Raw genomic sequence first — 72,089 nt, 5'->3', positions numbered from 1 at the left:
CTCTCTGGCCAAGGTTCAAGTTGGCCGCGTGGTCCGAGACAAGTGGCACCCGAACACAGGGACCGGAGAACGAGGGAGTCAATGAAGAGTCCCCAGCAAGAAGAGACGCGTCGTAAGAAAATAAAAGAAATTCAACGGAATTTCTGGAGTTCTGGGGCATTGTTGTAAATAATAGGGAGTAAAATGGGGCAAGCTTCTAGCCACCAGCAGCTTTTCGCGCAAACTTTGCAGATGATGTTCACAGCAAAAGGCTTGAAAATGCAGAAGAAGCAGATAGAAGCATTTCTTGAGCATGTAAGGAAAGTTTGTCCTTGGTTTCCTAAGGAGGGTATTTTGAATGAAACGACATGGAGACAAGTAGGGCATGAGCTTCAGCAGTATTATAATAATTGTGACCCGGCTGAGACGCCTGTAGATACTTTTGCGCTTTGGCGTTTTACAATGGATAATATTAGTCTTTCTTCTGTCCCGGAGCTACAGTCACGAGAGGTCTTGCCTAATCCAGTATATTCTCCTTCTCTTTCTGAGAGAACGTATGCTTCTGTAACGTTTCCCACTGAAAGTTCTAAGTCTGTGCAAACTGAACCTATGCCTGGTGAAAATCAAGAGGAGACAGAGCAGCGGGAGGAGGAAGGAGAGCAGTTGCATGAGCCCGAGGGGAGATCTTTGAGCACAGATTCTGCAGATATCAATCTGCAGTTATGGGATCAGTTGAAAAAGCTTGGCTTACAGGTAACAATTCACCCTATACAAAGTTCTGGAGAGAGGAAAACTCAGCCCTTGATTGCTGATAAACATGCTAACCTTTCCCCTTATCAAAAGGCTATTGCCATGGCAAAAGAGCAGGGCCAGGACGTGACAGGTTTCTCTATGTTTCCCGTCCATCTTAACCAGCAAGGAGGTTGCATGCACAAGCCCCTTCCTTTCAAGGAGATAAAGGAGTTGAAATTGGCATGTTCTCAGTACGGTCCGACCACTCCTTATACCTTAACTGTCATGGAAAATTTAACAGAGGATAATTTATGTCCCAATGACTGGAAACAACTGGCTTGCGCAGTCCTTTCTGAAGGTAATTATTTGTTACGCAAAGCTGATTTTTTATGATTTATGCGGAGAAACGGCTAGAATGAATCAGGCACAGCAGATACCAGTTACGGAAGAGATGCTAACAGGAGAAGGAATCGACACCGACACTCAGGATCAGTTAGGCTTTACAGCAGCTTGCTATGCTATGCTCAAACTAAGGGAGCAGCCCGAAAGGCTTGGAAGGCTTTGCCCACGGAGTCTAACAGGAATGATGAACTTCCAAGTGTTAAACAGGGGCCTGATAAACCGTTTGCTACGTTTGTGGATAGACTGCTTACAGCAGTAAGTAGAATGATTCCAGACCCTGCTGCCGGAGAATTGATAAGCAAGCAATTGGTTTTTGAAAATGCAAATCAGAGCTGGAGCAATAGCACAGTGGGTAGGGCGTTTGCCTTGCACGTGGCTGACCCGGGTTCAATCCCCGGCATCCCATATGGTCCCCCAAGCACTGCCAGGAGCAATTCCTGAGTGCAAAGCCAGGAGTAACCCCTGAGCATCGCTGGGTGTGACCCAAAAATTTAAAAAAATAAAAAAATAAAAGAAAATGCAAATCAGGCTTGCCAGGCAGCCATCTGCCCCTATAGAAAGCGGGCAGATCTACAGGATTACATCAGGTGGTGTGCTGAGATGACTCCATCAAGAGTTCAGGGCATTGCCATGGCCGCTGCTCTGAAGGGAACAAATTATCAGATGGAGCTTCAGAAACAGCTCGGTCCAGGACAGCCAGCAAAGGGGACCTGCTTTAAATGCGGGGATAAAGGGCCATTTTGCAAGAAACTGTAGGAGCTCTAATAAGGGTCCTGGTATATGTCCACGGTGTAATAAAAAGAAGGCATTGGGCTAGTACATGTAAGAGCATACCAGAAGGACAGGATCAGGGAAACTCTTGGAGGGGCCCGGCCCAGGCCCCGCCAAAGAATGTGGGACGCTATGTAGCCCTGAACATGGAGGGGAATTGCAATCCATTTCTCCCCTCACCAGAGCCACCGCAGGGAGTGTGGGATTAGATCTTCCCAGCTCGGTATATCTTGTATTAACTCCTGAAATGGGGCCTCAATCTATACCTACTGGAATACGTGGCCCACTGCCAGAAGGAACTATGGGACTTATAATTGGCAAAAGTAGTGTAATTATGAAAGGACAACAAATATTTCCTGGGGTTATTGATGAGGATTACAAGGGGGAAATAAAAATTATGGCCCAGGCCTTAAAGACAATAATTGATATTGATAAGGGAGAATGTGTGGCTCAACATCTCTTGATGCCCTATGCTACTAAGAACTGGCCTTACAAGAAAAAGGGTAGAGGTACTGGGAGTTTCGGATCTTCTAACATTTATTGGACAGCCCGTATACAAACATCTAGACCAAACATGGACCTGTGGATAAATGGCAAAAAATTTCGAGGTCTCATGGATACTGGAGTGGATGTTTTGGTTATCTCTTTCAATTTTTGGCCACAAAACTGGCCTTGTGATATTGCACAATGTTCAGTTATCAGGAATAGGTCAAGCCACTTCTTCTTAACAATCTTCAGCTTGGCTGACCTGGAGGGATGCAGACAATCATTCTGGAACCTTCCGTCCATTTATATTACCTAATCTCCCTGTTAACCTCTGGGGACGTGATGTTCTTGCTGCCATGGGAGCAACGTTGGTTATTCCTTCCACTTCTCCAGAGCCGCCTTTTTAATTGGGGTCACTGTTAAGCGAGCGGAGCCTGTTACCTGGCTCTCTGACACGCCGGTGTGGGTGGAACAGTGGCCTCTAACTACAGAAAAGCTTGCTGCCACTCGCATGTTAGTTCAAGAGCAGTTACAAGCGGGTCATATTATACCTTCTACTTCCCCTTGGAATTCACCTATCCTTGTCATAAAAAAGAAGTCGGGAAAGTGGCAGTTGTTGCAGGATTTAAGAGCTGTAAATGAAACTATGGAAACTATGGGTACCTTGCAACCTGGCTTACCTACTCCTACTGCTATTCCAAAGAATTCTCATATTTTAATTATTGATTTAAAAGATTGCTTTTATACTATCCTGTTGGCAGAAGCTGATAGTAAGCGATTTGCTTTCAGTGTTCCTAGTACTAATTTGAGCCAACCCAATGATCGATATCAGTGGGTGGTCCTGCTTCAAGGTATGAAAAATAGTCCTACTCTGTGTCAAAAGTATGTTGCTGCTGCTATCAAACCCGTGCGGGATGCTTTGCCTGAAACAGTTATTATACACTACATGGATGATATACTAATAGCTGCTCCTCAAGAATGCATGCTTGTTAAGGCTTATCAGTTATTAAAACAACAGCTAACAGAGCATGGACTACACTTTGCTCCCGAAAAGATTCAGCGGCGTGCACCTTTCGAATATTTAGGATATCGTTTATTGCAAGATGTTATCATCCTGCAAAACCTACAAATTAGAACAGATTCCTTGGAGACACTTAATGATTTTCAAAAACTCCTTGGAGATATTAATTGGATTAGACCATCTCTAAAATTGACTACAGGAGATCTTAAACCTCTCTTCGACATCTTGAAAGGGGAAGCTGACCCTACTTCCCCTCACCAATTGGCTGATGCTGCTATGCAAGCACTCCAAAAAGTGGAAGTTGCTATTTCTATGGCGCAGTTAAAATTTCTTGACTATTCCCGACCATTTTTGTTGTGCATATGTAATACTCAATATATGCCTACTGCTGTTCTTTGGCAAGATGTACTTCTTGAGTGGCTTCATCTGCCTGCCACTCCAAATAAATCCCTTCTCTCATATTCTGACGCTTGTGTGCTCTTAATTCAAAAGGGCAGGAGTAGAAGTCAATTACTTTTTGGTAAAGATCCTAATACAATGATTGTTCCTTATACAAAACAGGAAGTTGATTGGCTATTTCAAACATCAGAGACATGGGCGCTAGCATTTTTGTCTTTTGCTAGAGTTATTGATGATCACTATCCTGCTGACAAGTTGCTTCAATTTTCATTACAAACCTCTTATATTTTTCCAAAGGTATTTGTTCACAATCCTTTGCCTCAAGCTTTAACTGTTTTTACTGGTGGCTCCTCTGATGGCTATGCTGCATACATTGATGGTGACACTCATGTCTTCCCAACAAAACAAGGAGCTGCACAAGTTGCTGAACTGCATGCTGTTTTAGAAGTTATTAAGAAATATAATCAAAAACTTAACATCTATACTGATAGTCAGTACGTAGCCAAAGCCTTAGGTCCTTTGGAGACTGCCATTCTAAATCATGATTCTCCTTCTCCTATAGGGAGATTATTCTTAAGGTACAGCTATACATCCAAGCTAGACAACATTCTATTTTTATTGGCCATTTGCGGTCACATTCCAAATTACCTGGCCCTCTTGCATTGGGAAATGAAAAAACAGATCAAGCAATCCGGCTTCACCCAGTTTTAACTCCTCCTTCCTCTCATGCTATTCATCATCAAAACTCTAGAGCCCTTCAACAACAGTTTGGTATCACCCGTGAAACTGCTAGACAAATTGTTAAAACATGCCCAGCTTGTGCACCTCACCTTCCCATTCCTCATCTTGAATCAATCCTAGAGGACTTTTGCCAAATGAACTATGGCAAGTGGACGTTACGCATGAGAGCTCTTTTGGCAATCAAATATATTCATGTGTCTGTTGATACTTATTCAGGACTTATTTTTGCTACTCTACAAACAGGAGAAGCATTTAAAGATGTTGCACGCCATTGTTTAGCTCAATTTGCCTTTTATGGAATACCACACCAATTTAAAACAGATAATGATCCTGGTTATCTTAATAAAGCATTTACAAAATTTTGTGACATTTTTGGTGTGAAACATGTTACTGGTATTCCTCAAGGACAAGCAATTGTCGAGCGTGCTAATCATTCTCTAAAAATTATGTTACAAAAATTAAAAAGAAAAAAGGAGGAAATGGTGGTGAATTACAAGCCTACACCACATAATTTGCTAAATCATGCTCTTTTAATTTTGAATATTTTTCATTTGGACCAGGATGGACTTTCAGCATTGGATAAATTTTGGAAAAGTTCCCCTGGGCAACAACCTACACCTGAGGTCCTTTGGAAGGACCCCGTTACCAACAAATGGAATGGTTCAGACCCGTTACTAACTTGGGGCAGAGGACATGTTTGTATATTTTCCAGAGACCAACATGAGCCGAGATGGATACCGGAGAGATTCGTCCAGATGGTGGAGATGAAGAAGAAAGAGACCCTTGAGGAAAACAGCCAAAAGGATGAGTCAGATGACTCTCCGAGTCAGGGATAATATTCCCAGAGGTTTGCTTAAGCCGGAGACAGCAGTCACAGCTATGGTACCGGGAGCATTACAACTGCTCCAAAAGATTGGCACCAATCCAGCTTTGCTATTTGTGGCCTTCCTGGCCATAAGGGTGAACACTGCTGATGGGAGCAGTATTGGACCTATATACCAGACCCTCCCGTTTTACAAGCAGCTGCTTGGGGAGAGTCAAAGGTTCCAATTTACACCAACTGCACACCTCTGGTGGGAGGATACTCAGCTTCTCATTTGAGCTGGGAAAGGGGATCTTTTAACTTTTCTGGAATGAGTCACTTAATACATTTGCTTACATAATAGCAGGACAAAAAGAGCAGCCTATGGATGCCTCCCATTGAAGACCTTGGTGTACTACCATCCACGACAAGAAAGCTGCCTGGGTGATCCATGCCGCCTTTGCTACAACACCACGCAGATCCTGGTCACTGGACTGGCCTTCCCAAACTCTCCCACGCAGCATGATGTTCCTGCACCCCCGCTTTCAGTGTGTGAATCCCCTACACAGGACTCTCGACATCCTGTATGGCCTCGGTGTCATGCTGAAAAGGCTCCTATCTACACTGCTGGAAACATCACCTGGGTCTCCTGGCATCCTCAGGGAGATGAGACTGTACTTGGTGTTGGTCAATTTTGGATGACTGATTCCCCTTGGGGGGTGCTTGGTGAAGGACTACAACAAAGTAGTTGGAAATTGGCATTGGCCATGACTAAGGACAATTATTCTCGACCTGATAATCAAGAGAACTTTGAACCCAAGGGGGAGGGAGATGTTAATGTACAAGTGTCTGTTAATGGGAGAAATCGGCATTATGGAGGATTGCTTAAGGCATGTGTACCATTCCCCTGGGGTCTTATGATAGGAAAAGTGAATATAAGTAAGTCAAAATTGGGTTGGAATATTACATGTGAGAATTGTACCTTGTCTAACTGTGTGATGGGAATAGGGGATAATAAGCAGCTCTTGATTGTGCACCAACCTGCATTTTTACTTGTTCCCACCAATATTTCTGGGGAATGGGTAGATGAAAGCGGGATAGATATCTGGAGAAAAATCACTAATGCATTGGCTAGAAAAAAAGAGATTTGTTGGAATGATGATTGCTGGGATTCTTGCTCTCATAGCTATGATTGCTTCGGCAACCACTGCTGGAGTTGCTTTAGCCAGAGAAGTCCAGACCGCCCACACGGTAAACATGATGGGTAGGAATGTTAGTAAGGCTCTCAATATTCAGGAAGACATAGACAGAAAGATGGAAGAGCGACTGAATGCATTATGGGACACTGTGCAAGTTATTGGGGATGAGGTACTTGCATTGAGGGTGAAGACTAGCCTCCGCTGTCAAAGCAATATCAGTGGATATGTGTGACCCATAAGAAGTATAATGATACCCAATACCCTTGGGAGAGAGTTAAAAATCATGTATTGGGGATTTGGCATCATGCCAATGCTAGTCTGGACTTGAGGCAATTGCATCAGGAGATATTGGATCTCCAAAATTCCCCTCCTCTAGTTGAAGAAGACTTAACAACAGATTTCTTACAGGCTCTTGATAAGGTTTTGGATCCAGCTTGGATGATGCACGTGTTAGTGGGTTTAGGTCTTGGCGTCACAGGTTTATCCATAACTTTTACCATTGTACCTTGCTTGCTTAAAGATGTTGTTTATAATATTCAAAAATTGTGGTTCCACGTACATACTCTGCAAATTAGAACTGGACAGCCTGTCCAGCTTTGAGAAAGGAAAGGGGGAGATGTGGGGGACAGGCCTGGACACCCCTGCCTCTGTCCCTGTAAACAGGGACTGGGTGCAGGGGAGGCCTAGGCACTCCCTACCTTAGTTCCTGTAAACAGGAATGAGTATGGAGAAACTTGGCGTGAGGGCGAGTCATCCCCTGACAGCTGACCTTGACAGGCGGCCGAAGGGCCACCATGCTCTGGCAGCCAGCCTGGAAAGGGGGTCGAAGGGCCACCATGCTCTGGCGACCTGCCTCGAGAGAAAAGTTGAAGGGCCACCATGTTCTGGCAGCTGGACTCAGAGGAGGCTGAAGGGAGGATTGACTCACGTCCTCCTTGGCCATGCTCAAGGCCACATCTGCTTTCCCATCTTTCTCAGGGCTGAGATAAGGAACCGAAAAACAAGTAATATTGGCAAAAATAAAGTTGCTTGCACCACTTGATTAATAATGTTTATGCCACTTACGTAACCTGATGATTATTGCTAAAGTAAGACTATATAGACCTGCTTGGATTTCAATAAACTTGCGGTATGCTGCATATTGCATGCAGTCCTCCCTAGCCCACTCAACACTCATTCCCTCTCTCTGGCCACTCTCTGGTTCAAGTTGGCCACTCAAGTTCACGCAGCAGGGGGTGAACCATTTTTGTGGGCCATTATTCTTCCTAAGAAGAATGTGAGGTCTTGTTGTTGAGTGACAGCTGGAGATGGCTATAAACTCGATGGAGGGACCCCCTCAGCATCCACAGCCTCAGACTCAAGATGCTGACATCAGTGTCAAAGTCATTCAGGAGACACCGGAAATAGGGTCTTAAGGGGGAAATTATAACCAGACTTGCTAAAGATCTGGGCCTTTGAGAGAGATTTGAAGAGATCTTTCTCCATAACCGGAGATGTCAACACTCCTGTTGACACCTCGAAGGCATCAATATCCATCACATGGTGTTGTTGTAGAAAGGGGTGTAGCCTCTTGAGGAACTGCATATGAGGACAGGTGTGGAGGCATTAAAAAGGACGAGCTGGAGGACTGGGCGGGGGCATCTGGGTGGGCTTTGTTTGCAGATCGCCTTGAGGAAAAGTGGCTACAAGAAAGACTTTACAGAGAAGTAAGAGAAGTTAATGACTTTAAAGAAAGAAGACTTGGGGATTGGATCACCTTTTATTGTGGGATCTAACTGTGATGAGGATTCAGGATTGGGTGACATGCAAGATTTTTCCCAGTGAATTTCCAAAATTCAAGAGAAATTTACCAGAAAATCACCTGAACATATATTTGATTGGACCAGTGTAAGAAGAGTGAAGATTTGCATAGTCAGTGACCTCGTACTTAAAAAAAAAAACAACTTAGTCATTGATATAGTCTAAGCACACGTATGCAAGTTTGCTGAGAGAGAGTCAATCAACTTATTTTGAGAACTTGAGATGTAAAATTCCAGAGGCCCTGCCCAGTTGCATAGTGATAGTGGAATCCATGTGAGCTGTGGAGTCACTTAGTATTCTCCGGGACTCTTTTCGGAAAGGAGTTTGAGGACTTCTCTAGTTTTAGTAGTGTCTGGTCCTCTCTTCTCCAAACACTTCAGTGGCTCCCTTCTAAGATTTAAGTCGAGAAAGGTGTATTCAGCTTATGATGCTGGGACCTTAACTGCTGTGGCAGTGGAGGAGAGAATAGTGAAAAAACACCTTTCCATAGAAGGGCTACCATATTTCACTGCATAATCATTGTAGGACTTATGCTAATTGAAAAAAAGTGAACCGTTGGAAAAAGGCAGCTCAGAGAGAGAAGGGAACACCAAGTAAAATGTGGTCGGAGGTTATGCGGGGGAAGGGTGACGCAAGCCGAATGTAGACTAGAGACTGAACGCAATGGCCACTCAACACCTTTATTGCAAACCACAACACCTAATCGGAGAGAGAGAACAAAAGGGAATACCCTGCCATAGTGGCAGTGTGGGGTGGGGAGGAGACGGGACTGGGGAGGGTGGGAGGGATGCTGGGTTTACTGGTGGTAGAGAATGGGCACAGGTGAAGGGATGGGTTCTCAACTTTGTGTGGGGGAAACATGAGCACAATAATGTATAATTCATTTCAATTCTTAATGTAATTTTATTAGATCAATAAAGTCCAGATGACAAAAAAAAAAAGTAAACCGTTGCAATTACATGAAGTTTTCAAAAAAATTTTACTGGTTTCGAACAGATAGGGCCCCTGACTTGTGCGTGGCCCATCAGACTTGATTCCTGGCAGCCATATGGTCCCTCAAGCACTGCCAGGAGTTATTCCTGAATGTAGAGCCAGGTGTAACTCCTGAGCATCTCCAGGTGTGGACCCAAAACTGAAAAAAAAAAATTATTACTGAAAAAGCAATTGTTAGTGAACTGTGTCTTGTGCAAGAATAGGGTGCACAAGGGGCTGGAGTAATAGCACAGTGGGTAGGGCGTTTGCCTTGCACGCAGCCAACCCGGGTTCGATTCCCAGCATCCCATATGATCCCCTGAGCACCGCAAGGAGTAATTCCTGAGTGCAGAGCCAGGAGTAACCCCTGTGCATTGCCAGGTGTGACCCAAAAAGCAAAATAATAATAATAAAATAAAAATTCTTTAAAAAAAGAAAGAATAGGATGCGCAAAACATCTGTAAATATGCCTTAAAATGAATAATCCAAATCAAGGCATATCATTTTTGTGACAGTTTAGCAAACAACTTTCTTGCCTGAAAAATTAATGTATTAGTTACTGATTTGTACACTATAGTTGAAATATTACACCTGAGAATGTGAACTGTAGTGTTGTGCAGGCTTATAGAATTTAGTCTTCTGTGTTCAAAGATTTTCTACCTCTACCATTGGTTTTCTGATCTGACCCACTGCCCTCAAGGACACTCTTATGTGTTTTCTTCATTGCTCTTCCACAGTGTGTCATCTTCAAAACCATCTAGCAAATCTAAATTCCCATATCTTTGAAGCTTTTAACGACTATTTCATGGGATATAATGTTCAAACTTATACTTGCCCACCAGCATAATCATTCCAAGGACTAGAGCTTAACGTTTTCAGTGGTGTTAAGTAATCATCATTGATTAATTAATCATCAATCATTTATTATCAACCATAATCATTAATCAATGATTAATTAATTATTAACCATTAATAAATAAATCAATTAATCACTCACTATCGATTCACAAAAACAGCACAAAAGGTCTTTAAAGGGTTTATTTTATGGACATCCAGTGGTTGCAAGATAAATACTAGGCAACCAGGAGTGACTACCTGCTGCTTATTATTTTCATGGAGAAGAGGCTTCATTTCATTCAAGACATGTGAACCTCAGAAACTATGTAAAACAAGCAGAGCTGGCTGTTTCAGTATATTCCTGGCACACATTTTATTTTATTTTTATTTATTATTTTTATTGGAAGAAGTGTTGAACTGGTTTGTTTTTGTTTTTGTTTTTTTGGTTTTTTTGTTTGTTTTTTTGCTTTTTGCTTTTTGGGTCACACCCAGCGATGCACAGGGGTTAACTCCTGACTCTGCACTCAGGAATGACTCCTGGAAGTGCTCGGTGGACCATGTGGGATGCTGGGAATTGAACCCAGGTTGGCTGCGTGCAACCCGCTGTGCTATCTCTCCCGCCCCTGAGCTGTTTTTTATCTTTTAAACACTAGAATTATAGGTCACTTACATGTTAAAACCCTGCCAGATTGTATTTACATCTGACCTTTCTTCCTCCTACCCTTTCCTTTCTTTTCTTTTTTTTAAAAAAAAAAATTATTATTGAATCACTGTGAGATAGATCTTCACAAAGTTGTCCACAATTAGGTTTCAGTCCTATAGTGTTCAAACACCCACCCCTCCACCAGTGTACATTCGCAGCACCAGTGTCCCCAGTTTCCCTCCCATCACTGCCCATCCTCCCCTCTCCCCTGGCACAAATTTTAGATACAGCAAGACCATGCAAGTCTTTTCTTTGTTTGGGTTTCTGGGGCACACCTGATAGCACTCTGGGGCACTTATCAGTGCTAGTACTTACTCTTGGCAGTGCTCTGGGGACTGTACAAAGTGCCAATGATTGAGCACAGGTATTCTGCTTACAAGTTTGTACCTAATGTTCATTGAGCTCTTTCCTGCCCAAGATATCACAGGACTTACGGTAGTTTTGCCTCTTTACCAGTTCCACCTGCAGCTTCAGGTCTTCCCAGGGTCTAGTGTTAATACTGTTGACAGTCTGAAACTATGGAACCTAGCAGAAATGGATAACACTTTGGACTCTCTAACTTTCCAGGGTTGAATCCAGAGGAAACAGAGCCAATTATTCTCAAGGAAAATAAAATAGTAATTAAAAGCCCTCTTCAAAACAAAATCCTAGGTCCAAATGGGTTTACTAGTGAGCTCTCCCAAAACTTTTTGATGTCATTGTCTTTCGGAGGTAACACACCCAACAGTTGTCAGGGCTTACTCCTGGTTCTATGTGTGTGGGGGGGGGGCGGGAAGGAGTTGATATGTGGTGCTGGTGATAGAACCTGGGCCAGCTGCATGCAAGCAAGTGCACTGTACTATCTTGTGTGCCCACTGTACTATCATGTGCCCGAGTTTTTCCAAACATTTAAGGAAAACCTACACCCCATACTTTTCAGTCTCTTTCAGAAAATTGAAGAAACATAAAAACTCCCAAACAGCTTTTGAGAGGCAAACTACCCTGGGTACCGAAAGCAGACAGAAATATCACATAAAAAGAAAACTATAGATCTGTATCCACGATGTGCATGGATGTAAATATTCTCAAGAAAATATTAGTTAACTGAATCCAAAAATACATTAAAAAAGATCATATACCATGACCAAGTAGAGTTCATCCTCGGGGATGCAAGATAGGTTAATATACAAATGTTAATCAATTTATACTTATCAATAGAAGGAATTGTACTAAGGATTAATTATATTAATTATTAGTTATGTCAATTATATTAATCACATAATTATGTTATAAATACAATAAAGTAAGTATCATATAATCATGTCTATAGATGCAGATAAAGGATTTGACAAGAACTAACATCCATTCATTCATGATAAAAAATACTTCTCATAGTGACTGGAGCAATAGCGCAGCGGGAAGAGCATTTGCCTTGCATGCGGCTGACCCAGGTTTGATTCCCAGCATTCCATACAGTCCCCCGAGCATCACCAGGGGTGATTCCTGAGTGCAGAGCCAGGAGTAACCCCTCTGCATTGCTGGGTGTGACCCAAAAAGCAAAACAAAACAACTTCTCATAAAATGGAAATTAAGGGAACTTTTGTCAACATAATTAAAGCTATTAGCCACAAGCACACAGTAAACATCATACTCAATGGTAAAACTGAAAATCTTCACTCTAAGATCAGACAGTAGACAAGGTTGCCCACTCTCATTCTCTCACTACAACTATTCAGTTGTGTATTGGAAGTCTGCATGATAGCAATTAAGCAAAGAAAGGAGAGTAAGTGCATTTGGATTTTAAAGAATAAGTCAAATTTTCCCTAAAGACACTACCAAAAAAAGCTCCTAGAAGCAATAGAATTGTATAGTTAAGTGGCAGGCTGCAAAATCAATGCACAAACAGTCATGAATTTTCTATGTGCAAATAATGAAGTAGAAAAGAGAAATAGTTTTTAAAATCCAACCCCATTCACAACAGTGCCTCAGAAAATAAAATACCTGGGAATCAGCTTAACAAAATATATTAAAGACTTGCACAAAGAAAACTATAAATCACTAAAAGAAATAAAAGAGGTTCCAAAGAAATAAGAAAACATTCTTTGCTTTTGGGTTGGAATGATTAATCCTATCCAAAGGACAATCTTGCTCAAAGCATTATACAGATTCAATGCAGTATTTATAAAAATATCCATGACATTGTTTTAAAGACAGGGATGTAATTGTGTTGAAATTTATATGGAGTAATAAATTCTTCCTTCCAGAACAGCCAAAGAAATCCCAGGAAAAAAGAATATTGGAGAGAGAAGCGGCAGGCATTCTGGTGAGCAACGCGGCCCGGACAATGCTCCGGACCCGAATCGGGGCCAGCAACACCGGGGGGCCGGAGGGAGGAGGTGCCGCCTGCACACCTTCTCCGGATGGAACCCCGGCGACACTGAGCAGCAACTAACACGACTCCAGGATTTGGGACTGGGACAGATCCGAGCCGCGCGGCCGCGCTAGACCTTTTCTCTCAGAGAGCCAGCCCTGTGTAACCTCAGAGATCCAGCACCTGAGTAACCTCAGAGAGCCAGCACCTGTGCAACCTCCGAGAGCCAGCACCAGAGTAACCTCAGAGAGCCAGCACCTGTGCAACCTCCGAGAGCCAGCCCTGTGTAACCTCAGAGAGCCAGCCCTGTGTAACCTCAGAGAGCCAGCCCTGTGTAACCTCAGAGAGCCAGCACCTGAGTAACCTCAGAGAGCCAGCCCTGTGTAACCTCAGAGAGCCAGCAACTGTGTAACCTCAGAGAGCCAGCACCTGAGTAACCTCAGAGAGCCAGCACTGTGTAACCTCCGAGTGCCAGCCCTGTGCAACCTCCGAGAGCCAGCACCTGAGTAACCTCAGAGAGCCAGCACCTGAGTAACCTCAGAGAGCCAGCCCTGTGTAACCTCAGAGAGCCAGCACCTTTGTAACCTCAGAGAGCAAGCACCGGCACAACCTTAAAAAGTTATTTTGATGTGGTTGGAGGTCATGTGGGGGAAGGGTGATGCAGGCCGAATACAGACTAGAGACTGAACACAATGGCCACTCAACACCTTTATTGCAAGCCACAACACCTAATCAGAGAGAGAACAAAGGGGAATTCCCTGCCATAGTGGCAGGGTGGGGTGGGGGGAGACGGGACTGGGGAGTGGGGGAGGGATGTTGGGTTTACTGGTGGTGGAGAATGGGCACTGGTGAAGGGATGGGTTATCGAACTTTGTATGGGGGAAACATGAGCACAAAGATGTATGGATCAGTAACTGTACCCTCACGATGACTCTCTAATTAAAAATAAACTAATAAAAAAAAAGAATATTGGAGGCCTCAAACTATATAAAACTGTGATAATCAAAACAGTGTGGTATTGGGGCTGGAGCAATAGCACAGCGGGTAGGGTGTTTGCCTTGCACACGGCCGACCTGGGTTCGATTCCCAGATCCCATATGGTCCCCTGAGCACTGCCAGGGGTAGTTCCTGAGTGTAGAGCCAGGAGTGACCCCTGTGCATCGCCGTGTATGACCCAAAAAGCAAAACAAAACAAAACAAAAACAGTGTGGTCTTAAAATAAATACAGATTCTCAGAGCAGTGGAATAAAATTGTGAGTCCAGAGACAGACTCACATTAGTTCATTAGGTATATGAACAGTTAATCTTTAACAAAGGAGAAATAAGTATAAAATGGTGCAAGAAATGCCTTTCCAACAAATAGCATTGGAAAAACTGGTCAGTCTCATGCAGAAAATAAAAAATACAAAACCAGAGTCCTTTATAATACCGTGCACAAAAGTAAAATAAAAAATAAAGGAGGCCTGAGAGATAGTACAGTGCATAGGGCTTTGTCTTGCTTGCAGATGATCCGGGTTTGATCCCTGACACCACATATGGTCCCCTGAGAACCACCAGGAGTAAACCCCGAGCATCACCAGGTGTGGCCCCCAAATCAAAATAGATAAGTAAAAATGGGTTAAAGACCTCTGTGAAGACTTGAATTTATAAATTATATGGAGGAAAACATAGGTACAACACTTTATGACATTGACTCTAGAGGCATCTTCAATGATTCAGTGCCATTGGCCAAGCAAACAGAAGCAAAAATAAACAAATGGAACTGCATCAAATTAAGAAGCTTCTGCATAACCGAAGAAACAATGAACAGAACACACCCAGTGACTGGGAGAAAATATTTGCCCACTATTCATCGGATAAAGGGTTACTATTCAAGACATTCAAAGCTCTGGTAGAATTTTACAAGAAAAAACCCAATCCTATCAAAAACTGGGGGTATGAGATGAACATGAACGTATACTTTGTCATGTTAAGGGGTTTATTCAAGCCAATATAGCTATATCGGGACCTTCAACTGTGCCTGAAAAGCGGCAAAGCTGAAGGCCCCGAACTCAAAAAGCGAGCTGTTTTATACACTTTTGGGGGAGAAAAGGGAAAATCACACATATTGCATCAAAGGGAATCACACATATTGGACAAAAGGAAATTACACCTATTGGATCAAAGGGGATCACACATAGGTCACTTAATTTGCTTATCTCAACATTTGTTGACTGTTAACTGTTTCCCTGCAAATGTTTGCTTACAGTTCCTAGGGCAGTTTGTTGGCCCATTTGGTGACAGTTCCTGCCCATCGGTAGGTCGTGAAAACATCTTTCAAAGCAGCCAAGCAGTTACAAAGGCAAATTTAACCCTTAACCTGCCCTCCTCTTCAGTCAAAGAAGACACATCATTTTTTCCCCCCAGTATCCCTCCCACCACCCCACCCTGTCTCTGCGGCAGGGCATTCCCTTTTGTTCTCTCTCCTGTTGGATGTTGTAGTTTACAATAGAGGTATTGAGTGGCCATCCTATTCGGTCTATAGTCCACTTTTGGTACGCGGCTTTCCACCCAAGTGGGTCCTCCCAACATTATCTACTAGGTATTCCCTTCTCTGTCTCTGCTGCCTTTTCCCCCATGTGTGGCCAGTTTCTAATCTGTGGGTCAGACCTCCTGGTTCTAATCTCTACTACTCTTGGGTGTTAGGAAGACACACCTTTTTTCCACATACCTTTTCATGGCCAAAAGGTACACCAAAAAATGCTTGCCTCATTTAATCAGTGAAATGCAAATCAAAACAACAATGAGATATCATCTCATACCCAGGGGCTAGCACCCATAACAAAAAACAACCAGTCCTAGTGTGAATGAGCAGATAAAAGGAGCCTAATTCACCGATTTGGGGAATGTTGACTGGTCCAGCCTTTAAAAAAAAAAAAAAACAATAATGAACACTTCTCAAAAAACTAGAAACTGAGTTTCTATATGGATGGATAGATGCAGTAGCACTGTAGCACTGTCATCCCATTGCTCATAGATTTGCTCGAGTGGGCACCAGTAATGTCTCCATTGTGAGACTTGTTGTTACTGTTTTTGGCATATTGAATATGCCACAGAGAGCTTGCCAGGTTCTGCCGTGTGGGATAAAGGGTGTAATCACCCAATTTTCTGCTACATGGATAGATCTGGAGAGTATCACACCAAGTGAAGTTGGTCAGAAGAGAGAGATGGATGTAGAATGATCTCTCTCATGTGTGGTATATAAATAAATGTAGTTAGGAAAGAACAAGTGCCCAAAGAAAACAAAAACTGAGAACTGGTGACAGAAAATAGATCACTCTAGAAGGGATGTGTGGCCAAGGATAGTAGAGATGAGGATCAGGAGGATTGCTCCATGGCTTGGAAGCCGGCCTCACATGCTGGGGGAAAGGGCAGCTCAGATAGAAAAGGGAACACCAAGTAAAGGATGCTTGGAGGACCCATTTAGGATAGGAGACTATGGACCGAACATGATGGCCACTTATTGCAGACCACAACACCCTATAGGAGAGAGAGAGTAAAAGGGAATGCGCCTGCCACAGAAGGGGGGGATGGAGGTGGGTGGGAGGGATACTGTGAACATTGGTGGTGGAGAACGGGCACTTGTGGAGAGATGGGTACTCGATCACCATATGACTGAAACGTAAGCACGAAAGTTTGTAAGTCTGTAACTGTGCCTCACAGTGATTCATTAAAAAATAAAATATTTAAAAAGTAAAAATAAAATAAAATAAAGGACAGAAAACCTTCTCAACATGTATTACTGAGCATGGATTCACTCATCGTGCAAATGGTTGCCCTCTACAAGATGAAGAAAGATATATGTTTACTCCTAGGTTGGTAATGGATTTTATACATTTTCAATAACAAATTAATGTCTCATTAAAAAATAAAAATAAAATAGAAACCTTGAAAAGAAAATAGAAGGGGTGGGTGGCAGGGGTAGTGATGATTGCAGTGGTGGTTGGAGGCCAATGGAACAATGGTGGAGGGAAGCAAACACTCTGGCAAAGGGAGTGGTGCTGGAATGTTTAGAGCATGGAACCCCAACATTGTCAGTATTGGAAATCATGGTGTCTAAACTAAAATAATTTTTCAAAAAGAGTGTGGTGGAAGGGGGCTGGAGAGACAGTCCAGCAGGTAGATGCTTGTCTTGCATGCAACCAACCTGGGTTTGACTCCCATATGATCTCCTGAGCCTGCCAGCATTCATTCCTGAGTGCAAAGCCAGGAGTTAACTTTGAACACTGCCTGGTGTGGCCCCCCCAAACACACAAACAAAAAGAGTGTGGTGGCATCTACTACCCAAAGACATTCCAGGCATCCCTATGCTCACAGTCACAGTCATCCCATTGCTCATCGATTTGCTCGAGCGGGCACCAGTAATGTTTCATTGTGAGACTTGTTGTTACTGTTTTTGGCATATCCAATGCAACACGGGGAGCTTGCCAGGCTTTGCCATGCCAGAGCGATACTCTTGGTAGCTTGCCGGGCTCTCCAAGAGGGGCGGAGGAATCGAACCCAGGTCAGTCGCGTGCAAGGCTATCGCCCGCTGTGCTATCGCTCCAGCCCATCCCTGTGCTACTGTTTAATTTTTGAGATGTTTCCCACCAGTTATTGAACAGGGCCCCAGGTTTGGCTGAGAACTCTCAATACTATTCTGTTTTCTCAGTAGTGAATAATTGAAATGGCTTATCCATTTTTCGAAGGCTTGCGGGAGGGAGTGCTCAAAATTTCTTGTTCAACTGAATGAAAGCTTTATTTTATTTCTACCCACCCAAAAAAGGGCCCTGTTTTCTCTCTTTTCCCAAGGACCTCATATATAAGATTAACCATGAGTCATAGCCCACTCCCCACATTCTGCAACATTCATTAGTCTCAAAACGACATAAATTTTTCCTAGTGGTGGTGGTGGAGTTGATTTATAGCCTGGACTTTCTGCTGAAAGTGACCCCATCCGGGTCAACATGAGCCCCAAATATTGGACCTTTTGAGTGACTGATTGATCCTTATTACTGGGCATTATATCCTGACTAGCAAGGAAGTTGAGAATTTGTGTTGCATGCTGTTTTGGCAGTTTCTGAATATTCAAATAAGTAGGTCATTCACAAACTAAAGGAGCTTCCCTCAACTAAAGTAAAACCTTCCAAAACTTTAGTTAGCAGCATAGGAATTTTTCCAAAAAATAGTAAATCCCTTCTGGGGCCAAGAGATCATACAAAGGTTAAGGTACTGCCTTGCATGTGGCCAAACCTGGCTCAATTCTTGACATCACATATGGTTCCCTGAGCATTGCCAGGAATGATCCCTGAGCACAGAGCCAAGAACAAGCCCTGAGTACTGCTGGCTGTGACTCAACTACCTCACTAAAAAAAGTAGTGCCTCCATATGATTCAGTAATCCCACTTCTTTGCATCTACTTCCAAAACACAAAGTATTAATTTTAATTGTTCTTGGGTCACAATTAAACGAACAGGGGTTACTCCTGGCTCAGCCCTCAGGAATTACTCCTGGAGGTGCTCAGGGGACCATATGGGATGCTGGAAATCGAACCTGGGTTGGCCAAGTGCAAGGCAAACACCCTACTCGCTGTGATATCACTCCAGCCCCAAGAATCCTGTTTCCTGAAAGGCATTCCTAGGTTTTAAGAAAGGAGTCTTCTATGATAAGATGCCATTGGCAAAGGCAATAGAGTAAAAAATGAACAAATGGGACCACACCTTATCAGAATGTCTGCATGGCAAAAGAAAGACGGGCTAAAAATAAAAGACAGCATCTGTATGGGAGAAAATATTTGCACTCAACAGAATTTATATATTGACATATAGAATATATAAATCGCTCAAAAATAAATCGAGTCCCTATTAAAAAATGAGAAGAGGAGGGACTGGAGCAATAGTACAGAGAGTAAGGCATTCGCCTTGCACATGGCTGACCCGGATTCCATCCCTAACACATCTGACCCCCAGAATCTGCTAGGAATCATCCTGGAGTGCAGAGCTAGAAGTAAGGCCAGAACACTGCCCGGTCCTCACCCCCCATAACAAAAAGTGTCCCAAAAATGGGGAGAAGAAATAAATAGGCACTTCTCTTGAGGAAGACCAATGGATGGCCAACAGGCACATAAAAAATGTTCATCATCAGTTTCAATTAAGGAAATCCAAATCAAGATGTCAGTGAAATATCATCTCACACTAGTGAAAATAACATATAAAAAATATGGGAAACAATGTTTGCTGGGGGCAGTGTGGGAATTGTGGTGAAAAAGGAACTCTCAATCACTGCATGTGGTAATGCTGTCTGGTTCAACCCCTATGGCAAACAGTATGGGGATTTCTCACTAAACTAAGAATTGAGCTGCCATCTGACCCAGCAATCCCACTTCTGGGTATCAATCCCCAGGACACAAAAAACATCAATTTAAACGAACATATGTACATCATTATTCATTGCAGAACTCAATACAATAGCTAAGCTTTGGAATTTCTGTGTTAAACTGTTGCCATGTAGGGCCAAGAGTAGTTGAGAGGCACTACAACTTCCTGAAAACTGCGTAGGACCGGCTCCAATGGAAAATAAAAGTCACGAAACTGTCACATATGTTTTGTGGCTGATTTAGAATGTCAGATTAAACTGGGAAATACCTGTGATGTTGGAAAATAAGTACAAACAACATATTCAAATGAAGTAAGAGAAGCAGCAGGTAGTTATTTGGACCACTTTATTGGACATCTTGGGCATTGTAATGATGCCCTTCAAACTTACTCTTAGTTTGCTGTGTCTACTGAATCCCAATGACCACGACTCTCAGTACATGGTCAGGAATACAGAGCATTCTGGGGTGACAGACTCCCACAATTAGGCAGCGGAGGCTGTTGTGTCAGGCTGGGTGACCCTCCACACTTTCACCACTGTCAATTGTCATCTTTAATGCAGAGGGGCCCTTAGGTCTTCCAGGCCATTTCTTTTCTGTTTTTAATTAACTTAGTTTTTAATTAGTGAATTACCGTGAGGGTACAGTTACAGATTTACACATTTTCGTGCTTGTGTTTCCCTCATACAATGTTTGAGAACCCATCCCTCCACCAGTGTCCATTCTCCACCACCAATGAACCCAGTATCCCTCCCACCCCCAATCTCAACCCCCCCCCCCCCCCCGCTCTGTGGCAGGACATTCCCTTTTGTTCTCTCTCTACTTTTGGGTGTTGTGGTTTGCAATAGGGGTATTGAGTAGCCATCGCGTTCAGTCTCTAGTCTACTTTCAGCATACATCTCCCCTCCCGAGCGGGATCTCCATCCACATTTTACTTGGTATTCCTTTCTCTATCTGAGCTGCCTTTTCCCCCAGCATGTGAGGTCTGCTTCCAAGCCATGGAGCAAACCTCCTGGTACTTATCTCTACTATTTTGGGTGTTAGTCTCCTACTTTGTAATTTTATATTCCACAAAAGAGTGCAATCTTTCTATGTCTGTCTATCTCTTTCTGACTCATTTCACTTAGCATGATGCTTTCCACGTTGATCCACTTATATGCAAAGTTCTTGACTTCATCTTCTCTAACAGCTGCATAGTATTCCATTGTGTAAATGTACCAAAGTTTCTTTAACCAGTCATCTGTTCTCGGGCACTCGGGTTTTTTTCCAGATTATAAACAGTGCGGTGATGAACATATAAGTGCAGATATCATTTCGACTATACTTTTTTGCTTCTCCGGGATATATTCCCAGCAGTGGTATTGCTGGGTATAATGGGAGCTCAAATTCTAATTTTTTGAGAAGAGTCCATATTGTTTTCCAAAAGGGCTGAACCAGTCGGCATTCCCATCAGCAGTGTAGAAGGGTCCCTTTCTCCCCACATCCTCTCCAACAGTGGTTGCTTTTGTTTTTTTGGATGTGTGCCATTCTCTGTGGTGTAAGGTGGTATCTCATGGTTGTTTTGATTTGCATCTCCCTGGTGATTAGTGATGCAGAGCACTTTTTCATGTGCCCTTTGTCCATTTGTATCTCTTCCTTGGAAAAGTTTCTGTTCATTTCTTTACCCCATTTTCTGATGGGGTTGGATGTTTTCTTCTTGTAGAGTTCAACCAGTGCCTTATAAACCCTTGATATTAACCCCTTATCGGATCGGTATTGGGTAAATATCCTTTCCCATTCTGTAGATTGTTTTTGTATTCTGGTCACTGTATCTGTTGTGCTGCAGAAGCTTCTTAGTTTAATATAGTCCCATTTGTTTATCTCTGTTTCCATTTGGTTGATCAGTTGCGTGTCATCTTTGAAGATATCTTTAGCTTCAATATTGTGGAGAGTTTTGCCAACCTTTTCTTCAATGTACTTTATGGATTGTGGTCTGATGTTGAGGTCTTTAATCCATTTTGATCTGATTTTTGTGCATGATGTCAAGTTGAGGTCTAAGCCCATTCTTTTGCATGTGGTTGTCCAGTTCTGCCAGCACCATTTGTTAAAGAGGCTTTCCTTGCTCCACTTCACATTTCTTGCTTCCTTATCAAAGATTAGATGATCATACATTTGGGGTTGTGTATAGAGATATTCTACCCTGTTCCATTGGTCTGCAGCTCTGCCTTTGTTCCAGTACCATGCTGTTTTAATTGTTACCGCTTTGTAGTAAAGGTTAAGGTTGGGGAGGGTGATGCCTCCCATCAACTTTTTCCCAAGAATTGTTTTAGCTATCCATGGGCGTTTGTTGTTCCATATGAATTTCAGGATTGCTTGATCTATTTCTTTGAAGAATGTCATGGGTATCCTTATAGGGATCGCGCTGAATCTGTATAATGCTTTGGGGAGTACTGCCATTATGACAATGTTGATTCTCCCTATCCATGAGCAGGGGATATGTTTCCATTTCTTCATGTCCTCTTTTATTTCATGGAGTAGCATTTTATAGTTTTCTTTGTAGAGGTCCTTTATACAATGGTGTCTCTTTTTGCTGGTACTCTTCTTGGATCTTGATGCCTGCCTTCTCCAGCTCTGGGAATTTCTTAGCAATGATGTCTTTAACTGTGTGTTTTTTTTTTCCATTGGGATTACTTCCCTGTGCTTCTGGTACTCCAATGATTCTTATGTTGTTCCTCCTGAGGTCATTCCTTAGGACTCTGATTCGCTCTAGGGCCATTTTGAGGTCTTTTGCCATTATTTGTTGTTATCTATAAACTTTCTGCAGCTCATCTTCAAGCTCCCTGATTCTGTCTTCAGCTGTAACCATTGTACTGTTGGGGGCACCAACTGAGATTTTTAGTTCATCGACCGATTCCTTTATTTGTGTGACTTCTGTTCGTAGCTTTGAAATTTCTGCTCTCATTTCTTCCTGCATTTTCTTGGTGGACCATTCCAATGCTTCATTCACATTCTCCCTTAATTTATTGGATGTCTGTTCCATGGATGCTTTGAGTACGTCGACCCTCTTCAAGATTTCCTCTCTGGAGAAGAGTGAAATTTATCAGTTACCCAGGCGAGGGTGTGGGATGGGGGGGAGGCATACTGGGATTTTTGGTGGTGGAATATGGGCACTGGTGAAGGGACGGGTGTTTGAACATTATATAACTGAGACATAAGCCTGAGAACTTTGTAACTTTTCACATGGTGATTCAATAAAATAAATTAAAAAATAATAATAAAATAAAAAATAAAAAAATAAAAGATTTCCTCTCTGAATTCTTTATCTGACAGGCTGTATATGTGGGTAGCCCCTGTTGAGGTTTCTGGAATCTTTTCTTTATCCTCTCTTTGTGTAGGGGATTTTCGCTGTTTTTTCATATTGTTGTGGAAGTATAGAGTTGGGCCCTTCTAGTTGTCTATCCCTATCCCCTCTTGCTGCAGGGGGGATTCTGGTTGTACTAAGATGATGATGGTAGCTTTTTCCCTATTCTAGAATACTTCCTCACTCTCAGGCGCTCCTCCAAGTTTATGTGGGGCCTCTAGTAAAGAGTTAAGGCTATGCTTTCTTTACCAAAGGTTTGTGCAGCTTCCATTGTTCACTGACAGTTTTTGTGAATGTAGGATAAGCTAATGGACTATTTGGCATAGAGTGACTGAGATGGCCAGGGTGTTTTTCAAAGAAATAGATTATACAGATTGTGACCTAAAAGGAAAATAACTGCAGCTGCTCTGGCAGGAGGCCACGCCCCTGAGATACAGGCCACGCCCCCAGCAACAACCTCTTGGCATGCTGGGATGCCTCTGTCTGGTGGGCCCAGGCTAGCACTGTTTGGGGCCCCTCGCCCCCGGCTCAAGTTGGTGCGAGTATCTGAATGGCAGATGAGGCAGAGAGGCCTGGTTGGGGGGGCGGGGGGCGGGGGTCTCGGTCGGTCCCACGAGAGCGCTGGTTCGGGCTCTTCCAAGCCATTTCTAATCCGTTTCTAGTCTTTCCCAGGGTCAAAGTCACACAAGGCAGATGCCCTCAACCGCTCACACCCTCCCAAATGCGGATCCCTTGGAGGAAGAGGAGCCTTGAACCTCAGTGCCTTTGGTTGGCGTTGCAAGAAATAGAATGCAGTATTGCACAGGGCCGACCCTGGATTGATCACCAGCATTGCATATAGCCCTCGAAACACTTCTAGGAGTGATTACTGAGCATGAAGCCAGGAGTAATTGCTGAGCACAAATCCCTGAGAACTGCAAGATATGACCTCAAAACATCAACAACAATGAAAGAAATAGAATATATGTTAGTGGCTGCATGCTTCTAGCTACGAACCATGGTTATAATATCTTAGATTCCTGTGTAATGGACCATGAGGAATTGGGGGGGGGATTCCTTCCCCAATTATGGGGGAGAGGGAATCATATAGTCTCCTCCCTCTGTTGGTGAATCTCTTGCCTTACCCAATACATAAACCCACTCTACCATTCTCCTCTTCTACCCCTCACAGGGCCTTGGCAGGCCTTGAGGGGTTCCATTTCATCAAATAATCCATCAGAAAGGTGGGCATGTAGCTCAAGGGGATGAAGATGAATTTGGCATCCCAGCCAGCTGAGTATCGGGTGCGAGGGTGACAGGAGATCAGGGCATGCTCCATGCAGTTGGTCACCAAAGATAGATCCTGAGTCAGCTTTGGCGAGAACTTCCGAAGTAATTTCATGCCTGTCCAGAAATATGAACCAATTAAATAGATTCTTGCTACCTAATCTGCCACATTTGACATCACTTATTAAGATTATTGATTTTATTCAGTATTTTAAAAGCACCCTTTTAAATAAAATGTAAATAAAATTATATGTATACATTTAATGTTTTCCGTTGGCAGGCTGAGTCGTATTTAAAATTTGTTTCCCCAAATCAATAGTTATAAGCAATTAGACTCAGTGACAATAAAATTATAATTTTCAGTGTCTGGCTGAATTTTTGTGTGTAGCTGAAATTGGAGTTTGTCTACCACATGCAAATGAGTATCATACCATGAAAATTCATTTTAAAAAAGCAAATATCTGCTGCCTAAAATATCATGCTCTAAGGCTGGAGATAGCACAGCGGGGAGGGCGTCTGCCTTGCATGTGGCCGACCCGGGTTCAATTCCCAGCCTGGGTCCCATCTGGATGCTAATGCAGGGAGCATAGAAAGGGATGCTCCAAAGAAAATGCTGCTGAGAATTCAGAGATCAAGAAGGAAGAGACTGCAAGTGGGTGATGGAAGGACCCCCTGGGAAAGGCTCCTTTGCACCATAGCCACAGTCTCCTCTGCCCTTACCTGAGGGAATCCGAGAAGGCCTCAATGCCATACTTGGAGATGCAGTAGCCACCGCCGAAAAAGGACACACGGCCCGCAACACTGGAGACATTGACCACGCGGCCCCTGGCCTTCCTCAGCAGGGGCAGCAGGCTCAGGGTCACCTCGATCACCCCCAGCAGGTTCACGTCTAGTGTCTTCATGAAGTCCTGTTTGGTCAGCCACTCATTGGGAGCTGAGGGCACTGTGATGCCAGCGTTGTTCACCAAACCCCAGAGACCTGAAAATTTTCAGGATTCCGCCTAGGGAGCACGCTCTGGGCCTCCCCTTCAAACAAAGACCCAGACACAGGCACAGACCCAGCAGTGCATGGTACCTCTGTCTCCCGTGCGCTCCTTCACCCACTGGGTGGCCGCAGCGATGCTCTCTGACTTGGTGACATCCAGGATCACCGTCTCCAGCCTGTCGGAAGTCTGTGCTCTCAGTGACTCAGCCCCCGTCTCGGTCAGACACGCAGCCAGCACCCTCAAGCCCCGCAGGTCCAGCTGCCTGGCCAGCAGGTTGCCGAAGCCCGAGTCACAGCCCGTGATGAAGACGTACTTGTCCCGCAGCTGGCTCACCACCTGCCTCTCCCGGTACCAGCGCACAAGGTGGTACAGAGCCACCAGGGCCCCCAGGTACAGCCACATGGCCTGCAGAGATAGACAGTCCAGTGTGAGATCAAGGAAGTGCCTATATCAGAAAAACAACTTTGAATGCATAGATTCAATTAGTACACCAACTTTTAGGTTCTCTTGCAAGAAGTCTTCGATTTTGGGGCTGGAGAGATAGCACAGCGGGTAGGGCGTTTGCCTTGCAGGCGGCCGACCCGGGTTAAAATCCCAGCATCCCATATGGTCCCCTGAGCACGGCCAGGGATAATTCCTGAGTGCAGAGCCAGGAGTAACCCCTGTGCATCGTCAGGTGTGACCCAAAAAGAAAGAAAGAAAGAAAGAAAGAAAGAAAGAAAGAAAGAAAGAAAGAAAGAAAGAAAGAAAGAAAGAAAGAAAGAAAGAAAGAAAGAAAGAAAGAAAGAGAGAGAGAGAGAGAGAGAGAGAGAGAAAGAAAGAAAGAAAGAAAGAAAGAAAGAAAGAAAGAAAGAAAGAAAGAAAGAAAGAAAGAAAGAAAGAAAGAAAGAAAGAAAGAAAGAAAAAAGAAGTCTTCAATTTTTCTGTTTTCCAATCTTAATAGATTCAAGTTTCACCTTCTATATGCTCTGTATCAGGCTTTCTTAATCTTTTTCCATTCACAACCCCTTTCAGTCCAATAAATTTTTACATGATGCTGATATATTGGTGTGTATAACTCAAAAAGGTGTGTATAACTCAAAAATTACTGATAATCATAAAGAAATTTATTTGAAACTATGCTATTATGCAACTTGGCAGAGGTTGGGTCAGGATGGAGATGAAGAGTATACTATGAATCACATTAGCTGAAAATAAAGCAAACCCTTATTCACAGAAATGACCAAAGATTTCTGTGAGTGGTAGCTGTTTAAATTTTACTCCATTTATTTTTTTTTCCCCTTTTTTGCTCTTTGGGTCACACCCGGTGAATGCACAGGGGTTACTCCTGGCTTTGCACTCAGGAGTTACTCCTGTCAATGCTCAGGGGACCATATAGGATGCTGGGAATTGAACCCGGGTCAGCCGCATGCAAAGCAAAGGCCCTACCCACTGTGCTATCACTCCAGCCCTGTACCCCATTTCTTATTTACATTATGAAAATTTTCTCTTTGTATCTTTGTGAGTCTAGCTAAGGCTTATATATCTTATTTATTCCTTAAGAAAGCCAGCTCTTGGTTTCACTGATCTTTTTTATTATTGTTATTTCTATTTATTTGAGCTCCTTTCTGAGTTTTATTATTTCCTTCCTTCTGCTTATTCTGTGTTCCATTTGTTGAGTTTTTTCTTAATATGTGTAGTTAGGGAGCCAGTAAGATAGTACAGGGTTAAGATGTTTGCCCTGCATCCCCACCCCCGAGACTGAGTCAGGAAGAAACAAACATTTTAATAAACTGCTACTTACACTTATATGAAAGTTAAAGTATTAAAATACTTTAAAAATAAAGTCTGAACCTAGATGTGTTTACATGTGAGTACTTCTAAACCTCCAAGGAAATTTCCTATTCTTCTGAGGCTCTTTTTATTTTTCCTAAATATTTATTTATTTATTTATTATTGAATCACCATGAAAAAAGTTACAAAGCTTTCAGGCTTAAGTCTCAGTCATACAATGATCAAACCCCCATCCCTTCACCAGTGCACATGTTCCACCACCAAAAACTCCAGTATAACTCCCATCCCACTCCCCGCCCCCACCTGTGTGGCTAATGATCTTCACTTTACTCTCTCTATACTTTGATTGCATTCAATATTTCAACAGAAAACTCACTATTATTATTTGGAATTTTCTCCCAACAATCAAACCTGCTGAAAAGGCATCATTTGATAATTTGCTTTCCATTGCTAAGAATGAAGAGTTTATGAGGTTTTGGATTTCTGGTATTTTAGTAATTAAGTCCAGAGAAATTTCTGGCAGGAGTTGCATCACTGCAAGCTCGTACCTCTGGTTAGTGGGCTTTATAAGATGGCGGTTGCCACGCAGCCACCTCCGACGCTGCCAACGCAACCTCGGAAAGGAAAGGCCGAGAGAGAAAAACCTTTCCCCTCCTGGGGCTACGTGGGGTCGCAGCTCAGTTCACAGTCTAGAGGCAATTCTGTAAGAAGCCACTGGGTGTCGAAAGTAGTTGGTAGGCCTCCAGGATCATGGTCTTTGAGGAGCAGAGGAGCCGTTTGTGTGCAGCTGCTCTGGGTCTCATCTGGGCGGAGAGCACTCCAGTAACGGCCCCCATCCCGAGATCTCCCGCACACCCATCACTGCAAGCTTGTACCTTCTGAGGCTCTTCTATAAAGTCAAACAAACAGCCTCCATCTACAAGTCCAATATCAACATGCTACCAAATGTAGGCAGAGACATCACCAAAAAGAAAATTACAGATAAATATACCTGATGAACATAGATGCAGTGATCCCCAACAAAATCTTAGTGAACTGATACCTATAATACTTTAAAAATTTTGCATAATATGGTAAAATGGAAGTTATCCCAATGATGCAAGGATAGTTTAATATATGCAAGTAAATAAATGTCATATGCCATATTAGTATAAGGAAATAGTAAATCACATGATTATCTAAATTCAAACAAAAGTAACAATGTCCAACACCCATTTATGACAAAAACCCATAACATGGTGGTAGAAAGATTGTACAGAGGTTAAAGTGCATGCTTTGCATTTAGTTTATCCTGGGTTTGGTCTACAGCATCACACAGTCTCCCAAGTGTTTCTGGGTGCAGCTTGGAGAACCCTGAGCACTGCCAGGTATGATTGTGGAAGCTCTAAAACAATTCCAGGGTTTTCCAGGTAATCATTGCACCTCAGAAATTGAGCCCGAGCATTACCTTATCATTAGGTCCTCATATTGAACCAATGACCCATTTGACTGAGAATCACATGGTGGGTCCTAGGGTGTCCTGAGCACCACTTGTGAGTCCCTCATATCCTGACAAATAAATTTATCAGTATAATTGAAATATTAGAAACTTTCCTCAATATATCACAGACCCACAGCTAACATCATACTCAATGGTAAAAAGCTAAAAGCTTTTCTCTGAGATCAGGTGCAAGGAAAGGAAGTCCAATCATACCAATTTTATTCAGCATAGTATCGGAAATCCTTGCCTCAGTAATTAGGGAAGAAATAAATATTAGGGGATTCTAATATCTTGTAAAATAAGATTGTAAAAGAAGTCAAATGACCACTATTTTCAGATGACATGCTATTATACTTAGAAAATCCTAAAGGATATAAGGAAACTCATAGAAGCAGTAAACCTTTATAGCAAAGTTATAGATTTCAAAATCAATAGACAGAAATTTGTGACATTTCTATATGTAAACAGTTAATTAGAAGAGGATTTTTAAATCTCCATTCACAATTATGGCCCCCAAAGTCTTAACTTAGAAGAAGACACTACCTTTGCTTCTAAAGCTTTTCCAAATATTGAAGAAATAGGTGTTCTTGCTAAAAGTTTATACAAAGTCAATGTTACACTAATATCCAAAGCATATAGAGAGACCAGTAAAAAATAAAATTTTAAACCAATTTTTCTGACAAGCATATATGCAAATATCCTCAACAAAATCTTAGTAAACTGGATTCAACAATATATAAAAAAAGATCTGGGGCTGGAAAGTAATATAGCACGTAGGGTACTTGCCTTACACATGGCTGACCAGGATTCGATCCCTGGCATCCCATATGGTCATCCAAGCACTTCCAGGAATAATTCCTGAGTACATAGCCAGAAGTAACGCCTAAGCATTGCAGAGCATGGGCCAAAAAACCAAAAGCAAATCAAACAAACAAACAAACAAAGATTATACACTACAAATAGGATTCATCCCAGGATGCAAAGATGGTTCAATATACATAAATCAATTTACATAATAGATCACATCAATAACAGGAAAGATAAAATTAACATGATTGTATCAAGTGATTCATTTTGACAAGATCCAACATCTATTAAAAATCCTCAACAAAATAGGGGTGAAAGGAACCTTCCACAAAATAGTAACAGCCATCTCTAACAAACCTACAACCAGTATCATTCTCAATGGTGAAAAACTAAAAGCATTTCCTATGACCAGGCATAAGGCAGGGACGGCCATTATCTCCACTATTATTCAAATAGATTTAGAAGTCATAGCAATAGAAATCAGGAAAAACAAAACAATCAAAAGGATTTATAGTGGAAAAGAAATCAAATTATCACTCTCTGCAGATGACTTGATTAAAAAAAACTTTTAGAAACAAAACACTGATACAACAAAGTACCTAGATATAAAGACAACACAAAATTGTGTTGCGTCCCTATATGCAATTAATGAACAAAAAGATCAGAGTCTACTTAATTCTCAAGTGTCAAAAACTATCAAGTACCTAGGAATCAATTTAACAAAATATATGAGAGATTTATCTTATGACAACTATAAAATACTTTAGAGATAGAAAAAGACCATATTAAGTGGGAAAATATCCCATTTTCTTGGATTGGAAGAACCAATGTTGCCAAAATGACCATCTCTTAAACTACTATGTAGATTCAATGCAATCCCAATCCAAATGACATTCTTCAAGGACTTGTATTGATAAACAATGATTGTATGAAACCATAAAACTCCCCGAACAGCCAAAGTCATAGTGAGAAATAAGAAATTGGGAGGTATGTCTTTACCTAACTTGAAATTATACAATAGAACTATAGCGATCAAAACAGCATGGTATCAGGATAGGACAGAAGCTCTGACCAATGGCTTAGAATTGAATACACAAAGACAAATTTTCAAATCTATGCCCAGTTAATTTTCAACAAAGGGAGCTAGGAACAGAAAACGGAGTAACAATAGCCTTTTCAATGAATCAAATGGTGTTCAGAAAACTGTATAGTCTTATATAAAAAAATGAAACTGGATCCATATCTTACACCTTAAATAAAAGTCAACTCAAAATAGATTAAAGATCTTGAGATTAGACCAGAATCCATAAGAGACATTGAGGAAAATATAGGCATTTAACTCCAATTTTTGAACCTTAAAGGAGTTTTAAATGGTATGGCTTCCTTGACAAAGGCAATGGAAACAAAAATAAACAAATGGGACTTTATCAAGCTAAAAATGGGTAAAGAAACACAGGATAATACTAAAAGACACCCAAATTGAATGGGAAAATATTCACATAACACATCAGATAAAGGATTAATTTCCAAGACATGTAAAGCATTCACAAAGATCAACCCCTCAAAATCCTACTAAAACAATGGGGAAAGGAAATGAACAAACACTTCTTTGAAACAGACAGACAGACACATACACACAAATTCTCATCATCCTTTCTTATCAGGGAAATACAAATCAAGTTGATAATGTGATATCATTTCACACCAGTAAGAATGACACAAATTTTTTTAAAAAAGGAACCCTAGAACAGTCTGTTGGTGGAGATGTAGTGAAAAAGGAAATCTTATCAACTGTCTCTAAGAATGTTGTGTGGAAAAAAATCCTATAGAAAAAAGTATGGAGGTTTTTCAAAAATGTAAAAATAGAGTGGTCATATGACTTAGCATTTCCACTTCTTAGCATCTACTTCCAGGACACAGAAACATTCATTCAAATGAACATATGCACACCATTTTTTTTTTTTTTGCTTTTTGGGTCACACTCGGTGATGCACAGGGGTTATTCCTGGCTCTGCACTTAGGATTCACCCCTGGCGGTGCTCAGGGGACCATATGGGATGCTGGGAATCGAACCTGGGTTGGCCGCATGCAAGGCAAATGCCTTACCTGCTGTGCTATCACTCCAGCCCCCTGCACACCATTATTTATTGCAGCACTAAGCACAATGGCTAGGATATGAAATCAACATAGGTGCCCAACAACAGATGAATGGATAGTAAAAGTATGGTATATATACACAATGCAATTCTATGCAGGTACAAGAAATGATGAAATCATGCAATTTGCTGCAAGTTGGATGTTGTATGGAATGGAGGATATCATGTTAAGTGAAGTAAGCAAAAAGAAAAGCAAATACCGGGATATCTCACTTATGTGTGGTATTCATAAGACTAACAGGAAGAGGGACTGCATGGTATCAAAGGGGGTATACCCTGATTACCCTTGACCCTAGATCATAGAAATGAGAAGGGCAGGAAAGGAAAGAAACCAAGAGCGGGAATAAGAAGAGATGTAACAGAGGGCTGAAGCCTCAAGCACAGCAGCACTGTAGAGGTGTGATATGTGTGTGTGTATGTCTATATAGAAACTACAGAAATAACAATACTTTAGGCATAAAATCCAAACTACAATAAGCAAACTATAGTGTGTGCCTGTCAAAGAGGCAGTCTGGGGGTGGGAGGAAACCTACAGACATTGGTGGAGGTCAGCTGATACTGATGGTGGGAGTGGTGTTGAAACGTTGTACGCCTGAAACCTCAACCTTGACTACCTCTATAAATCACAGTGTCTTAATATTTATAAAATGTATAAGTGAGGGCTGGAGAGATAGTACAGAAGGCAGGACAATTGCCTTACATTCTGCTAACCCAGGTTCAACCTCAGTTCCCCACGTGGTCCCCAAGCACCACCAGGCATGATCCCTGAGTGCAGAGTCAGGAGTAATCCCTTAGCCCCACTGTATGTGTGGCTCAAAAAGCAAAAGAAAATATTAATTATTGAGTTTCCACATTCCAGTGTTTCTACTTCTTGAGATCTACCCCAAAGATCAAAATAATAATATTTTGGAAATACATTTGCACATCCTATGTTCATGGCAGAACTATTCACAATTGCCAAATTGTGAGGTCCCAACGTTCCAAGAGCAGATGATGGATAAAGAAACTGTGCTGCACAAACACAATGGAATGTTATTCAGCAATAATAAGAAGTGACATTATGCAACCACTTTGTGGAAGAACTTGAGAAACTAGATGGATCATGCTGCATAAAGTCAGAGAGAGACAGACAGAATCAGAATGAGCACTCTCATATACAGAAAATAAAGAAAAAGAAGATAATGGTCAATAATAACAGTCCCAGAAAATAGGTCACAAAACTAGGTTTTTCAAGAGTGGAATAAGAAGAATGGGAAAGGATCTAGCAACATGAGTCAAGGAAAGATGCCACACCTATGGTACTTGTGGCATTGGAACATTGTATGCCTGAACTAGGTTACTAACAGTGTTGTAAATAAAATATACAAATAATATAAGGTATTATAATAAAATATACAAATAAATTATACTTCTATCACTATCACTATCATCCCCTTGATCCTCAATTTGCTCAAGCAGACCCAGTAATGTCTACATTCGTTCTAGCCCTGAGATTTTAGCAGCCTCTCTTTACTCATTCTTCCCAACGGTGCCACATTAAAGGCTCTTTCAGGCTCAGGAGAATGAGATCCATCATTATTACTGTATTTGGCATATGAATACACCACGGGGAACTTGCCAGTCTCTCCCATGCGGGCAGGAAAACTCTCTGTAGCTTGCCATGTTCCCCGAGAGGGAGAACTAGGCTATACAATGCTGGGAGCTTGGTTTTATAGTCTCTGGATGTTGGCCGTTGATGGGATTACACAATGTTGGGGGCCGTTTCTAGGTGTGACCGCCTAGCTATTAGAAAATGGGGGATCTGGGTGGAAGAGGCCCAGTCCTGATATGAGCAGGTTTGGAAATCTCAGCCCCAGGTCTCAGTTCCTTCATGTGTGAGGCTCATCTGAACATGTGGAGAGAGGCCTTGAGCATGGCTGTGGCTGGGTTCCGGAGGTCTTCGGCTGCCGGGGGTCTCCTCAGGGGAGGGAGGGAAGGAAACTCAACCCATCCCGCTCCAAGGGGCCCTAGTGAAGACAGCCAGGTGCAGGGGTGAGAGACTCTGCGTCGCTCTCATCCAGGAGCTCGGTTTTATAAATATACTTATAAAAATAATTATACATAGGTATAATCTTGAAAAATAAATTTTAACTTAAGATAAATTAATAAGAATCTCCTCCTCCAAAAAAAATAAAATGTTTGCACAACTCAGGAGGAGAGTGACACAGTTTAAGAAGAAAGATTTTGTGGTTCTTTGGCCATTTCTAATCAGTGCCAGGAGAATTTTTCAAGAACTCTGAGATTATTCTCCTAAGCACTTTCTCTGCTCCTCCAACTCCTACCTCTTTCCCTCAGCCTGAAACCCCAGCCCAAAGACATTGGAGCCTCTATACAGTTCTCATCATTCACAGTTACACTCGCTTTTCTGCTGGTGTCGAAAGATACTGAGTTGGGCACCCTCTGTACTTGGGCTTCTCGTCTAGCTCAGTACACAAACACCCCAAGAAAACATACCATCCATCAGCATTTTGAGGGTTCAGAGTATAGAGTCTCTTCCAGATGAAGTAGTTTGTGGCTACAAAGCACTTGAGGACAGCGAAGTAAAGGGAGGGACTGAGGAGGGTGTGAGAGGCACAGCAGCAGTGAAGCTCTGAGTGGCAAGGAGGGGCTGAGGAACGAATACAAAACGGGTCTCAGAGATCAAGCTCCTGCAGATGACTGTCCCCAGCGCTATGGCATGCAAATGTTGAACCCACTCCACTAAGGCAGGCCTGCCCTCACCAGCACATATCACAGCCCAGTCACCAAAACACTTAGAATAAGCTGAGCTGTGCTTCACTGTTGGTGGGAATGCCGACTGGTCCAGCCTTTCTGGAAAACAATATGGACAGTTCTTCAAAAACTAGAAATTGAGCTTCCATAGGACCCCGCAATACCACTTCTGAGAAATATCCCGAGGATGTAAAAGAGCACAGTAGAAATGACATCTGTACCTATATATTCATTGTAGCACTGTTCACAATAGCCAAAATATGGAAACAACCTGAGTGCCCTAAAACAGATGACTGGCTGAAGAAACCTTGGTACATCTACACAATGGAATACTATGCAGCTGTTAGGAGAGATGAAGTCATGAAATTTGCTTATAAATGGATAAACACGGAGAGTATCATGCTAAGTGAAATGAGTCAGAAAGAGAGGGACAGACATTAGAAGGACTACACTCATTTGTAGAGTGTAGGGTAGCATCACATGAGGCTGACATCCAAGGACAGTAGATACAAGGGCCAGGGGGATTGCCCCATAGCTAGAAGACTGCTTCATGAGTGGAAGGGGAAAGGCAGATGGAATAGAGAAGGGATCACTAAGAAAATGATGGCTGGAGGAATCAGTCGGGATGAGAGATGCATGCCGAAAGTAGATAATGGACCCAACATGATGACCTCTCAGTGTCTGTGTTGCAAGCCATAATGCCCAAAAGTAGAGAGAGAGTATGGGGAATACTGTCTGCCGTAGAGGCAGGGGGAGGGTGGGAAAGGGGGGTATACCCAGGATATTGGTGGTGGGGAATGTGCACTGGTGGAGAGATGGGTGTTTGATCATTGTGAGATTGTAACCCAAACATGAAAGCTTGTAACTCTCTCACGGTGATTCAATAAAATTTTTAAAAATTAAAAATAAAGAAGAAGAAGAAGCTGAGCTGAGCACTAATGAGGTGGTGAGTTAAGTTTGTTCTCATGGTGATTCCTGTTCTGGGAAACTCTGCACAATCTGCCCACACTTGTCTCTGCTCAGTGGACGCTGGGAGGAAGAAGAGTGAGTGAGGAAGAGAGGTTCCCACACCGACCGCTGTCAATGCCGCCATACTTCTCCGAGGGCACAAACATGGGGGGCACATGGTGCAGAGGTATGGTCACTTTATCTGCAGGGAGCACTGCAGGCCTGGGATTGTGAGGCCCCTCTGCTCTCTAGAAGCCTCTTCTGCAGCCCGGGAGCCCCCGGGTCCTCCTCGCAGCCCTGGCCCAGGTGACGGGAGGCACAGGACTGTGAAGCCCTGGGCCAGGACACAGGCCAACTCTAAAGCGACTGGGCCTTTCGATGGGAGTCTGGGAAGGAGCTGGGACATTTGTCCCAGACCCCAAATTCATTAACCCATAAATCCCCAAGAGCAAAGCAGTGAGGCATCTCCCACTCACTCCCCCCGCCCCCCAGGCCAGAGCATCCCTGTTTCTCCCACAGTCAGAGAACAGGGGATGATGTGGGTGGGTATGAGGGCCGAGCTGACAGGGGCTCAGGAGAGAGGAGGAGGGGAAACAAAGAACCTGAACTACCCATCACTCACCTGGGATTGACCTGCCACGATCACAGTGCCAGTCCGGATTTGCCACGGCAAGCCTTGTCTCTGCAGATCTCTTTGGAGGGCACAGACACTGGCATCACACTCCCCGGCAGGGCAGCCCTACAGGCTCTCGTCGTGGGTGAGTAGGTGTCTGCCCGGGGCTGAGGCCAGTACCCTCTGGTGGTGCTTTACATTAATACCACAGAGGAGTCTGTCCCCACCCAGCCAACAAGGAACTCTGAGGAGAAGGACACAGTCAAGTGAGAAACAGGAAAGGGTTGTTGTGATACATAATTGTGAAAGTGTTTTGTGTGCGCAATTCTGTCGCCTACACTAGCCATCAAGCGTGATTTTGTGAAGATGAGATTTGGGTAAAAGATCACTTACATTGTGCTCGCTCCTCAGAAACATGCAGGGCAGTGGAGGACGGGTCAGGTCAGGACAGACTCACTGTGGCACTTCTTGGACTTTCTAGTGATAGAATTCTTTTAAAAGAATTTTTATTAGTGAATCACCGTGAGGTACAGTTACAGACTCACAAACTTTCGTGCTTGCATTTCAGTCATACAATGGTCGAGTGCCCATCCCTCCACCAGTGCCCGTTTTCCACCACCAATGGTCCCAGCATCCCTCCCCCCACCCTTGCCCCACCCTCCCCCCTCCCCGCCCCGCCTCTGTGGCAGGGCATTCCCTTTTGCTCTCTCTCTCTCCTTTTGGGTGTTGTGGTTTGCAGTAGAGGTATTAAGCACCCATCATGCTTTTGTTCCTTCAGATGTGGGCCAGTCTCTGTGGTGTGAGGTGATATCTCATTGTTGTTTTGATCTGCATTTCTCTGATGATTAGTGATAAGGAGCATTTTTCATATGTCTTTTGGCCATTTGGATTTCTTCTTTGAGAAAGTTTTTGTTCATTTCATTGCCCCATCATCAGATGGGGTTGGATGTTTTCTTTTTGTGGAGTTCAACCAGTGCCTTTTAAATTCTTGATATCAACCCCTTATCAGATGGATATTGGGTGAATATCCTTTCCCATTCTGTAGGCTGTCTTTGTATTCTGGTCACTGTATCTTTCGAGGTGCAGAAGCTTCTCAGTTTAAGATAGTCCCATTTGTTTATCTCTGTTTCCACTTGCTTGGCCAGTGGTATGTTGCTCTTTAAAGATACGTTTAGCTTCAATGTTGTGGAGGGCTTTGCCAACCTTGTCTTCAATGTACCTGATGAATTCTTGTAGGATAACATTGGGTTTGCCCTTTCAGTCTTGCCACAGGGAACTTAGTTTGCCTTAGAGCAATGGCCTTTCTGTACAGACACAGGAAGACAGCTAATATTATGCTTTGTAACTTGGGAGCTGATTGACTCCAATCATATTTACTCCCGGGCATCTGCTTTCTCAACTCAGTTGCTCTTAGTTCCTAGCACCCAAAAACAGAGTCCCGACGAGGGATAGAATGGACCCAGGGCAAGCTGTGAGCTCCCCTGGCATTGAAATGGGCCAGGACAAAGCGCCACAATATTCAACTGTAAGTTGAGAACACGGTCATAGACAAATGCTGTCATGATCCAAAAGTAACAACGAGACTAGGACCCTGATGGGGTTAGTAAGACTAACCTGGCCTGAGGACTGTGGTCTGGAATATATAGTGAATGTCCTCAGGAAGAACGAAACTTTAAGTCTGATATATCTCTTACTGTGCTCATACAGAATGACATTGCTAGAAATATTCGAAGTAAATTTACTATAACTATTTAAGAGGATAACTAGCTGAGGAAGGAAGAAAGCGACACACCTTTGTTTGGATCCCACCCTTGAGCAGATCTCCTAGTAATCTGGAGTAATCTCCTTAGATGAGATTTTGTTAATCTCCTAGAGAAATGGTTTTACCCTTCTTTGTTGATTTGTTAATGTTCAGCCCACTTTTGTGTCACCACCCTATGTAATTTGCTATATACACTAAGACTGTAAGGGGGGAAGACACAGAAAGGCAGAGGCAAGACAGAAGCAGGCAGAGGCAAGATAGAAAGGGGAGAGGCAAGGCAGAAGCGACGGAGGTAAGACAAGCAAGGAGAAGAGACAGAAATGGAGAGAGAAGATACAGAAGCAAGAGAGAAGACCAGGAGCAGAGACAGAGAGAAGTCGGAAGAGACCAGAGGAGAGACTACAGAGACAGAGACACAGATAGACAGACAGAAGAGAGCACAGTGGCACACACAGAAGCAGAGCACAAGGAGGAGCCAGTCAGATCCGGTCCATACACAGCAGCTCGAGAGCACCGAACACAAGCACCAATCATGAGCTGCGCGAGTGAGAGAAAACTGCCCCAAGAGCCTTCGAACAACAACACACATCACATCATCCCCCTTCCGAGCACACGCGCCCTTTATATTTTTTACAGATTCCGGTCTGATGTTGAGGTCTTTAATCCATTTTGATCTGACTTTTGTGCATGGTGTTAGGTAGAGGTATGAACCCATTTTTTTTTTTTGCATGTAGCTGTCCAGTTTCACCAGCACCATTTGTTAAAGAGTCTTTTTTTTTGCTCCACTTCACATTTCTTGCTCTCTAGAGATAGACTTTTAGTTCAATCTTGAGTCCGTCAACTGGAATTACCCCCTGCTTAAGACCAGTAGCCTGAATCCAGGAGGAGTGTGCCTCTACTGAGTCCAGGCTCAGATTTGGCCTGGTTTACTTTGGATTCTTTCGTTATTGCTCTTCCTCCTTGACAGTTGACCTCTAGATCACAACACACACTTTGAATCAAAGGTACTTTGTCACCAAATCTCTGCTCCTGCAGAGGCTAAAGCACGGAGACCAGGGCTTAACTCCTCACAGTTCTCTGACAGTTTGGAGAGTGTAAATGCAGGAATGTAAGTGAATATGGTCCTAAAGGGATGCCACTTGTGGTTTTGGATCACAGATCCTGTCTGTGTGTTCTTCAGTTTTTTCCTTTAGTCTCATTCTTATGGGCTATTTCTTCATCTTTTTTGCATTCTGACACACATGTGAGGGCTAACTTTTACTTTTTTTTTTTTTTTTGCTTTTTTGGGTCACACCCAGCGATGCTCAGGGGTTACTCCTGGCTTTGCACTCAGGAATTATTCCTGGCGGTGCTTGGGGGACCATATGGGATGCCGGGGATCGAACCCGGGTCGGCCGCGTGCAAGGCAAACGCCCTACCCGCTGTGCTATGGCTCCGGCCCCGAGGGCTGACTTTGAATAGGTCCAGGACAGAGATGCTCTGCTGACCCGGAAACCCTGACCCCCAAAGCAAGAAGGCGATGGCTTATTTTACACCAGGATGCCCCTGACACAAAAATTAATCATTTTGGAATTTGGATGCAAAGGAGAAACTTAAATTGTTTCTCAGAGTTTCTTGGATGTCCTAGTGAGTGTGAGAGTCTAGAAGAGAACTTGGGGAAAAGAACATTTCCTCATATTATTAGTAGTAGCAGTACATAGCCAAGAGTCTGTCAAACTTGGCAACATCACAATACTAATTAATATTACAATGTTCTTGCAAAAAGCCTTCTGGGTATGGCAGCAAGTTCTGTTGCAACTATAGGCTAAGTTTTCATCAGACAGATGAGGGTTCAAAGTATAGAAAACTAAGAGATACTTAGAAACCCTTACTATCTCTCTCCCACTATTTTCTCACAACTATACAGGCCCCAACAGGCGTGAACTTATAAGAACAATATTCGGAATTTGGACCCAGATCAAAGCCCAAGATCTAGAAATAGCTTGTGGTCCTAAGCAGATGCAGGTGCCACCTGTGGTTTTGGGTCACCCATTCAAGTGTTTCTTAGTGTTGGATATATAAACAAGTTTCCTGTGCCCCAGCTTTGTCACATGATTCTTCTGTGCCAACGGGCAAGATGCAACCAGGCCTGTGTTTCCTCAGTGACAAAATCACCACAGAACAGATAAAATGTGCCCTACAGAAGCTTCCTGTGTCCCCCTGCATTTCAGGCATCAATAATGGAAGCCAAATTCCACTTCCATCCTCCTGTGTCCCTTCATCCACGGGTCTTAGAGCAGGGCTCAGGGTGACACACAGGGAGAAGGTCACGTATCCCTAGCAGGTCCTTTTCAGATTTTCCTAGCAGTAGTGGGGATATTACCTGTAAGTATGTCCCCCTCTCTGTGACTTATTTTGAAAAATATCTGAAACTCTTTGGATTATATTCAGAAAATGCTCCCAAGTTATTAAGGATGAATATAAGAAACTTTAATTGGACTTGGATGAATGTAATGATCAACTTTGACCTGATTTGAAGAAATATAATGACCATCATAACCAGGTGCTGTTGAACAGTATAGAAGGCCCAGCAGATAGCTCTGAGACTCACCTGAATGACCCATTCTCCTTTCTGAGTCTAGTTGGTACTACAGAAAAATGAGGGACTAGAAGTCATGAAAATGGTCATTGTCTGTCTTCATGGGGACATGTCTAGAGCTATCAAAAAGATAGTTAACACTAATAAAGTCAAGAGCATAGCCAAAATAATCATGAAAACCTGTCCAGCTCAAGGGCCTCTTGGAGACTTTCAAGAACTTCTCCCTTAATGTACGGAAAAGTGAAAAAGGAAGGATACTCCTAGCTCATCCCTTCATGACTGGGCTACCCCCAGAAGCTAAGGAAACTTAAAGATATAGAGAAGAGGCAAGAGACTATCTAGTCCTGGTATGGGAGGGAAGTTCTTTATAAATAGGAAAATGGAAGAAGAGATGAGGAAGAGGCCTAAAAGTATAATCACCTGGAGTAAAATATTGGTTTCTTAGCTAACCAGAAGGCAAGAATCCTGACAACGGGGCTGTAAAGAAGACACAAAGGTTGGGGTCACATGCTTTGCCTGAGGGAAACCTGGTTTTGATATCCATCAAGACATGGTCCCAGTCACTACCAGTGGTGATCACTGAGAACAGTCTGGGATTAGTCCCAGAGCTTCCCTGCATGCCTAGGTAGCCCCCAAATCCTGGTTTCAATATTCCTTCCCCGAGTACCCAGAGGATAAGAACGGCAGGTCAGTGAAAAAATCAGAACCCTGGGGGACCCACATGCTGTGCCTACTGCAAGGAGAAGGGACGCCGATGAGGCAGAGACCCCACGACGCTAAGAAGGTAGAGAACTGGCTCACAGCCAGGCCCTTCCTCATGCTATAAATCTAAGGAATGATGATACCCAGAATCCAAATGTCCACAGATGCCAATTTCGACCCCTAGATCCAATGACCCAAAATTGGAGAAGGAACAACTGCTGGCACATTATCAGTGATTCTTGAGACATTAATCACTTGACCCCTGACCTGATTCCTCAGCTGGGACAGGAGGCTCAGAGTCACCTTAGTCATCCCCACAAGTTCACATTCAGTATCTTCGTGAAATCCTGCTTGGCCAGCCTCTCGTGAGAGCCGCAGGCACTGATCCCAGCATTGTCACCAGGCTCCAAAGGCCCGGAAGTCAACAGTGTGCTGTCCCTGGAGAGGTGCCACAGCTGGATTCCGGTAACTCTCCCAGGGAGGACATGGAGACATTACACAGGGAGTGGCAGAACAAAAATAAATGGGCCAGGGCTGGAGCCACAAGACAGCAAACAAGGGTGTGTGCCTTGCCCGAGGACAACCCAGGTTCAATCCCCAGCATCCCATATGGTTCCCCCAAGCACTGCCAGGAGTAACTCCTGACTGCAGAGCCAGGAATAACCCCTGAGCATTGATGGGTGTGGCCCCAAAAGCAAAATAAATAAATAAATGGACTACATACAGGGCTGAAGCCCAGACCCTCTTCACTGCTGACGTATAGAGTCGGCCTGAGCCTTTGGATCTCACACACCAAAGTTGTGGCTGCCCCTTTATAAACACCCCCCTGCATTTCCACGTGCCTGCACTGCCTCAGGAGAGGGTGCACCACAACCATCAACTGAACAAAGAGGCAGAGGGAGGGAATGAAGAAGGTAGAGGAATAGAGGAAGAAAGGCACGATGGACAAAGACAACACAACTCTTAGAGGGTTTGACCTTAACCAGAAACGTGCAGAAGGTTCAGTGATGGCAGGTAAAAGTGGGGTTGAGCCATCTATGAGACATTGCTGGTCACCATCAAGAACAGAGTAAGTGTTGAGAACAGTAAGCACAGCCAGAGGTAACCCCAAGTCAGCCTAAAAATCTTCCATGCCAAAGAGACTCTCTCAACCTGATCCAGGCCAGTGAAATCTCAAAGACTTTAGGGTCAGTCTGCAGGCACAGGAAACTCAGTTTGAAATTCTTTCATTCATGTCAGCCAGTTTCACAAGAAATTGTGAAGTTTGTATTATTTTCCTCATCCCAAATGTCACCATAAACATGACCATATTGAAGCCTATAGCCAGTTCTAATGTTGAAGGCAGTCTCCCGGTGTTCTCCGAGACAGAGGAAATACTATCTGCTGCAATTAAGAGTCTGACATTAAGAGTCTGACAAGAGTAGTCTAATTAGTCAGTTGTGATGATGATGGATTCATTCATGAAGATGGGAAAGAGACCAGGATGGTGAGAAGGAGCTGTGATAGGCTAGCAGCAAGAGGGATAAAATAACAATTATGATAGCTGGTCAGGAGTTCAAAGTTCTTTTTTTTTTCTTTTTGGGTCACACCTGGCAATGCACAGGGGTTTCTCCTGGCTCTGCACTCAGGAATTATCCTGCCGGTGCTCAGGGGACCATATGGGATGATGGGAATCGAACCCGGGTCGGCCGCGTGCAAGGCAAACACCCTACCCGCTGTGCTATAGCTCCAGCCCCAGAAAGTTCTTATTTTTGTGGCAACAACAGCCCGCAAACATATACCTACAAGAAGTTTTAAATCAAGAGCTGTGAAAAAAAGAGATGTAATGTCTGTACAGACATGTGGTGATCTGTGGGTTTATCTTATATGCATTGCACAAAAAAGTTAGGCTAGTTTGTATCTGTCTGAACAACATGATAGGTCAAAAAGAACATAACAATATAATTGAAAAATTCCTTGTTCAGTAAGGCAGTTTGCCTCAATTGGATCATGTGGTCCAGATGGAGGCCTTGGGGCGAGAAGAATAACATTGTTTTCCAAAGTTAAATCTTCTCTTCCCTATAAGAATATATTCTTCCATATAAGAATTTTGAAACAGCATGGGCTTGAAATCAAAATGCCGGGAACCAATGCCTGGGAACAGCCAGAAACCCATGCCTGGGAACCAATATGTCAGTATAACCTGACCTGTAACTAAGGAACAACCGATTCTTGGGAAAGGTTGCAGAACAATGCCCAGGGAAACTGCCATCGGGGCCCACATCCAGTTTCGTTAAACGTTTGCGTTCTCCCACTCTGCCCACTTCCTCATATAATCAAATATAAAAGACTAGCTTAGGAGAAATAAAGTTGGAGCTTGCTCCCATTCTTGTGTCTGTCTGTGTCTGTCTCTTTCTTCTTGTGTCTGTCTCCTTTTCACTCTCGCACCCTCTCCCAGCTACCCACATTGACCGAGTCCCGAGGGAGGGGACACCAAAAAAGTACAAAATGTCACTGAGGCCTGACATTTTGGGATGCCAATTGTGGTACTGATTAAGAGTTCTTTGTGGTGCTGGTTCCTCCACTTGTCCTGGCCCTGTTGACGTGGAGCAATAAATTGGCCGTTGTGAGCCACACACCCATCATGTGATTCTTCCCACACCAATCAAAAGCCCACCAGTCTCAGAGATTTCTCAAAGACACTCCAAAGAGCAATCAGATGAAGCATACATTGCAGTGTCTTCTACAATGCGAAAAAAACTCAGGTCTATATCTTACAAACATTGAGACTCGGGCTGGAGCGATAGCACAGTGGGTAGGGCGTTTGCCTTGCATTTGGCTGACCCGGGTTCAATCCCCAGCATCCCATATGGTCCCCTGAGCACCGCCAGGAGTAATTCCTGAGTGCAGAGCCAGGAGTAACCCCTGTGCATCGCCAAGTGTGACCCAAAAAGCAAAATAATAATAATAATAAATAAATAAATAAAATTTAAAAAAACATTGAGACTCTTTAATAGCTGAGAAGTTTTATATTTGAGCTACATTACAAAGAAGGAATATGTACATCCTGATGAATCAACTACATTTGCACTTTAAGATATGAAGTAGCAAATATTCTAGATGTGTAAAAGGCAATGCCTGACAGAAGGTGATAATGAATATACTGTGATAGAAGTTTGCCTTGGCTCACTTGTTGGTAGTGCTTTATTTATCAGAATACCTTCAGAAAGAGACTGATATTGTACACTTAGTGGAATTTACTCAGCAGTTTTCTTCTTCTTCTTCTTTTTCTTTTTTTCTTCTTGGGACACACCCAGCAGTGCTCAAGACTGACTTCTGGCTCTGCACTCAGGGATCACTCTTTTTTTTTTTTTAATTTAATTTTTTTTTTTAGTGAATCACTGTGAGGTACAGTTACAGACTTACAAACTTTTGTACTTACGTTTCAGTCATACAGTGATTGAGTACCCATCCCTCCACCAGTGCCCATTCTCCACCACCAATGTTCCCAGTATCTCTCCCTCCCCATCCCCCACCACCACCTGCCTCTGTGGCAGACGCATTCTCAGGGATCACTCTTGGAAGGCTTGGAAGACCATAAGCGGCTCAGGGTCCATACCTAAATTGGTGTACTTTTATTTTTTCAGCGTATTCAGCATTTTAATATGCAAAGAAGTTTCTTCCCCTCCCCTCCAAAAAAAAGTATCATGTCCAAGCATTTACTTCTGACGAAATTTTATTCCACAGGTGTGAGGGTGCACCAAGTTTTCCAGGATGAGAAGCTCTTCCCACTGATCCCTGCAGGTGTTCACAGGGTGCTTCAATAAGGGATGCTGCCAAGTATGGGAGAGGGTGCCAGGGAAGCCTATTCCAGAGCAGATGACACTTGGTGCCTTTTTTCCAAGGTTTCAACTCTCAGGGCAAACTTAAGACAGATGCAAAGAAAAAGAAAACTAAACTCCAGGTCCCAGGAGAATATGTTTTAGGTATCCTCTCTTTTCAATTTTCTGTCTCAAAGTAAGACTCAGTTGTGAAGGAAGATGAAAATGAAGAACATGTTTATCATGTTTACTGGTGTCCAGGTGACATACTGCAAAGTAGGTAGGGCTCAAGACCTAGAACCTGGTCACTTGCTTCCCAATGGTACCTCAAGGGACAATGGGGAAAGGAGCATGATATTCTGGGACATCAGTAGATACTCACAGCAGGTCATAGTTGTGTGCAAGTGGATGACGCTTCCTCAGCCACAAAGCATGGACCTCTGTTCCCAGTATCCCATGTACTACTATTTTTCCAGCATACTGGAAAAATCCTATGACAAATCCAGGAGGAATTGAAAAGGAACATACAGGGTAAGCATGAAGACAAGATGGAATCTCTTTGCATTCTATTCCCTCATGTTTTGTTTTGCTCACAAATACTGAACCCCACCCTATGTTGTACCCCTCAGAGAGCCTTTGCAGGCCTTAATGTGGCCAGTTTGATCAAGTAATCTGTCACAAAGCTGGGCATGTAGCTCAGGGGGATGAAGATGAATTTGGCATCCCAGCCAGGTGAGTATCGGATACGAGGATGACAGGAGATCAAGGCATGCTCCATGCAGTCCGTTGCCAAGGACAGACTCGAATTTTTATATGTCTCCATTATTTTACCCATTTTTATGACTGAAAAGAAAGAAAAAATTAAAAAACAACCATTTATCTCCAATTTTTCAGATTTGGGGTGAATTTACAGAAAATATCTACGAATGGCATTGATCCCCTTCTCAAAATTATGTTTCAAATGGATTCCATGGAATTCATCTGAGAATTTCCCAAATCTATCTCTAAACACTCTCTACATGAGGACATTGTGTTTGTATATCAGGATGTAGTTCCCACACTCCCAGTGGTTCCTCAAACACTACAAATCAAGTTCCTGAGCCATTGGCTCTAAAATTAGACTGCCATAAGCCCTGGGATGTGGTCACTCTCTGCTTCAGTATTCTCAAATAATGGTTTTCGGATGATATCGTGGTTCTGAGGTAGAAATAGCCTGATTCTCACTGGTGAAGGGATGGGTTATCGAACTTTGTATGGTGGAAACATGAGCACAAAGATGTATGGATCTGTAACTGTACCCTCACGATGACTCTCTAATTAAAAATAAACTAATAAAAAAAATTGCACAGGGCAATCGACACAAAAAAAAAAAAGAAAGAAATAGCCTGATTCTGTCCTGCTTTGGGTAGCCTATTGGATTTGTGAATGTTATAAATGTCCCTAAATATAGTGAGTCTGGGATATACTTAACATGTATGTTAACATGTATGTAACACGTATGTATATAACACGTTAACATGTATGTAACATGAATGAAAGACTCAAATTTCCTAGACACTGATTTTTCGACCCTCCCCCACAGCCCAGTGCCCACTTACGTCTTGTCAAGTAATTTTCTCCATAGATATCCTTGACCTCTGCACTGGCCTGCTCCCAAGCTTTCTGGATGCCTTGAGAAATATTCTCTAAATTGGTCATAAAGGTTTTGAAGTGACCAGGCTCGATCACAGCCACCTTAACTCCAAAAAAGGAGAGCTCCCGCCTGCAAACATAAAGTAAAGAGATAAAGTTCAATGCCCTGGAAGAAAAAAAATTCAAACAATGATACAAAATTCACATAAATAGTATAACCCTCCCAGGTTGAGGTTGGAGGTACTCAATCTTAGAAAGTCAAAATGCAGAAGAAAACCTGCAACAATTTAAGTTAAGTTTTACAGAGGGCTCTACAGTTTCCTTCTTCTTTTCTTTGGTGGGGGGGTCACACCCTGCGATGCATAGGGGTTACTCCTGGCTTTGCACTCAGGAATTATTCCTGGCGGTGCTCAGAGGACCATATGGGATGCTGGGAATTGAACCCGGTTGGCCTCGTGCAAGGCAAACCCCTACCTGCTGTACTATCGCTCCACCCACAAAGTTTTCTTATTTCTTTTTGGGGGCATTTTATTATTTTTTTAATTTAATTTAATTTAATTTTTAAATTTTATTGAATCACTGTGAGAGAGTTACAAGCTTTCATGTTTGGGTTGCAGTCTCACAATGATCAAACACCCATCCCTCCACCAGTGCACATTCCCCACCATCGATATCCTGGGTATACCCCCCCTTTCCCACCCTCCCCCTGCCTCTATGGCAGACAATATTCCCCATGCTCTCTGTCTACTTTTGGGTATTATGGCTTGAAACACAGACACTGAGAGGTCATCATGTCTGGTCCATTATTTAATTTCAGCACGCATCTCTAACATGCACAAAAGCATGAGTCCTATGGGCTTCCTCAGCAAACAGCCTGAGACGCGGGCACATCACTTCCATCTCTGCCCCTTTCTCAACCCTCACATGTCAGTTTGGGGAAGAAATGGCTTTGTCCTCACACTTAGTTGCACTCTCAGAAATTCCTAGCAATGTGCATTCTGCACTCAAAGGCTCTAAGCCCTTTTCCAAGTTTCCCAAGTGTGAATAGCGGGGAGGTGATATCATGGGATCGATAGCGCAACTGTCCCAGTTCCACTCCTCTTCAGACCCTTGGTGCTGAGGCTTCCGCCAAGAAAGGAGGTGGAACCAGACTTAACAGGTCAGGGGTTCTCTTACATACCCAAAACATAGAAAGGGATATCCCAGAGCGCATAGTGCCAGAAATTTAGAGGAAATGAAGAGGATGCCAGTAAGTGATGGAAGAACCCCCAGGGAAAGGCTCCCTGGAAGCACAATAGCTGGACCTTCACAGGAAGGTCTCCTCTGCCCTTACCTGAGCGTGTCAGAGAAGGCCTCAAGGCCAAACTTGGAGATGCAGTAACCACCACTTATCAGGGCAAGCCGACCTCCAATGCTGGAGACGTTGACCACACGGCCCCTGGCCTTCCTCAGCAGGGGCAGCAGGTTCAGGGTCAAGTCGATCACCCCCAGCAGGTTCACATCCAGTATCTTCATGAAGTCCTCTTTGGTCAGCCACTCATTGGGAGCCGTGGGCACTGAGATGCCAGCGTTGTTCACCAGACCCCAGAGACCTGGACACAGGGGATGGGAGAGTCACTGTGTGCTGTGCCTGGAGGGAGGCCACCCCTCGGGGTTCCAGACCGACCTCTCAGAGGACACGGAGAGGTTCCCTGGGGAATGCGCAGAGGAGATACCACCGAGATGCCTGCAGGGCAGGAAGCTCAGGCCCTGTCAGTGGCCAGAGGGCAGAGTGTTCTTTAGCCTTTGGGTCTCACACACCAAAGTTGTGGCTGCCCTTTATCAAAATTCTGCATTTTTATAGAAATCCTGCATTTCATAGAAATCCTGAATTTTATAGAAATCCTGCATTTCGTGTGGCTGCTGTGGTTTAGCCACAACTCTCAATTAAGCAAAGAAGGAATGAATGAAGAAGACAGAGGAAGAGAAACATGATGGCTAAAGACAACACAACTCTGAGAGGGTCTGATCGTGTACAGAAATGTGCAGAAGGCTCAGTGATGGCGGGTGGAAGTGGGGATGGTCATCGGTGGGGACATTGCTAGTCACCACCAAAACAGGGTAAGAGCTGAGGACAGCAGGCACACTAGGGGTGACCTAAGTCAGCCTACAAACCTCCATGCCTAAGAGGCTCTCTCACTCCTATAATAACACCCTGATTTGGAGCGAGGCATATCACTAAGAAGTTAGGGCCCCTCTGTGTGCACCTGAAGCTCAATTGGAACAGAGAGCTCAACTCAGAGTCCTGGCCCCAGAAGGTTCTGAGAACCATCTCAGGGGTCTTACTGGTCCTGGCATACAGCAGTCAAACTAGCAATACTGTAATAGTTGACAGATATTTTCAGGGTATGAACCTCTCTGAGCATTGCTTGAGAGTCCGCCCTCTCCCAGCGAGAAAAAGCAACTGATTTTTTTCTGAGGAGCAGAAGAAAGAAACGAAAAACCCATTGAGAGAGGACACAGCTCAGCGGCAGAGGGACAAGTCTCATCAGGGCAAACTCATTCCAGCACCCCATAGCACAGGGTGTGGAGATGGCGGGGGTCAGTGAGAAAAGAAAAGGCTCAGTCTGGGAGTCTGGTGAGTGAGAAATGCTCATGAGAATCAAGCCCCTAGGATTCTGCCCAGGGAGCACAGTCCGTGAGTCCCCTTCAGACAGACACAGGTTCATGGTACCTCTGTCTCCCGTGCGCTCCTTCACCCACTGGGTGGCCGCAGCGATGCTCTCTGACTTGGTGACATCCAGGATCACCGTCTCCAGCCTGTCTGAAGTCTGTGTTCTCAGTGACTCGGCCCCCGTCTCGGTCAGACACGCAGCCAGCACCCTCAAGCCCCGCCGGTCCAGCTGCCTGGCCAGCAGGTTGCCGAAGCCCGAGTCACAGCCCGTGATGAAGACGTGCTTGTCCTGCAGCTGGCTCACCACCTGCCTCTCCCGGTACCAGCGCACAAGGTGGTACAGAGCCACCAGGGCCCCCAGGTACAGCCACATGGTGATGTGCAGAGACACACAGAGAGACAAAGACTTTCGCACGGGCCAGAAAGCAGCATTTAAATGTCAGGATGTTGTCTGTGAATCAGCCAACATCCTGAGGGCTTTCTGGAAGGGTTCTTTACAGGATATTTATTACCCTTTTCGATTAAGATCTGGCCAGTTCTATACTCTCGGGCATGTGCTGTCTATTTCTCATCTATGTAAGCCAATTTCATAAGAGCTCTGAGGGCATACTCCAACCCCCTTTTTTGTTGTTGTTCCTACTCCTTTTTTTTTTTTTTAATTTTTTAATTTTTTTTATTGAATCACCAAGTGGAGGGTTACAAAGTTCTCAGGATTATGTCAGTTATACAATATTCAAACACCCCTCCCTTCACCAGTGCCCATCTTCCATCCCCAACCCCCCCAGTATATCTGCCGCCCCCTCCCACCTCCCTAGTCCCCACCCTTGTACGTGATAAGTTTCACTTCATTTGCGCTTATCTCGATTACATCCCATGTTTCAACACACAACTCACTACCGTTGCTGGGGTTTCCCCCCAAAAAGAAAAAGACAGTCCTATTGCCAATGAGGCATTTGATAATTCTCCATTACTAAGCATATAGAGATATTAAGTCCTGCTGTTTGTTACATAACTTTTCTTTTTCCCCCTTGCCCCGAGCCACCGAGTTCACGCCTGTTTAGTAATCGCCACGCTGTCTGACAAAGGGAAAAAAACCGAAGAGGATGGTTATTTCCCGTCATCAGCCGGCGTGGGGCTCTGGCTTAGTTGATAGTCTAGTAGAGTGTCTGGAAGCAGTTTCTGGAACCAAAGCTCTTGCGCTGATATCGGCTCTGGCTCGAGATACCACCAGCGTCCCACTGGTCCATGTACCTAATTTTTCCCCTTATTTCCCATTCCCACGCCACCAGGTCTGTTTGCTTAATGGACATCACACTATGTTTGACACCACGCCACGTTTCTTCCCGAGAAAGAAGGATATTTCTTCTCAGCCGGCGTGGGGATATAGCTTAGTTCAGTCTAGAGAGATGGCTACCATTTTGATTGCCTTCAATATTTCAACAAAATACTTACTATTCTTGTTAGGATCACCCACAAAAGTCCGACCCATTAAGAAGGAACCATTACATACTGTTTCTGTCTAAAGTCCAGGGAAAAAGTTGAAGGAGAGAGAGAGAGATTTCCACACGGGGAACCTGGCGGAGACTCTCAAGTCACATACTGCAGGTTGCTGGTGGGCTGCCGGTGTCCCAAGCAGCTCCATCCTCTTCGTCAGTCATTCTGGGGGTGCGGGCGCGGAGAAATGGGAAAGCCCACGTGGCTGCATTCTCTTTAAGTGTCCGATGTGGGCGGAGACCGGTACTTCCCCGCCCTCGATCCCCCGCCAGCCGCGCCGCGCACTTGGGTGTGTCTCTCCATTTTGTGCTCAGAAGTGGGGTAGATGCTGTGCTGTGCCCAGAGGTTGAGGGGAAGAGAGGTAGATTAAAGAGAAAAAAAAAAAAAGAGAAACGCCAGGCCCCCGCTCGGGGGACCTGGCGGAGACTCTCAAGTCACATACTGCAGGTTGCTGGTGGGCTGCCGGTGTCCCAAGCAGCTCCATCCTCTTCGTCAGTCATTCTGGGGGTGCGGGCGCGGAGAAATGGGGCTCCTACTCCTTTTTTTTTAAATTGAATCACTGTGAGATACAGCTACAAAGCTTTCATGTTTGAGTTTCATTCATACAATGATCGAACACCCATCTCTTCACCAGTGTACATTTTCCACCACAAATGTCCCCAGTATCCATCCCCGTCCCACCCACCCTCACCCCCACCTCTGTGGCAGACAATTTCCCTCATTCTCTCTCTACTTTGGGGCATTATGGTTTGCAATACAGATACCTAAAGGCTATCATGCTTGGTCCTTTATCTACTTTCAGTACACATCTCCCATCCCAAAATATCCCTCCAACTATCATTGACTTAGTGACCCCCTTCTCTATTCCTGTGTTGTTCCTATTTCTGGCTCTTATCTCCACCTGAAATGGCACCATAAACACACACATATTGACACCTATATCCTGTTCTGATGTCAAGAATACTCTCAACTTTCTCCTCATCATATGGAACACCAACTCTCTGCTGCAATTAAGAGTCTAACACTGAGCAAATACCTGGGTTCAAATAACTAGTGCTGTGTGAAGCTAAAGTGGGGAGGTCTCCTGAACCTGGGATTCCCATCCAGCTCATCACACTAATGCCTCTAAGACACCCGGTAGTCACGCTCAGCTTGTCAAGGACTCCAAGGAAAAGGCACGAAGTGTAGAGCAACTTCCTGACAAAGCAATTTGTGGGAAAACTTTGTGGGCTGAGAACAGCAGAGGATGTCTCACATCTGAGAAGTCATGGGAGAAAATGAGAAGTCGAAGTCATGGGAGGATGCCAGAGCACAGACAGTAGTGAAACTGGAATGTGCACTGGTGGAGGGATGGGTGTTTGATCATTGTGAGATTGTAAGCCAAACATGAAAGCTTGTAACTATCTCATGGTGATTCAGTAAAAAAAAAGAGTGTAGTAATTATCAGATTAACTTCAGAGAGAGACTGTTATTGTATCACTGTATCACTGTCATCCCCTTGCTCATCAATTTGCTCAAGTGTGCACCAGTAACATCTCCATTGTGAGACTTGTTACTGTTGTTGGCATATCCAATACGCCCCAGGGAGTTTGCCAGGCTCTGCCATGTGGGCGGGATACACTCAGTAGCTTGCCGGGCTCTCCGAGAGGGATGGAGGAATCAAACCCGGGTCAACTGCATGCAAGGCAAACACCCTACCCGATGTGCTATGGCTACTGGGTGGAAATATACAGAACATTCTTCTCCCTCTCCCCTCTCCTTCCCCCCTCTACTCCCCCTTCCCCTCCCCCTCCTCCCAGCTCCCCTCCCCCTCCTTCTCCTCCTCCTCCTCCTCCTCCTCCTCCTCCTCCTCCTCCTCCTCCTCCTCCTCCTCCTCCTCCTCCTCCTCCTTCTTCTTCTTCTTCTTCTTCTTCTTCTTCTTCTTCTTCTTCTTCTTCTTCTTCTTCTTCTTCTTCTTCTTCTTCTCTTTTTGGGCCACAGCCAGCAGTGCTCAAGTCTTACTCCTTGACTGAACTCAGGGCTTCCTTATGAAAGGCTCAGGGGATCATAAGGGGTGAATGAATTCTGGCTGGCCACATGCAAAGCAGTTGCCTTACACATTGTACCACTTTTTTACACATTGTACCGCTTTTTTCTGGAGAACTCAGCATTTTAATAAACAAAGAAAAGTTCCCTCTGAAAAGAATTTATCCCAAAAGTGTGAGGGTGCACCAATTTTTTCCCGGGCAAAGTTCTGACAAATTCCTTAGTGCAAAGCAAACTACACTGGGTTTTGTGTTCTCCAGGTCCCAGCTAGTTATCAGTTATCATTTATATTTTGGAATTTTCTGCCTCTAAATGGGACTCCTTTGAGAGGGAAGATGAAAAATAAGAACATTTCTATCCATGTTTACTCTAGTTTTTTAAATTTTATTTTATTGAATCACCGTGAAATAGTTACAAGCTTTCATGTTTGGGTTGCAATCTCACAATGATCAAACACCTATCCCTCCAACCAGTGCACATTCCCCACCATCGATATCCTGGGTATACCCCCCCTTCCCCACCCTCCCCCTGCCTCCATGGCAGACAATATTCCCCATAATCTCTTTCTACTTTGGGGCATTATGGCTTGCAACACAGACACTGAGAGGTCATCATGTTTGTTCCATTAACTACTTTCGGCATGCATCTCCCATCCCAACTGGTTCCTCCAGCCATCATTTTCTTAGTGATCCCTTCTCTATCCCATCTGCGTTCTCCCCTCCGCTCATGAAACAGTCTTCCAGCTATGGGGCAATCCTCCTGGCCCTTGTATCCACTGTCTTTGGGTGTGAGCTTCATGTAGTGTTATTCTATACTCCACAAATGAGTGCAGTCCTTCTATCCATGTTTACTCTTGTCCAGGAGGCAGAGACTGCACAGCAGCTGGAGTTCAAGCCACATAACCTGGTCACAAGCTTCCCAGTGGTATCTCCAGGGACAATAGGAAGGGATATTCTGGGACATTAGAAGATTCTCAAGAAACAAGCCTTAGTTGTGTGCTAGTGGGTCCTTGTTCCTCAGACACAAAATATGTACCTCTGTTCCTATTATCCTAGAATCTTGTGTAAAATCCTATGAAAAATCCAAGAAATGAGACATTATAGGGTAAGCAAGAAAACAAGATAGAGGGGCTGGAGTGATAGCACAGCAGATAGGGCATTTGCCTTTCACACGGCTGACCCGGGTTCGATTCCCAGCATCCCATATGGTCCTCCAAGCACTGCCAGGAGTAATTCCTGAGCGCACAGCCAGGATATAACCCCTGTGCATCACCAGGTGTGACCCAAAAAGCTAAAAAGAAAAAAAGAAGAAGAACAAGATAGAATCTTTGGCAGTCATGCCTATAAACTACCTCAGCCTCTATGTAAGCTCATCTTTATGGGCCTTGCTCTAGAGACTCATAAATGTTGAAAGAGATCAACTAGTGGCAAAAAGTCCTTGGAGATCTGTACCTGAATGAGACACCCCAGGCACTCTTGGAAAGGTTTGGGTTGGCACCTGCCCAAAGAAGGTCCCAGCAGCAACTCACAAAAGCCCCAAAGCCACTGCCATGCCTCTGACCAGATTCCATCATCTCAGGACTACTGACCCTCACTGTGAGCTAAATCCTGCTGAAACCTCAGATACTCAGTTCTCTGGGGCTGAAAGCTCTGGGCCTTCTTGAATTTAGATGAGTACTTTGTCATACTTCACAGTAGTTATGCCCACCAACCACCTCCACCGTCACAGAAACTCAGCAGTTAAAAATTTAACACCAGCTGTACTGACCAGCTAAAAACTTTTGATGTTCTGGAGTGACATATCCAAACTCCACAACACTGACAAACCAGTAGTAACACAGCAACATGGATGGCATGCAATGTAGAAGTCAACCAATCTCAATTAAACGTTAAGACAGAAGGTTAACTTGTAACCACATCTTTGTAATCCCTCAGACAAGAACTTAATATCTGCGGGATGAGATGCAACAATTTTCACTAATTTTTATTTAAGGATCTATTTTTTGATCATTCTGTTATCCACTTATGGGTAATATGTAATATAAAATAAATTTTTGTGCACCTGCCACAGGGGCAGGGCTTGAGGGGTGGTTGGGAAAATGGAGAAGGAAGGTGACACTGATGGTGATGTTGGTGTTGGAATATTGAATACCTGTAAGAAATCATTATGAGCAACTTTGTAAACCACGATGTTTAAATAATGTGTGGGGAGGGAGAGGGAGGAGAGGAAGCAAACAGAGACAGCACAAAAAAGAAAAACTATAGACCCATATTCCTGATAAGGTAGATGAAAATATCCTCAACAAAACATTAGCAAATCAAATACAACAACACATCAAAAAGACACACACCATGGCCAAGTGCTTTTTATCCTGAGGGTACAAAGATGGTTTAACATACAAAAATTAAATAACATAATTTACTATATTGTGTCACTGTCATCCCATTGCTCATCAATTTGTTCGAGTGGGCACCAGTAACGTCTCTCATTGATAGACTTATTGTTACTGTTTTTGGCATATCCAATACGCACGGGTAGCTTGCCAGGCTCTGCCGAGCAGGCTTGATACTCTTGGTAGCTTGCCGGCCTCTCCGAGAGGGGCGGAGGAATTGAACTCGAGTCGGCCGCGGGAAAGGCGAAAGCCCAACCGCTATGCTATTGCTCCATACCCCCAAAACAAAAATTATGTCATCATACCAATAAAAGCAGATAAAACATTTGACAAGATCCAACATGCATTCATGATAAAAACTCTCATTAGATGGCTAAAAGACACATGAAAAAATGCTCCTCCTCACTAATCATCAGGGAAATGAAGATCAAAACAATGAGATACCATCTCACACCACAGAGACTGGCCCACATCCAAAAGAATAAAAGCAACCGGTGTTGGCACAGATGTGGGGAGAAAGGGACTCTCCTTCACTGCTGGTGGGAATGCCGACTGGTTCAGCCCTTTTGGAAAACAGTATGGACGCTTCTCAAAAAATTAGAAATTAGGCTCCCATTTGACCCAGCAATACCGCTTCTGGGAATATATCCCAGAGATGCAAAAAAGTATAGTAAAAGTGACATCTGCACCTATATGTTCATTGTAACACTGTTCACAATAACCAGAATCTGGAAAAACCCTGAGTGCCTGATGACTGGTTAAAGAAACTTCGATATATCTACACAATGGAATACTATGCAGCTGTAAGAAAAGATGAAGTCATGAAATTTGCATATAGGTGGATCAACATGGAAAGTATTATGTTGAGTGAGATGAGTCAGAAAGAGAGGAATAGACATAGAAAGATTGCACTCATTTGTGTAATATAAAGTAACAGAATTTGAGACTAACACCCAAGAACAGTAGAGATAAGTACCAGGAGGATTACTCCACAACTTGTAAGCCAGCCTCACATGCTGGGGGAAAAAGCAGCTCGGATAGAGAAGGGACCACCAAGCAAAGGGTGTTAGGTAAGCCCACTAGGGATGGGAGATGCGGGCTGAAAATAGACTATAGACTGAACACGATGCCTACTTAATACCTCTACAACAAACCACAACACCCAAAAGAAGAGAGAGAGCAAAAGGGAATGCCCTGCCACAGAGGTGGGGTTGTGTGGAGAAGACAGAGTGGGGGTGGTGGGAGAGATGCTGGGACCATTGGTGGTAGAGAATGGGCACTGGTGGAGGGATGGGTACTCGATCATTGTATGACTGAAACGCAAGCACAAAAGTTTGTAAGTCTGTAACTTTATCTCACAGTGATTCACTAATAAAAAATTTTAAAAAACTCATTAGAATGGGAGTTAAAGGAACTTCCCTCAGCATAGTTAAAAACATTTACCACAAGTTCACAGCAAACATTATATTTAATGGTGAAAAACTGAAGCCTTTCCTCTGAGAGCAGGCACAAGAAAAGGATGCCCACTTTTACCACCGCTATTCAATATAGTATTAGAAGTACTTGCCATAGCAATTAGGCAATAAAGAGATATTAGGAGCATCCATATATAAAAAGAAGCCATGGCATGGTATTACACTTAGAAAGCCTTAAAGACTCAACAGAAAAGATCTTAGAAACAATACACTTGTATAGTAAAATAGTAGGCTACACAATTAACACGCACAAACCCATGCTTTTCTATTTTCAGAAAAAGAAATAGAAGAGAGAGAAATTAGAAAAACAATCCCATTCACAACTGTGCCTCAAACAATCAAGTACTTAGGAATAGCTTAACAAAATAGGTAAAAGATTTTCTATACAAAGAAAAGCACAAAATACTGCTAAGAAAAAGAGTGCATGAGGACACGGAAACATGGACGCCTTGGGCATGTGGTGTGAATAAGAGCAGTCACAGACTTCTTCAGAACACACAGTGTTCCCCAAGGAACTGAAACAAGGCCCAAGCACTGTTTTTAGTATCCAGATGGCTCTGAGACTCTGCCCAATTTCTTTATTCCTCCAGTTGCTCTCTAAACTCTCTTCTTAAAGTTAATTTTATACCATTCTGAAGAATGTTCCTTCCTGCATGTACCTATGTACCTTCTCAATTTGGCACATACCTGCTCTTTATTCTTTTGGGTTAGCATGTCAGTCAGTGAGGTGTGTTGCTCCCCAGCTTCCAAATTTGGTGACACTACCATGTGCTGTGTCTGATTGGTCTGCAGCAATGCAATCCTCTGTTCTTGGATCAGGGTTAGCATTATCAAAAAATGGAAATAATCCCCAAAGTATTATATAGATTCAATGCAGTTCCTATAAAAAAATATCCATGACATTCTTCAGAGAAATAGATCAAACAGTCCCGAAATTCAAATGGATTAATACCTTCCACCAGCCTGAATAGCCAAAGGAATCCTATGGAAAAAAGAAGGTGGATGACATCATCTTCTCCAACTTCAAACTCTACTACAAAACTGTAGTAATTAAAACAGCATGGTACTGGAATAAGAACAAACTCTCAGGTAAGTGAAATATAATTGAAAATCAATCCAGAAACAGATCCTCAGGTATATGGACAGCTAATTTTTTTTAAAAAAGGAGAAAAAACATAAACTAGAGAAAGAAAAGCCTCTTCAACAAGTGGCAAGGAGAAACTGATCAGCCATATGTATAAAAAGGAAAATAAAATCAGACCCCTTTCTAACACCATGCATAAAAGTCTAATAAAAATGGAATAAAGACCTCAATAAAAAACCTTAATCCATAATTTATACTGAGCAAAATATAGGCAGAACTCTCCATGATATTGAAGCTAGAGGCATCTTTAAGAAGTCTGATCCTGAGCCAGACAAACAGAAGCAAAGACAAACAAATGGCACTACATTTAATTAAGCTTCTGCACCACAAAGGAAGTGACAACCAAAATATAAAGACACTCCACAGATTGGGAGAAATATTTTCCTTCCATTCATCTGATAAAGAGTTTATATTCAAGACATATAAGGCATTGGCTGAACTTTGTAGCACTGTAGCACTGTCGGCCCGTTGTTCATCAATTTGCTCGAGCGGGCACCAGTAACATCTCCATTGTGAGACTTGTCACTGTTTTTAGCATATCGAATACGCCACGGGGAGCTTGGCAGACTCTGCCATGCAGGGGCTCTCCAAGAGGGAAGGAGGATTGAACCCGTATCAGCCGCATGCAAAAAATCCAATTCCATAAACAAAATAGGGAGAAGAGATAAACAAAGACTTGCTAAAAGAAGACATACAAATGGCCAAAAGACATATGAAAAGATGCTTGCGTCAATAATCATCAGGGAAATAAAAATCAAAACAACAATGAGATATCACCTCACACCAGACAGATTAGCACTCATAAAAAATAGCTAAAAAAACTCTTGTTGGCAAGGATGTGGGGGAAAGAGACCTTCATTCACTGCTGGTGAGAATGTTGAGTGGTCCAGACTTTTTGAAAAACAATATGGACACTCCCCAAGAAACTAGGAATTATGCTGCCATGTGATCCGGGAATACCACTTCCTGGAATGTAGCCCTCAAGGGCTCAAAAACACAAAGCAGAAAAGACAGTTTCACTCCTACGGTTATTGTATTATTCACAATAGCCAAAATCTGGAAACAACCCAAGTTACAAGAATAGATGATTGGATAAAGAAACTATAGTACTATACACAATGGAACAAAGTAAAGATAAAATCATGAGATTTGCTACTTTGTGGGTGGATCTGGAGAGTATCATACAGAGTGAAGTTAGTTAGAGGGAGAAAAACTGATACACAATGATCTCCGATACATGGGATATCACAATACATTATAGGGGAATGACAAATTCCCAAAGGCAATATAAATGAAAAACATGAGGACTGGTCCTTGGTAAAATGACATTGGTTTGTCCTTTCTGCCTTTCCACAGGGAGCTTAGGTTTATTGGGTTACTCCCATCACAGTGCTCCTGAGGCACTCCCATTCCTCTGCGTTCATCTGTAACCTCTTTCTTTGTGCTCAGATTTCCCAACTGATCAATCATCTTTATCTCATAATTAGACTCTGTTAACTTGTAAATATTGCTTTTCTCTTCTCCTATGTCCTTTGCATAGTTAATTCAGAGCAATTTCTTTTTTATATAGACACAGGAAGACAGCTAATGCTATGCTTTTGTAACTTGGGAGTTAATTGACTCTGAATAATATTCATCTGGGGCATCTGTTCTCTCGACTTGCACCTCAGTTGCCCTTAGTTCTTAGCACCCCAAAAGCAGAGTACCGATAAGGGACTGGATGGACCCAGGGCAAGTTGTGAGCTACCCTAGCATTGAAATGGGCCAGGCTAAAGTGCCATAATACTTAACTATAAGTTAAGACATGGTCATAGATAAATTCTGTCATGATCCAAAAAGTAACAACTGGATTAGGACCCTGCTAGGGTTAGAAGAGATTGATCTGGCCCGAGCACTGTAGCCTGGGGTCTATAGCGAGATGCTTCCAGAAGAGCCATGCTACAAGCTTAATGTATCTCTTACTGTGTCCATACAAAAGGACTAATATTGAGAAGTAGAATTAATATGAATGTTTAAATGGTTATTGGACTAAGGAAAAGAGAAAAAAACCTTAGGTGGTAGTTCCCCCTTGAGCTGATCTCCTGACTGCAGGAAGGAATTTCGTATGTTGATTGTACTACCACCGAGGTAGGGAGTTGGGAGAGACTAGAGAGACGAGGACTGCGAGTGGGAGCTCAGAGACACTAGCAAGGGGAACAGGAGGAGATGGGAATGGGGAACAGGTATGTGGGGAGAATGAACAAACAACTGATCACCCACCAGCCTAGCCTTCGTTTCCTCCTTTGTCCGCTCATGGCATTGGCAGTCCCAGGTGGGGGAGGTGGCCCAAGACTGAACTAAGTCGGAGAGAGAGGGAGAGAGAGGGAGAGAGAGAGAGAGAGAGACAGACAGACAGACAGACAGACAGACAGACAGACAGACAGACTAAGAGAGAGAGAGGGAGAGAGAGACAGATGGAAGGGATGGATGGGGAGATGGAGATGGAGAGAGAGGGATGAATACACAGTCGTATTGGTTTGATGAATACACAGTCCTTAGCAGGAAGCTTATCTCTGGACAGGGGACTTGGGGACTACGGGGAAGGAAAGAAAACACAACAATAATGGGGAAGGGAAGTGAGTAGTTGGAGAAGGAAGGGAGGAAGGGGTACTGAAAGGCAGTAAAGTGTTATACATGAAACTAACAGTACTGTAAATAACAGTACATTTTAGAGCCTAAAATTTAAAAAATGACTATCAGAGGCAGACATGGTGAGGTGGGGTGGGGAAGATTGGGGAGGGGAGTTGGGGACATTGGTGAGGGAACGGACACTGGTGAAGGGATTGGTTGTTGGAACATTATACACCTGAAACACAATCATGAATAATTTTGTAATTAGCAGTGACTAATTTTGCATTTTGGGTCACACCCAGTGATGCACAGGGGTGACTCCTGGCTTTGCACTCAGGAATCACTCCTGGCCATGCTCGGGGGACCCTATGGGATGCTGGGAATCGAAGCCAGTTCAGCTGCATGCAAGGCAAACACCCTACTTGCTGTACTATTGCTCCAGCCCTCAGTGACTAATTTTTTAAAAAATTTAAAAAGAAGGCCTGTTGGGGCTAGAGCAATAGCACAGCGGGTAGGGCGTTTGCCTTGCACACGGCCGACCCGGGTTCTAATCCCAGCATCCCATATGGTCCCCGGAGCACCGCCAGGGGTAATTCCTGAGTGAAGAGCCAGGAATAACCCCTGTGCATTGTCGGGTGTGACCCAAAAACCAAAAAAAAAAAAAAAAAGAAGGCCTGCAACTAAGACATAGTTTACAGAAGTTGTCTACATTTTCTTAACTTCTTGTCCTTCACCTTTAGTAGAAGTTTCCAGAAATATCCATCCTGTAGCCAAAGGCTCTAAGCCCATCGCAAAGTTTCCTGAGTCTGAATGTCTGGCAGCTGATATCATGAGGTTCACAGCCCAGTGGTCCTGATTCCAGTCCTCTTCAGACCCCCTCAATTAAGAATTGAGGCCCCCTCCAAGAGAGGAGGTGGAATCAGACTTAACACGCCTGGACTCTATTCCTCTGCCTACAGCATAAAAAAGGATGTCCCAAAGCACATGGCACTAGAAATTCAGAGGGATCAAGCAAGTGGGTGATGGGATGATCCCTGGGCAAAGCTCCCAGTAAACACAGCAGTGCGAATAGGACAGTCTCCTCTTCCCGTATCTGAGAGAGCCCGCGATGGCCTCAAGGCAAACTTTGCAGTAACTTTGCAGCTAACAGGGACAGCCAGCCCTGAGTGCTGGAGGCATTGACAGCGGGGCCCTTGGTCTTACTCAGGAGGAACCAGCAGGCTCAGGGTCACCTCAATCACATCAAGCAGGTGCATGTCTAGACCCTTCATGAAGTCCTGTTTGGTCAGCCACTCATTAACTGGCATTAATGATATGGCAGCATTGTTCATCGGACTCCAGACACATAGACAAAGGGAAAAGGATAGAAAATAGGTGCTGCAACTTGAGGGATACCGCAGATGGGGGCCCAGGGCCACGCCAGGAGGACATGAAGAGGTTGCAACGGGTGTGGGAAGAGGACAGAAACCAACAGGTGTCCTGCGAAGCAGAGCGCTCAGGCCCTGTCAGCTGCTGGAGAACAGAGTGGGCCTGAGCCTTTGGTCTCACACACCAAAGCTGTGGTTACCCCCTAATGAACAGTTCTCTGAGTGTTTGTGTGTCTGCATATGGTGGTGGGTGTACAACCATCAACTAAACAAAGACTCAGAGAGGGAATGGAGAAGGCAGAGGAATAGAGGAAGATAAGCACAATGGCTAAAAACAACACAACTCTTATTTTTTTTAACTTTTTATTAGAGAATCACTGTGATGTACAGTTACAAACTTATGAGCTCTTGTGTTTGCATTTCAGTCATACAGTGATGGTTTACCCATCCCTCCACCAGTGCCCATTCACCTCCACCAATGATCCCAGTATCTCTCTCACCACCCCCACCCCATCCCCCACCACCCCACCCTGCCTCAGCAGCAGGGCATTCCCTTTTGTTCTCTCTCCTTTTTGGGTGTTGTAGTTTATAATAGAGGTATTGAGTGGCCTCCGTGTTCGGTCTAAAGTTTACTTTCAGGGGGCTGGAGCGATAGCACAGCGGGTAGGGCGTTTGCCTTGCACGCGGCCGACCCGGGTTCTAATCCCAGCATCCCATATGGTCCCCTGAGCACCGCCAGGGATAATTCCTGAGTCAAGAGCCAGGAGTAACCCCTGTGCATCGCTGGGTGTGACCCAAAAACAAAAAAAAAAAAATTAAAAAATTAAAAAAAAAATAAAGTTTACTTTCAGTTCGCATCTTCCAACACGAATGGGTCCTCCCAACATCCTCTACTTGGTGCTCCCTTCTCTATCTGAGCTGCCTTTTCCCCCAGCATGTGAGGCCAGTTTCCAAGCTGTGGGGCAGACCTCCTGGTCCTTAATCTCTACTACTCTTGGGCAACACAACTCTTAGAGGGGGTTGCCCTTCTGCAGGAATGTGCAGAAGGCTCAGTGATGGCGGGTGAAGGTGGGCTTGTGTGCAGGACACCAGTAAGAATAGACTAAGGGCCGAGAACAGCAAGGACGCCCAGTCGTGTCCCCAAATCAGCATGCGAAATTCCAAGCCAAGAGAATTATATCTCTTTAATAGCACCCAGATATGGGGCGAGGGAGATCTCTAAGTACGAAGGGCCAGTCTGTGTGCACAGGAAGCTCATTTTGAACCCTGGCACCATAAAGCTCCAAGAATCATTCAGATGGCTCTGCTGGTCCTGTCCTGGATTGACCAAAGCCCCAATACCCTATAGCCTGGCCAAGTTTTACAGGGTGTGTTCCCCTCTGAGCATCGCTTGGATGTCTCCTCTCTACTGTCACTGTCACTGTCATCCCATTGCTCATCGATTTGTTGGACCAGGCACCAGTAACGTCTCTCATTGTAAGACTTATTGTTACTGTTTTTGGCATATCCAATACACCACGGGGAGCTTGCCAGGCTCTGCTGTGCGGGCGCGATCCTCTCGGTAGCTTGCCCGGCTCTCCGAGAGGGGCGGAGGAATCGAACACGAGTAGCCAGCATCAAAAAGTACCTTGAGAAGATATGAGGATCGCATGAAAGAAATGAAAACATCTGTTGAGCAAGGTCATAGCATAGGGACAAATTGCACAGGGACAAGTCTCACCAGGGCAGACTCCCCAGCACCCCACAGCACAGGGTGGGGAACAGCAAAAAATAAGATGCTCAGACTGGGAGTCTGGTGACTGAGAAAAGCTCATGGGACTCAGGTCCTGAAAGCCCCTGGGATTCTGCCCAGGGAACACCGTCAGGGTGTCCCCATCAGGCACAGACACAGACAGGAGCTGCCCGTGACACCTGTCTCCCAGGCACTTCTTCACCTACTGGGTGGCAGCAGTGATGTTCTCTGACTTGGTGACATCCAGGAGCACCGTGTCCAGCCTGTCAGAAGTGTGCGCCCTCAGTGTCTCAGTCAATACCTGTTGGGGACTGCTCAGGACCCTGAATGAAAGAGGACCCCGAAACCTTTACCCTGGACAAACCGGAAAATTCCATTACCAGCTTTGCTTGACCTGAGGCACAGGTGCCCTTGTGACAAAGGAAATAGCCAAACTCAAGAGGTAAAAGTAGCCCAGGGCAGTTAACTAAGAGACGCCATTAAGCCCCTAAGTAGAATACCTTCCTCTACCTTGTGCCTTCCTCCTGCCAGATGCTCCTGCCAGATAAACCCTTGCCTTCCTCTCCCCACTATTTCTCAATCTACTCTTGAAGAATATTGTAAGCCCACCTAATACACCCCGAACCTTTCCTTATTTGGTCTGAGAAGACACTTCCCTGATGATTGACAACTTATGTACCAACCCCCTGCTAAAAAAAGTATAAAACCAGCGTGGCAGTTAATAAAGTTGCCCTTGATCGGCATGTGTTGTCTTGGGCCCCCTATTTATTATCCTCACTAGTTTTATTTCAGGTCGGAACCGCTCACAGAACCCACCCAATTAGGAGCGCTTTCCACTGTTGTCTCTCCGTGGGCCGGAGAGATCTCCAGGGGAACGCGCAAATACCCTCAAGCCAGGTCACAGACTGTGATGAAGATGTTCTTGTCTTGTTAACTGGCTCACCTGCTTCTTCTGGTGCCAACACACAAAGTGGTACAGGCCAACTAGGGTCACTAGGTACAGCTGCATGTTGTGCAGAGACAGACAGACAGAACCAGGTAAGACTCAGGATCAACCTGTGTGTAGAAAAGTAATGCTTAATTCCAAGGTGTGGTCTGTGGGCCAGCCTACAGGCTCTCTGGCAAGGGGCTCCCACATTTTTCTATTCCCACTTTAGTAGACTCTGGCTCCCTTCCATATTCTAGATATAGCAAGACCATTTCTCATCAATATAAGCCAATGTCATAAAAACTCTGAGGGTATTTCCCCATCCTGTTTTCTGTTCCTTCCACTCCTATCTCTTGTCTCACCTTACACTCCACCATAAACACACCCAGATATCCAGTACCAATGTCATTTTCACTCCATCGTATGGAACACAGACTCTGCTGCAATTAAGGGTCTAACATTGAACAAATACATGTGTCTGAGTGATGCTATCTTCCTCTTTGGGTTTCTGAAGAGACAGGTCCCTCTGCATCTCTTTTCTCTGGGTTTAGGTGGTGGTGGCCGAACCAGGGGTTACTCCTGGCTCTGCACTCAGGAATCACCCCTGGCGGTGCTCAATGGACCATATGGGATGCTGGGAATCGAACCTGGGTCAGCTGCATGCAAGGCAAATGCCCTACCCACTGCGCTATTGCTCCAGCTCCCACCTTACAGAAAGTTTACATTGAACCTAGTTACTTCAAAACCTATCCAGCCAATTTTGAGAGTTTTTCTCAGGGCATCCAGAATGCTTGGGATGGAGCCAGCACAGAGGTCAAGGACATGTTTGGAGGGGCCAGAACAATATAGAGAGAGTAGGGCATTTGCTTTGCATATGGCTAATCTTGGGCACAGCTCCCAGCACCACATACGATCCCCTGAGCCTGCAAGGACTGATCCCTGAGCACAGAGTCAGGAGTAAGCCCTGAGCACTGTCAGGAGTGGCCCTTAAGTAAAAACAATAAAGAAGGTCTGTGGAGAAAACTACCTGACAACCAGTGAGTGAGCACTGGACTGTGAGATGCAAATCTTTGTCTGGAAGTTTGAGGCCATTATTAGTGTTTCTATTGTCAAGTCTATACAGTTTCTACATTTTCCTTATTTCCACCAGACACAAAAGTATAAGTGCTAACGGCTTTCTCTATTGCAGTCTGAGAGGTGGACACACCACTCCATCCTTCCCCTTTTCTCAAATCCTCCAGGAATGCCATGGGTTCAGATAACTAGTGCTGTGTGACACTGAAGGCTCGCTCAGCACACAGACACCCATGAGACACCCAGTTACTCAAATATTCATAGGGAAAAAGCAAGGAATCTAGAGCCCTTTCTGATAAAGCAGTTTGTGGATAAATGTTGTGGGTTGAGGACCGCAGGGGGTGTCTGACCTAAGAGCAGGAAGGAATGAGGAGAAAGCAGGAGTGAAACTTCTCTACTGAGTAGCAAAGAGTGCTTGAGAGACACATAGCAGTCCCATCCTTGTGTGTCTACCCTGAGACACACCAGGGGAGAGTTCCCCGGGGAGCCAGGAGGATGCGCTGAGCCGATTTTCTTTTGGAACAGAGTGATGAGTCAGCATTTTCTTCCTGGCCTTCACCCAGCACGGCTCGTCTTCACCAAGACTGACAGTTCAAGCCTGACCCCAAGCGTGGGACAGGGCCAGAGAACTCTAGTCATCCCACATGAGCCAAATGTAGTGTGGAGCTGATGCCAGGTTTCCTGGGTGGTGTCGCAAAATAACAACACTGGAACGCATACAGAGTCTTTCCCCATCCATTTTATTTCTCTTCCCACCTATAAATTCCCTGGACAAGAAAAAGGAGGAGAAAAGGCAGGCAAAGTGGTCAATTGTGGGAGTGAATTTGTGTACATTGCTGAGCAGCCTATGATAGCTTAGGGGTATCTATACATTTGTGGTCCTGCCTTCAGTTATCAAAAGATCTGGTTTATGCAGAGGATGAGAGTTAAGGAGGCAGATCTCTGACACTTGACTCTGACTTCAGAAGATCCAGGAAGGTGGGGGAGATGTGAGGTCACCTTCCCTGTGGTACCCCCTTGCATCCTCTGAGGATGAATTCTAGTCTCTGCTCTGAGTCATCCGAGGGACCTGTTCCCTGATCAGGATCAGTTGCATGGATCAGGAAGAGTCTTGACTAAGTCTAGGCTGGTACTTGACCTTGTTTATATTGGATCGTTTTTCAGCATCATTGCAATTCTGCCTTGAATGGTTGGCCCCTTGATCACAGCACACACTTTGAGTCGAAGGTACCTTTTTCCTTGTACTTTTGTCCCTTTCGCAGTCCCTTAGCTCATGATTCCCATCTTTACCCATTTTTCCTTGGTGTGGGGGCCTTACCATAGTTACTCTCTTCGTCTGAATAAGCCACGTTTACTAAGCTGCCCTCACACCGACATCAGAGCCTTCAGAAGGTCCTTCCTGAAGAAAGACCCTTCCCTTCTGACTGGTATTTGATTTCCCTTGTAGCCTATTAAGTGGTGTTTTTTTTTTTCATTCAGATATGGTTGAAGATGGTCAGCAACTCTCATGTAACATCTTACCCAATAAGTTAATACAGTTTTAATTAATTAATTAATTTTTATTTGGAGGAGCATACCTGGCAATGGGTTGGAGCGATAGCACAGTGGGTAGGGCATTTGCCTTGCATGGGTTCGATTCCTCCACCCCTCTTGGAGAGCCCAGCAAGCTACCGAGAGTATCTTGCCCACACAGCAAAGCCTGGCAAGCTACTTGTGGCGTATTCGCTATGCTAAAAACAGTAACAACAAGTCTTGCAATGGAGACGTTCCTGGTGCCCGCTCAAGCAAATTGATGAGCAACAGGATGATAGTGATACAGTGATAGTAATAGTGATACCTGGTGATTTTCGGGGACTAATCCTAGCTCTGCACTCAGGAGTCAGTCCTGGTGGTGCTCAATAAAACATATGGGATGACGGGGATTCAACTCAGGCTGACCGTGTGCAAAGGCAAGTGTCCTGTACTCTGTACTATCACTCTGGCACCAGTTAATACACTTTTGAGACTGCTCTCAAGCTTGTGCAGATGTAAAGTTGGAGCCCTCACCCCCTCAACTTAGCTCTCTCTTGTTCCTTAATCTCCTGGGGAGTGTGAATGTCACGGCAAAATAGAACTGGCTCTGGAAAACACTCATAAGAACGCACAATCACTACATATACACCCCTCAATAGCCCCTTGTTACATGATCATTTGTTGTATCACCTTCCCAATTCTAGCAGCCAGATCTGACAGTAGTTCTAAGATAAAAAAAAAAAAAGTGGTAGCTGGGATGCTGGGTATGGATCAAGTAAGAGGTACCTACTTCTTGGTTGAGAATTTAGCCCAACAGAAGCTATGGTGACTCACAGGTTAATCAACTTCATGTCAGGGGACACCTCAGTGAGTAGTTCTGCCTCATTATAGAAAAGGTGACCAACATGTTCATGTGTACATGCCTTGGGATGCATTCTGTAAAACTGGGACAAATTCTATCCAAGGATTCTCGGGAATAAAAAGTTAACTGTTCTGCCTGGCCATGGGTATAAATTAGAACAGGGTGGCTGGACTAGCAACGTGTGTGTTATACTATTACCTTGCACTAAACCTTTTCTGTAAGGAAAGGGGGAAATGGTCACAGATTCTCTATGTTCAGATATTCTGTCCCCTGACTGAGGAGCCAGACCTCCCTGTCAGTGAAAGGTTGATGCAGCATGAATCTTACTTTATTTTTTAAAAACAAACTATATTTATTTTTTTATAATTTATTTATTTTTAATTACTGAATCACCGTGAGGGTACAGTTACAGATTTATACATTTTTGTGCTCATGTTTCCCCCATACAAAGTTCGAGAACTCATCCCTTCACCTGTGCCCATTCTCTACCACCAATAAACCCAGCATCCCTCCCACCCTCCCCAGTCCCGTCTCCCCCCACCCACCCCACACTGCCACTATGGCAGGGTATTCCCTTTTGTTCTCTTTCTCTGATTAGGTGTTGTGGTTTGCAATAAAGGTGTTGAGTGGCCATTGTGTTCAGTCTCTAGTCTACATTCGGCACGCATCACCCTTCCCCCGCATGACCTCCGACCACATTTTACTTGGTGTTCCCTTCTCTGAGTTGCCCAGAAATGAATCTTACTTTAAAGTAAACTCAAACTGCTGAGGGATTGTTAGTGCCTGGCAGATCAAAGTCATGTGTCATCCACATCTATATACCCTTTGCCAGTCCCAACTAAAGCTGCAGAAGGAGTGTCGGCCTGGATACTTCCTGTAGTCTCCTCACCAGCAATACTCCCTTGCCAGAAAAACTCCAAGACATGGGTTCTGGTGCCCCTATGCTTGCAAAACCTAAACCTATTTCCCTTTTCCCTGGACCTCCTAATTAATGGTACCTTCAGGAAGCACGTAGAATACACATTCCATTTTCTCTGAAGTAGTACTGTAGCACTGTTGACCTGTTGTTCATCGATTCGATCGAGCAGGCACCAGTAATGTCTCCATTGTGAGACTTGTTGTTACTGTTTTTGGCATATCGAATACGCCACGGGTAGCTTGCCAGGCTCTGCCATGCAGGCAGGATATTCTCGATAGCTTGCTGGGCTCTCCGAGAGGGGTGAAGGAATTGAGCCTAGGTTGGCTGCGTGCAAGGCAAACACCCTACCCGCTGTGCTATCACTCCAGTGATAACACACTTTTTCTTAACATGCTTTTCTCTGAAGTATGTTAAGAAATTGAAGTTAGCAGTATTGCTTCCTGAGGATCCAGACACATATGTTAAGGAGTTTCAAAATACAGTCCAAATCTTCCTGTCTGGGAAGGGTATATTGTTACTTCTAAGTCAGACTACTATGATAAATGGAAAAATAGCAGTGTTGGGTTATACTGAGAAGTATACTTGACCAGTATTAGAAGAAAATTGATCAGTATTAGAAGCAAATTGATCAGTATTAGAAGCAACTTGACCAATATTAGAAGCAACTTGATCAGTATCAGAACTGTGCGCTGAAAATAGTTAAAGGAACAAACAGGACATCTTCTCTACTGCAAATAGCTCAAAAGGAGAGAGAGACAGAGAGAGACAGAGAGAGAGAGAGACAGAGACAGAGAGAGACAGAGACAGAGACAGAGAGAGAGAGAGAGAGAGAGAGAGAGAGAGAAGGAAAGTGCCTGCCATAGAGACAGGCTGGGAAGGGTGGTGGAAGGGAAACTGGGGACATTGGTGGTGGGACATGTACACTGGTAGAGGGATAGGTGTTGAAACACTGTAGGACTGAAACCCATCCATGAACAACTTTATAACCCTGTATCTCAGGGTGATTTAATTTTTAAAAAGAAGCAGCCTCATCAGACCCCAATATGACCAAGAAGAAAATAGAACATCTTCTGAGAGAGGACACGGCAAAGGCAGGAGCTCTGGAAGGACACATCCCAAAAGTCTCCCCAGCACCCTAGACACCCAGCATGGGGGTCAGTGCAAGGATCCAAGGCTCTCGCTGGTGACTGAGAAAAACTTTTGAGACTCAAATCTTGAACAAACCCTGGGTTCTGCCCAGGGAGCAGTGTTGGGGGTCTCCCCTTCAGAGACGGACACAGTAGCTCATGGTACCTCTGTCTCCCCTGTGCTCCTTCACCCCTGGGTGGCCGCAGCGATGTTAATGAGTGTTTGGACTAAGGAAAGGAAAAAAAAAACCTTAAGAGTCAGGAAGGGCTTTGGAATGCCCTGCCCTCAGGAAGGGCTTTCTTATGTTGATTTTGCCACCTGGCTGGGTGTAGCCTAGAGGGCAAGGTGGGAGAGACAAGTAGGAGGAGAGAGGAGAGAAGCCAGAGAGGCTGCAGTAGATCCAGAGAGAGAGGCTGGAGCTGCGAGTGCGGGAGATAAGAAAGATGGAAGATTGAATAAACGGTAACTAATCAGCAACCAGCCTGGTCCTCGTTCTTCCTTCGCCTGTCCTTGGCCAACGGCCACCCCGATCCAGCCCATACACAGCGGTTCCAGAGCACCGAACGCGGGCGGCGAGACAGAGCCACCCAGAGAGCCCGAGAGTGCACTCGCCCCTCTGCGAGCTTTAGTTTTTTACAGTTCCCTTTTCATTTTTGTGTGTGTTTACACAAGTAACAATAAGTCTCACAATGAGAGACGTTACTGGTGCCCGCTCGAGCAAATTGATGAGCAACAGGATGACAGTGACAGTGACAGTGACACATTGGGCTGGAGTGATAGTACAGTGGGTAGGGCATTTGCCTTGCATGTGGCCAGCCGGGTTTGATTCCTCCCTCCCTCTTGGAGAGCCCGGCAAGCAACTGAGAGTATCCCACCCTCACGGCAGAGCCTGGCAAGCTACCCGTGGCATATTAGATATGCCAAAATCAGTAACAACAAGTCTCACAATGGAGACGTTACTGGTGCCCGCTCAAGCGAATGAACAATGGGACGACAGTGCTACAGTGCAGTGCTACTGGGGACTGAATTTAGGCAAGGCAAGAGCTCTGCTATAGATCTGCATCCCCAGACTCTCAACTATTGCCCAGGAAGGACAAAGGTGAAATCTCTTAGACACTCTCCACCTTGCTCTGCTTGCCTTTCACCTTCAAAAGAGTCAGAGCTATATAAGACGGATTATAAATTATGGGCTTTTTTTCTTTTTCTTTCTTTTTTTAAAATTTATTCTTTTATTGAATCACCACGTGGAAAGTTACAAAGCTTTCAGGTTTAAGTCTCTGTATACAATGCTCAAACACCCATCCCTTCACCAGTGCACATATTCCACCACCAAGAATCACAGTACACCTCCCCAAGTTACGGTTTTTTTAAACTGGGAATGTTTAATGAATCTGAAATGCATAAAGAAGGGTGCAGATCGCTTGGCAGGCTTTTTGCAGGGGGCGAGGGAGATCCCCACCTTCACAGATGTATACTCTCTGCTCTTTGTCATGGCTGCTGTGGGTGATAGCATTGAGCCAATACTCAATGCTTAAAAAAAAAAATCTTTATTTACAAACCACAATTCACAAAGTTGTTCACAACATAGTTATTTTAGGTATTCAGTGTCCCAGCACCAAGTGTGCCTTTACTTCCACTAATGTCCCTAGTTAACCACCTCCCCCCGCCCCCCATGTGCCCCCCCCCTACCCCGCAAGCTGGTTCCTTACCAGGGGGTTAGTTAATTGATTTTATGTTGCTTATTACAACATTTATCTTGCAATGATGTTGCTAAAGTTCTGGCATGAGGCTTTATTGAGCTGTTAGATGTGAGCTGGGTCTTCTGTGCTAATTGTTTTCACTTATTGAACTTAGTGGGCTTCTACACAATTTCCTCCTCTAATTTTCTTGTTTCTCCTGGGCTGTCAGCTCCATGACATTTTGGAAGTGCTGCACAACCACAAACGTGGCTGCATATTTGGAGCTGGGTCATCAGCTGCAGTATCTCTCTGGCATCTTTATGAGATCTGTCCTGCAGCTGGCCCGTTTCTCTGGAAGAGGCAGGAGCTGGATGTTGGGGGGTAGAGCGGTGGGCCTTTGGCAGGCTGGGAACTCAGTCTGCTCCCATCCTTCCTAGGGCCCAAAAAAACTGGCCTGGAGGCTATCAGGCCTTTCTGGGATAACTCAACTGCTGGCATCTCTCTGAGATTGGTCCTGAAGTTGGGCCATTTCTCTCCTAAGTTACATTTTCGGAAGACCTATCTTCAAGGCTCCTGTTCTGTTTGCTCTGAAATTCACCGTTTGTTCTTCAAGAAACACAGAAGATAAAATGCTTCCTTCTACCTTACAATTGTTATTAAAATTATTACAATGAAACGAGAGGACTGGGAGATAGAACTGAGCATTTTATTGCTTTCATTGCAGGTCCAGCTGTGACAAGGTCAAGCTTTCCCTTCTTACAAAAGCTTGTGTGCCAGTGTTTGGCTTTCTGATGCACTGGCCAGTGGACCATCCCTTAGGTTTAAATAGTGACCGCAAAGAGGCATTAGTTCTGCATGTCTACTGCTTGGAACTCGATGTCCTAGCAGGTAGGCATCCAGGTAGAGCCATGCACTT

General features: G+C 44.1%; 2 protein-coding genes across 3 annotated transcripts; both read right to left on the bottom strand.

The window, feature by feature from the left end:
- Positions 1-24,090: 24,090 nt before the first annotated feature.
- LOC101552681 (retinol dehydrogenase 16-like) lies at positions 24,091-25,579 on the bottom strand. Its single transcript, XM_055124560.1, has 4 exons — positions 25,267-25,579; positions 24,912-25,170; positions 24,746-24,807; positions 24,091-24,308 (listed from the first exon to the last, which is right to left on the bottom strand). Exons 1-4 carry the CDS (start codon positions 25,577-25,579, stop codon positions 24,091-24,093), a joined length of 852 nt encoding a protein of 283 aa, XP_054980535.1.
- Positions 25,580-45,172: 19,593 nt separating this feature from the next.
- Positions 45,173-49,205, bottom strand: LOC101553045 (retinol dehydrogenase 7-like). Of its 2 annotated transcripts, none has more exons than XM_055128504.1 (4): positions 48,893-49,205; positions 47,513-47,771; positions 46,118-46,309; positions 45,173-45,347 (listed from the first exon to the last, which is right to left on the bottom strand). In XM_055128504.1, exons 1-4 carry the CDS (start codon positions 49,203-49,205, stop codon positions 45,173-45,175), a joined length of 939 nt encoding a protein of 312 aa, XP_054984479.1. The 2 variants fall into 2 exon arrangements, with proteins under 2 accessions (XP_054984479.1, XP_004601996.2); XM_004601939.2 differs by having other exon boundaries at positions 45,173-45,390; positions 46,146-46,309.
- Between the last annotated feature and the right edge of the window lie 22,884 nt (positions 49,206-72,089).

Source organism: Sorex araneus, chromosome 2, assembly GCF_027595985.1.
Source record: "Sorex araneus isolate mSorAra2 chromosome 2, mSorAra2.pri, whole genome shotgun sequence".
NCBI classification, from domain to species: Eukaryota; Metazoa; Chordata; class Mammalia; order Eulipotyphla; family Soricidae; genus Sorex; species Sorex araneus.
This window is presented reverse-complemented; position numbering and strand designations above follow the sequence as displayed.

Coding starts and splice junctions, on each gene's coding strand:
- LOC101553045 (XM_004601939.2), bottom strand. CDS start 49,205: ATGTGGCTGTACCTGGGGGCCCTGGTGGCTCTGTACCACCTTGTGCGC. Junction 47,772..48,892: donor GGAGCGCACGGGAGACAGAG/GTACCATGAACC, acceptor CCCTGTGTCCAG/GTCTCTGGGGTCTGGTGAAC. Junction 46,310..47,512: donor GCCTTCTCTGACACGCTCAG/GTAAGGGCAGAG, acceptor TTATGTTTGCAG/GCGGGAGCTCTCCTTTTTTG.
- LOC101552681 (XM_055124560.1), bottom strand. CDS start 25,579: ATGTGGCTGTACCTGGGGGCCCTGGTGGCTCTGTACCACCTTGTGCGC. Junction 24,808..24,911: donor GCCTTCTCGGATTCCCTCAG/GTAAGGGCAGAG, acceptor CTGAATTCTCAG/CAGCATTTTCTTTGGAGCAT. Junction 24,309..24,745: donor AGCATCCAGATGGGACCCAG/GCTGGGAATTGA, acceptor ATTTCTGGACAG/GCATGAAATTACTTCGGAAG.